The sequence below is a fragment of the Falco biarmicus genome, chromosome 1 (assembly GCF_023638135.1).
Source record: "Falco biarmicus isolate bFalBia1 chromosome 1, bFalBia1.pri, whole genome shotgun sequence".
Taxonomy (NCBI): domain Eukaryota; kingdom Metazoa; phylum Chordata; class Aves; order Falconiformes; family Falconidae; genus Falco; species Falco biarmicus.
In genome coordinates, this window is record NC_079288.1 from 14,031,835 (window position 1) to 14,102,882 (window position 71,048).

At 40.9% G+C, this 71,048-nt stretch overlaps 4 protein-coding genes across 14 annotated transcripts in view; 1 reads left to right on the forward strand and 3 right to left on the reverse strand.

Annotated features, from left to right (window-relative positions):
- Positions 1–11,232: 11,232 nt before the first annotated feature.
- KIAA0753 (KIAA0753 ortholog) lies at positions 11,233–30,999 on the reverse strand. Of its 10 annotated transcripts, none has more exons than XM_056338164.1 (17): positions 30,896–30,999; positions 29,999–30,142; positions 28,147–28,666; positions 26,665–26,771; positions 26,348–26,410; positions 25,293–25,508; positions 23,860–24,070; positions 22,259–22,458; positions 20,956–21,125; positions 20,076–20,165; positions 19,823–19,910; positions 19,326–19,409; positions 18,311–18,484; positions 17,155–17,236; positions 15,148–15,268; positions 14,752–14,976; positions 11,233–12,508 (listed from the first exon to the last, which is right to left on the reverse strand). In XM_056338164.1, the coding sequence occupies exons 2-17, from the start codon at positions 30,086–30,088 to the stop codon at positions 12,391–12,393; spliced, it is 2,559 nt and encodes an 852-aa protein (XP_056194139.1). In that variant the 5' UTR covers positions 30,089–30,142; positions 30,896–30,999; the 3' UTR covers positions 11,233–12,390. The 10 variants fall into 10 exon arrangements, with proteins under 10 accessions (XP_056194139.1, XP_056194132.1, XP_056194102.1 ...); XM_056338157.1 differs by having other exon boundaries at positions 18,311–18,481; positions 28,066–28,666; positions 30,896–30,998; XM_056338127.1 differs by having other exon boundaries at positions 28,066–28,666; positions 30,896–30,998.
- On the forward strand, positions 30,983–33,268 carry TXNDC17 (thioredoxin domain containing 17). Its single transcript, XM_056338310.1, has 4 exons — positions 30,983–31,161; positions 31,906–31,987; positions 32,292–32,367; positions 32,984–33,268. Exons 1-4 carry the CDS (start codon positions 31,020–31,022, stop codon positions 33,050–33,052), a joined length of 369 nt encoding a protein of 122 aa, XP_056194285.1. The 5' UTR covers positions 30,983–31,019; the 3' UTR covers positions 33,053–33,268.
- Positions 33,269–33,806: 538 nt separating this feature from the next.
- MED31 (mediator complex subunit 31) lies at positions 33,807–39,231 on the reverse strand. The gene is made up of 5 exons (XM_056354286.1): positions 39,066–39,231; positions 38,309–38,470; positions 36,179–36,256; positions 35,435–35,531; positions 33,807–34,686 (listed from the first exon to the last, which is right to left on the reverse strand). Exons 1-5 carry the CDS (start codon positions 39,229–39,231, stop codon positions 34,494–34,496), a joined length of 696 nt encoding a protein of 231 aa, XP_056210261.1. The 3' UTR covers positions 33,807–34,493.
- Positions 39,232–57,850: 18,619 nt separating this feature from the next.
- The window catches only part of SLC13A5 (solute carrier family 13 member 5), a 19,330-nt gene continuing 6,132 nt past the window's right edge, over positions 57,851–71,048 (reverse strand). For both annotated transcript variants that reach the window (XM_056338209.1, XM_056338218.1), the window contains 11 exons: positions 68,874–69,002; positions 67,858–67,994; positions 67,211–67,425; positions 65,085–65,256; positions 63,796–63,918; positions 63,041–63,253; positions 62,158–62,279; positions 61,750–61,868; positions 60,325–60,486; positions 58,977–59,114; positions 57,851–58,227 (listed from right to left, as the gene is read on the reverse strand). In XM_056338209.1, the coding sequence (XP_056194184.1) occupies positions 58,099–58,227; positions 58,977–59,114; positions 60,325–60,486; positions 61,750–61,868; positions 62,158–62,279; positions 63,041–63,253; positions 63,796–63,918; positions 65,085–65,256; positions 67,211–67,425; positions 67,858–67,994; positions 68,874–69,002 (1,659 nt within the window). In that variant the 3' untranslated portion in view covers positions 57,851–58,098. The remainder of the gene's footprint in view (positions 58,228–58,976; positions 59,115–60,324; positions 60,487–61,749; positions 61,869–62,157; positions 62,280–63,040; positions 63,254–63,795; positions 63,919–65,084; positions 65,257–67,210; positions 67,426–67,857; positions 67,995–68,873; positions 69,003–71,048) is intronic.

Genomic DNA, 71,048 nt, shown 5'->3' on the forward strand with positions numbered 1-71,048 from the left:
TGTTACTTCTGCATTGGCTCTGAACTGGAAGATGCTTTCTCCTGCCTCAAGCCTTGTCAACAGCCAGAGCCTATCCAATTAAAGGTCTACCAAGAGCAGGAGCATACTTGTACTAATCAATAATGTCAGGGCTGAGGCCTTCTTAAATGCAGGCAAGGAAAAATGGTACTTGCTGTTATGACTCCAGTAGTCTCCAGTATTGGTAGCTACATGAGGAAAAAAGCACAAGGGATAAAAACAGATGGAAAGGTGATAAGAGTTAAGATCACAAGATTTAAGCAAAATTTCACAAGTAATTTGTATCTAGTATTTGTTACCACACTGCAGAATCACTACTTTCACCAAGATTATCTACTTTCTCTGCACTGTTTACAATTCTTTAATAAAAAAGGGAGAGATTTGCCGAGCACAAGGCAAACAGCTTATAGTTCAGATGGGAGACAGAAACACCGCTCACAAAAACTCCTTGGGTACAAATGAAAGCACATGGAAGATGTGCTACAAGACCCTACAGGAAAGCTCCCACATTCAAATATGCCCATACAGTCATGACTTTTCATACCTGATAGTGCTGCAGAAAGAATTACTTAGAAGAAGCAATCCTCCCTGTCCACTCTAAATAGCATACCAAGGAAAGCCATCTTAGCAATTTTCAGAAGACCAGTTCCACAGATTAAAAAACCCCAAGTGTTCAGAAACTCATGAATCAAAACTTAAAGGAACAGTATGAAATTGCAGCAGCTGTAGGTTTTTATGCTGTTACTTTAGGGCAATTTGGGTAGCTTTTTTGTCAGGTTTTGACATGGGGAGAGGAGGAAGCTGGAGAAGGGGGGCAATGTCTTAATTTTCAAAATGTTAGAATACAAGTTGCATTTGTCAGCCTTTCCACTCTCAAAAATCAGGACAGGGCAGTGACAGAACACCACATCAAGCAGGAAAGGAGGAAGAAGCAAGCAAACCTAAAAATACAATTTTTATCTAGATTGCTACAGACACATATAAAAAGCCTAAGTTAATCAATACCTACTAATTAAAAACAAAAGCTAAAGCCTGCCAAGCCTACACACTGGTTTGCTCACACTATAATCTTTCTGGTTAGATATTTCATTCTTTCAATATGGCATAGCTCAGATTTTGTCCTCTCTTGCCTCCCCAGTCTAACCAATCATTAAAGAATAAGGCAGACTCTCCAATCCCCAACATTACTAATATTTGTTCTGCTTCATTAAGCTCTTTCTGATTTTTCCATTTAAAAACAAAACAAAACAAAAAAAGGAACAGTGATAAAATTGGAGTATCTCCCCATTTCAGTGGGTAAGCACGGGGCATCTGTTCTTTCCATGTGGAAAAGTCTATCAGTTTCCCAATGCTGTTTTCCATAAAGGCAGCCTGGTTTTTGTAAAACATTGTTATAGTGGCTTAATGCGTTGCTAGGAAGCCTTCTTCCCAGAGCCTGACTGCTGGTCCATAGCAGAGCAAAATGTTAGGAAAGATCAGCAGGAGGAAGCACTATGATAAATGCAAGATGTTGATGACTATCAGTTTGATCCTAAATCTGTATTTTTTTATAAATGAGGGACTGGGTATTTGAAATAAATCCTGGATACATTCAGGAGAACAAACATTAAATGCTAAAGGTGTAATCAGACAGCATAGCTCCCTGGGTGCTTTAGACAGTAGACTATTTTTAGTCATCTGTTTCCTAACTGAAATGCTGAGGGGAGAGACCGTGATGCCAGGATTTTTAGAAGCATCTGTGGAGCATTCCTATTCTGCAGTGCAGCAGCTGTTTGCACAGACATACCCAACCTCAATTTCCCCTGGCTTTCTCAGGCACAGACCAATCTCAGCTAAGGCAAGCCATCCATTCTGCTTCTGGGAGTGACACTGCAAAGTGGCTGAACTCTGCCACAGGTCCACAGCTCATGGCACCCAGCCAGGCTTATGGATAGCTACATGAGATAATTATGTGACTGTCACAGCTGAGAAACTCACAGCTAGACTGGCATTAAATTGTCACTGTCAGATACCAATAGCCATACAGCGGTGGTATCAAACAGTTCATCTGAAGCTCCAAAGCATCTGCAGGAAGCAAGAGAGTTACTTGTATAATTAACCCCTCTGAGTTCTCCACTACTATAGGCATATTGCAGTCAATAACCAAGTAAAACTGTCAGCTATAAAAAAAAATTCTAGCTTGACAATACCATACATGTTTCTTTATATGATGTTTAGAGAGTTAACAGTTTGGAAAACCCCATCGTAGATGAACTGGAAATGCACAATGCTCCTAAAAAAAAGCATTCCCCTCCTGATTTGCACCTTGGCTTCTGCTGGTACACAAGTTATTCAGAACCAGCTCTCACAAACATTTGCAGGTAAAGACACGCAGATTTTTTTTATTATTTGCTGTGTATTCAGAAAGTGCAAATATTCCTAGTTCACTCAGGGCTGGTTCCTCCCCCAAATTCAGCTAATAATTTGGTAAAAAGATGTCGGGGGGGGGGGGGAGGGGGGCAGGGGGAAGCCCCCCATCTGGTATTTTTCTATTCATCAACCCCCCAAAGGCCCAGACTGAGTCAAGAGACTGACTCCACAGCCTGCTGTGCATATGCTTGGTGCCTCCATTGCACATCACTTTGTATCCCTGAGCCCCATTTCCTTCTGTCTGTAAAGAGAGGCAGGTGATGCATCTCCTTACCTGTAATACAATTCTAGTTCTATTAAGGTATCTAGTAATGGTTTCTCTTGAAGCAAGCAAGACTAACCTACCTTAACTCCTGAACTCTAGCCTCTTCTGTCTTTAGAAGGTATCCGATCTTCACATTACATCGTGAGGAAACAGCCTGCTAAGGTAGTCACACCTTCCCACCAACAGACAATTATCACTGGCCTGCTGATACACATAGAGCGAGACCGCATACTAGGAACTGGCTATTTCAAGACCCACTTTATCTCTAGTAAAGAGGACTACAAAAAAAGAAGAAAAGTCTCTACCTGTAGGCAAAGTCACAGAATGCTGTGCAAAGGAGAAGGAAAAATCTCAACATTAATTAGATACTTCCCTAGAGGTTGCAGACTGGGGGGGGATTGGGCAAAGCTCCAGTGACAGAACTCTGGCTAAGGGTGCTCTAATTTGTAAAATAGATTGTCTCAAGGGTCTATTTAAACAAATTTATGCAATAATGCAGCTGAGATACACAATGACTCAACTTCCTCTGGAGATACTACTAGCAATAGCTCTACTAAGTAGCAGCAGTGATATGATTTAGCTTCTTCAACACTGTAAGGAGGTGTGGATTGAAGAAGTGATGTGCACCCTTCACTCCTGCTAAGATGGATCAGATCCAGTTAAGTTACTGTCTCAGCAAAAGCTACTATAGTGCTATTAAGAAGATTTAAAAAAACATTTTCCATTGTTAGAATGATTCCAAATAAAGCAAGAAGGCACGCACCTTGGGCATTCCAACCTATCCACTTTCCTAAATATCTGTCAAAATGGAAAAGTAAAAACATTTATTATCCAAATCAAAACACATGGACACAGTGCACTGGAAAGACAATGCTAGTTGGTGCTCTGGAGACCTGAAACTGATCAGTGGGCATCTGGCAGACTTCAGCAAGCTCTCCTCCGATGCACGTATGTGCAGCTCTGTTCAGCTCACACAATTTTTACTCAACAGATAAATCTTCCCCTGGCTCAGCTTTGCTAAGACACTGCCTAGAACCACAAATGCAGCTGATGCAGCTGGATTGCTCAGCTGCAAAATCAGGCCTCCATATAAGCCAAGGCAATGCCATCAGTGAAATGCAAAAGAGCAAATTAGTAATCCACGAGTGAAGACACTCCGAAGAGGCCAGTGCATTCAAGAGTGAAATTCTGGACACACACACACACTGCTATTAATAGCCTCTCATTAGGGAAGTCTTTGTGCTGATGTTAAATGCCACTCTACACACCCTCTGCCTCAAACTAATGATTTACTTACAGAACATCTTTTCTTGATAGCACCCACAGTCCCCTCTTATTTACCAGTACCATGTAAGAGAAGGCTGTGGAACCACCTGTGTAATGCATAGGGAGAAATGTCAAGCATGTAGAATCTATGCTTCCAAGGCTGATACTTTCAAACTCCTTCACGATACTTCAAGCTCAGCTACTGCAGGCTACAGTCAGCCTTTCCCTTGCTCTGACAAAGGGGATTTTGCTAAATTTTTGATATTGAGTCTTCATCCTGGAGCCACAATACCTGGTGAAATACACAAGGTGAAATAAATCACACCATTTTACATGGTGCTGACACTCACTGATCCAGAGCCCTGCCCTACCCTGGGACAGAGTGGCAGACTTCTCCTGGTCTTACACTGGTAATGATGCTGGACCACTTCTTCATAAGGCCCACAAGGCAGAACAGGCCACTTTCACCCCAGCCCCAGCAATTTCTGGCTGTACCTGCAGGTAAAATCCAAGCCTGCATATATTTCCAGGCTGTTCTTCAGTTTCTGGGAACGGACTGAAATCTGGATTAGGAGAGTAGTTTATTGGGTCTTAGATTCAGAGACAAAATTGCCATCAACCGCTTTGTCACAAAGCAGAAGGGCAAAGTTCCTGGACCTCAAGAGTATATAGCACCGCCCACCCCAAAATCCAAGGTTAATGAGGGCTGCTGTGGAAGCAAAGGGTGGTGTTTCAGAAAGGGAACAAATGTGTTAGTTGCTGACTTTTCTTTGATGGGCTGTATTATTCTCAGGCCAGCCTTCATCTTACAAAGTTGATTCTATTTTGGACAGATTTCAGGACACTAGAAAAGCCAGCTTAAGGAGCCACCTGTATGAAATAGCCCAGCTCGATCTGCCTTGAGCGTCTCAGTTTGGGTCCATCTGAACAATGCTATTTATGTTTCATTAATACTGTGGACTTTTTGTTCTGTGCCAGCTCAAAAAGGGACAGAAATTGCTACAGTGAGTTAAAGAAAGGAAGAGGAAGAAAAAATAAAAGAAGAGAGTCAGGATGTGCACTTTAAGAGGTTTATTAATAACTGACACCGATGGTGCCACCTCCTGCTGATATAATCATTGTTAAGCATGTGCTCCAAGGTGGTCAGAAATCCACACTGGAAGTCTGGACAACAGAAGAAACCACTCTTTCTTTCTTCCCCTTTTAAAGAAGTTTACTTGTTCTCTGTCTCCTTCCTGCTCACCCACTTCTGTTTGGCTGTTTTTTACTCAGCCTAAATATTCAGACTGCAGAAGCAGAAGAGAAGACAGAGGGATGGGGGCTAGGACTGGGAGGGAAGGCAGCAGCAGCAGCTTTACCTTTACTTTAATTGATGCTGCATATTTTCATATTCAGAGCAAGCTCCTTTTCCCAACTGAAAGACAACAGACAATTATAGAGCATAACCATTCGAGTATCAGCCACATTTACAAACCTCAGAGACTAATGAAAGCTCCAGTGAAAACACCTTGACAGTTTACTAGCTTTCATTCAGGTGCCTGCACTGGCATAGCCTGCAGAATTTACAATATGAAAAACAGGTTCTTTGCAGATTGCCCCAAACTGAAGGCCAAATCCTGACAATTGCTGAGCACTAAATTCCAACTGAAATTGCAGGAGCTTGTCCCTATCAAGAATTCACTAAAACAACAATTCAATGAACCATCTCCCCAGACATGAACCTTCATAACATTGCTATTCTCATGTTTGACTCTCACATGGAAAGGAATAGCCAAACATAAAAAACTAAATCAGTGCATTAAATAAATGAGACTCAGATTCCCAAGAGGTTAAAGCCTGCAGAAATTTGGGATTACTTAATTTCTGTCAGGCAGATGCAAGTAACATGTCTCAAGCTTTCGTTCTGCTCATTAGAAGGCTGAGCAAAACTTCCCTGAAGATAAAAAGGGGTGGCAGCAGAAAAAGAATTACAATTTAATTTCAAAAAAACCAGCATTTTCTGCCCATGACTTCATCAGCACTGATTGTTTTCTTGCTCTGCATTTGGTTTGATCAACATAATTTCACTGACTACCACTTGCTCAGAGACAAGTGCATTACAGAATAAGAATTAAGACTGCTATAACTAAGTGATAACTGATTAGCCCTGCTTTCATTTCACTGAGGGACTAAACTTCAAAGGCATCTTGAATAGCTTAAGGTAAATCTTTTCTACCAATATAAATCAAGATCTAATGAACAACAATATGAGAAAGAAATCAGTCTAACAGAGTTAGGACATGTTACCAGAAACAACTAGTTTTCCTTTCAGCCGTCAGCAGGCAGGACAGACTAATGAGACACTGGTTTTCCTTGTCAAGCTCACTACAATTTCCAACCCGCATCCTTTTTCATTGCCCTTCATCTATTTTAAAATAATTTGCCCACATAGAGAAGAAACATGACATGGTACATCTAGTATAGACAGCCAAGACAACATCTGCCCTGAGAGTGAACTGAGCAGAACACAAGACCGCAGTCCGTTCTAGGCACCCTTCACAGGGTTTACTGTACAAAGGGTAGCTGGTGCCAGACTGGCAGTGCCAAGTTGTTGATGGCCTCACAGCAGTTTTCATTTTGCTACGTTAGCCCACAGACCTGCTAAGTCCAGAGCTGTGGCTGCTGAGGCACAGAGGGCAGGGGACGCAGCAGGCAGCTTTACTCCCAGCCACCACACCTGGGAGCAAAACAGCAGTGCTCTGTTGCTGTGGCTTGATTTCCAGTTCAAACACAGCCTGCAGACAGACTCTGTAAAGTCACTAATCCACACAGGCCCCTGCTGAAGGACTTTTACAACTACAGGGATAATGATGGGCTGTTAGACTGGTAGAATCGGGAACCAAGAGCATATACTTTTAGAGCCAGCACCCCCCCACCCCAAAACCCAAAGCTAATGAGAACTGTTGGAGAAGAAAAGGGAACAAATGTGCTAGTTGCTGACTTTTCTGTGATGCGCTGTATTATACATGATGGGCTGTGTAACAAACAACCATTTCACTCATAAAATGATTTAAGTTATAATTTCCTTGCCTCCAAGCCTATTCAATCTTATTGTTTCCTAACCTTTGACACATGAACAAACAGGAAGCCAAAACCTCTAAAAAGAGGCAACAACAAAGGAATTCTAGGCAGTTAACACAGACCAGAGTAAGTCTTTCTACAGAGAATCTTCTTTATAGAACACCCACTCTTTCCCCCTCTTCCAGCTCATCTAAATCTTCCACAAGTAATAAGCCAAATTTACACTATACAGTGACCAGGCTGAGCTAAACCAAAGGGCTTAGCAGGCTAGAGCATCCCTCAGCTTTCAGTCCTGCAGGTTTACTACTTTACGACAGGGTGCTGTTAGACACCAATCCAGCCTTTTTGGATCAGGACTGCATCCACTCCCAACCATCTAGGTTGGCTCAAGGTCAGGTTTAAGTAATGAGGTTACAAGAAAAAACACTGCATTGACACAGGTCATTAAGGGAACTAGATCAAGACACCAGTGACATTCAGTCTCTACTGATTTTAGTGGGAGTCCAAAGGACTAGCAAGCAGCTTCAAAAATCACCACAGTGAGCCAGGTTCTGGCTCCACAGAGCTTTCAGGTACCAGAGGATGAAGGATGGGTGCTTAATGCATAAGGAAAGGTTACAATTCTCAGTATATACAAAGTACCATTAAAAATAAACCTGTATTATCTAAGTCCTGAGTCCTCCCTATATGAAACTGCTGAGCATGCCTGAGAGCTACTCAGAAATAATTCCTTCTTTGTTCCTCCCCCAGTCCTCACACTAATCTAACAGTCTGATGCACCATGTATTCCCCATAGCGAGCCTACCTACATTAACCTCCAGAGAGCTGGCCTGCTCCAGAAACCTGAGCTCAGAGCACAGACCAGTCTTGCCCCTCTAGCTGGGACTCAGGCAGCTGTCACAGCCCCAGAAGGAAACACAAAGTATTCCAGCAACGCCTTCTACAGAGCGAGGTGATAGCAGCAAGCACATAGTCCCACAGAGTCCAAATTACTTTCACCTGATTACCTTCTCATGCAGGCTAAGACCAGTAACACCAGAGCCATTTCGGCTGTGGCCAGTCTAACCCACCCGGCTCCTGTGCTCCTGCACAGAACCATGGGCTCTGGCCACCTTGTTGCCGCTACAAGATTTCCCTTGGCCCCTTGAGACAGTAGCCACAGCAACAGCACGCTCGCAGGTATCGCCAGTGGCATGTATCCCGGTTTGTCAGGGTGACCTCGTCTTTTCTGTGTGCGTGCCTTTGCCACAGCTAGACTGAAAATACAAATCTCAGCTGAGGCAAAATGGGGCGAAAGGAAAGCACTGACTACAACATTGATGCTGTGGGACCATATTCTGTGTTTTGTTAAAGCTAGATGTGGTACAGCAGGAATCTGATTGAAGGAAAAAATGTAGCTCGTGCATTAGCTCTGATTTCAGCAATTTTTAAACCCATGCCTATATAATTGCTTTAAAAGTTATGCACGTCCAAAGCATCTTGGCAAATTAGAAGACTGCTTAAAAGAACATTTAAAACCAAGAAGTACATATGATAAAAATCAGTCCCTGAAAATAGACATCTTCCTACAGCAAAAAGCATACAGAAAACAACCCGTAAGGAAAGATGCTGTCTCCACAAAACAAGTGGAAGGAGCGAACTCTGAACACTGGGTTACATTTCCTTCTGTGCAGGGTAATACTTGCAATTTAAAATGAAATCCTGTTTTGCCTTTATCTGCGTAGTTCTCAATGAGGAATTTCAGAAGGCAGGTTCTGCCAGCCAGATCTCTGTTCCACTTTGATATTGTCATAGCGGTTACGAGCTCCAGTGGTCTGGCACTTCCCACCATGTGCTGGGAGCTGCATGAACCAAGGCAGCCCTTTTACCGACACATTGCAGCCTCTGTTATACAAGGAACAACAGGCAGACACACACACACAGGTGAAGCACAAGAAAACAGGTATCTGACAAATGGCCAGTTGGGCCCACTGTCCTTTAAGCTTTCTTTTCCCTCAGACCAGACTACCATCCTAAAAGGAAAGTGCAACCTAGTACTTCAAGCACGCTGCAAGAGAGAATGTGGGGTCTTCTAAGGAAAAATACACCTGAAAACGATTATGTTCTTCCAGGACATACCTTGAGCAGATATACTGAAGCAGATCTTCTATTTGGCTGATAACTGACTGACATGTACATCATGATCAGAGTTCCTTTTCCTATTGCTGGTGAACCACTTGCCAAAAAAAACCCAAACAAAAAACACCCCACCTCTTTTTCCTGGAAGGAAAGTAGTCCACAGAGAAGAGCAGGATGTGAAGAAAGTCACCTCCAGGAGCAACTCAGAGAAAAAACAAGCCAAAGAGAAGAAAGGAGTTCATTTATGTTCTCACACTGACATTAATAGAAGTTGAATCAGGTCCAGCACTAGTAGAAAAAAAAAAAGTACCTCTCTAAGGCGCTGGTAAAGCAAACACTGTTTCCCTAACTACCTCACTCCCAGAAGCATGCAGATTTAATTTCTGCAGCTAAATATTTACCGATTAGATTGCATGTTTTCAGGAGTTGCAGGAGCTGCTTGTAGAATGCAAATGTGCAGTCCTGTCATCAAGGTCCCCACAGAGGATTTCCAGACTCACCCCTTGCTTCATTGCTCCCTACACACCTAGTTATCTACCAGGAAGGAGGAGCACAGCTGCCCCAGGAGGGAGGGCAAGCCAGGAGCTGAGGGTACCCATGGCACAGGCTGGGAAGTGACTGCACCCCCAGAACACGGTCCCACAGCACCTAAGCAAGGCAGGATGGTGACAGTCACAGGTCCCACTGACAGCCCGGGCATCACCAGACCACACAAGGCAATGAGTCGGAGCCAAGGTCAAGTGAGTCTGGATGAGCAGGGGGCGGGGGGCACACGGCTGTACCTGTGGCACAGCTTTGGCGAGGACCAGGGGCTGGCCTCACTACAAGGGGGGCTCCTGGCCATGGGCACAGGTCCCAGGCAGGCTAGTCAGGGCAATTAATGCTTGTTGGTGCACGCAGGATACTGCACTGCCCTTGCACCAAACCACTCTGATATGCTTCTACCAGCCATCACCTAAATCACACTGAACCACTGTGTAAACTTTAATTCTACTTCATCTATACATGCCTTCAGCAACTGGTATTTGTTGGAGTCATCCACATGCCTATAGAACCACTGAATTCTTTCATCCTGTTTTTGCTTCAGCCCTCTCAGAGCTCTGACATTGATGAAACTTGCAGATAAAGAATCAAGAAAAAAACAGGCCTGCAAAGGTCTTACAATGAAGTCTAGTCCAGATCCATGGAAGTGGATCCTCTACAACACCAAGCAGAATAGTACCGTTTGCATATCTAACATGTTCGCAAAGGCTTTCAGCCATGAGAAACAGTGCAGACTGCAAGAAAATACATTCTTTGCTATCTATAACATTAAAATGCTTTTTAAAACTGAAACTGCTTCTGGTACTCGCCGATGACTTAGCTTTAAAGACGTATGTTCTCAGATGCATGACAGTGCTTTAAATAAGCGCATGGCCAATTAACATGGCTCATTAGATGCATAGTTAGCAACTGCAGTGGTATTATGGTTGCACATCTCAGCCCCATATACAGCCTCTATCAACATCCTGTGACAAGAATTATGCACATGTATGTTTGTCCAGCTTGATGCCAATCTGTCCCTTAGGAACAATGACATGCAGAGTCACTTTAAGATAAAGGCCTACAATTATGAAATTTTTCAGGGTAAACCTTCAGCACTGTCTAGCTTGCACAAGTAAATAATGCATTACAAAATCTTTTCATTAAGTTCCTTAGGAAGGACTGAAGAGTGTGAAGTCAGGGATCCTACCTAAAGCCTTCACTCCCCACACATTTCTGCTCCAAGAAGGCATCCAAATGCCAGAAAATTATCATCCGGAATAGAAGTTCACTTTGGCATCATCAGTCATCAGAGGATACCACCCATGGCACCATGGGATTTAAGAGAGAAAGTATGTTTACCTTGACAGATGACCATGCTACTTCAAGGCACATGGTAGTCTGACTCTTGTAATGTTACCAGGTACTCCCTCCCTTGCATCTTGGGTGCTGACTATTCCAAATGGGTTCAGATGGAAGTTATCTTAAATTAAAACTATGTTCACTCCTAAGAAACAAGTGTTTTTAAAAAATAAAATGTCTTGAAAATACTTTCACAAGCATATATAAGCATACACAGACACTATGGATTTAATCTTTTGGACTTAAAACCAGGCTTATCTGTATAATCTTGGAAATTAAAAAGATAAGTGCTTTAAATAGTGTTTTAAATTACAGAAATCACACATCAGCAAAGTCACACATCAGCAATAACACTTACATCGTTACATTTGGTGTAAATTTCAAGACAAAACAGTAAACCATCCTTCAATAAAATAATTATTTTTAAAATGTATGTTCTAATAAGAGAAAATAAAAATAATCTTAGAAGGTTAAAAATTATTCTGTTATAGGACAAACACTATTGGGAAAAAGAAATAAGTTAAAGGAAACAGACTGTTACATGGGATTTTGGGTTACCTCAAGGGTTGGATTTGCATTTCCCTAGAATACTACCATAAATACTTCTTACTCATTGCTGGCTCCAGGCATAGCTGAAACTAGTACACTGATTACTTGAAACAAAGAAGTCAACATCGCAGAATTCCCAGTTGTTCATTTATTTTATTGTTCTTTATTTCAATGAGATTCTTAAGAGGAAGGAACGTGGGGTTGGACCACTAAATGCGGATAAAATCATAATATTTTAGAGTACTTTAAAAAGAAAGGAAATCTCCATGATGCGTTTATATTGAAAAGTCTCCTTTGTCCATGCATGATGTACTAGTGATATTCAGAATCGAACAGAAGAGGTGCTACATTCAGACTTGGGGATGTCGCTACCCAAAGGAAGGATTCTCATGGCACAGACATTGGCTGTACTCATAGGTCAACAGCCTGCTTGAACTGTTCGTGACAGTGCTCGAACCCAGTCCCCCTCCCAGTCTAGTAAGATGATCACACATAAAAATGGATGAAGTAATGCAGGTATACAAATGGATTGGTACTCCTATCAAAATACATAAACTTTACCTGTAACAGTTTATTTCATTCTATTGAAACACTGGCTAAAAAAAGTCTGGATGAATGCAGTATAATAAAGTCTGAAAAGGAAAACGTTATGATAATGGCTTTACAAAAATCTGAGATGAATCCTTGATGGACTTAATTCACTTGGTGGACAGAATCTCACAGACTTTAAAAAAAAAACGCATGGAAAATTATATAATCAGATAAGACTGTTAAGGCTGAGGCTGACATCGCATTTGCTAATGGGGCAGATTTGAAAGCATTTATTGCACAGGCTGCAAAAACTCGGACGTGAACACAGCTTCTGCATAATCCTCACAAACATCCTGCAGCTCTGCTGCCACATCACATAGGGCTTCTTCTGTTAGTTGCTCTGCAAGACTTGAGGGAGAGGGAGGGAAGGAAAAGGAAAAGGTTCTGAAAGTCAGATTTAAAATTCCAGTCATTTGTGCCATTGATATCAATGCTCTGATTTTAAAAGGTAAATGCTTGTGTTTTTTCATTCTTTCTACTGCTTAGCCCAAGGAAAGATCTAGTATGTGTTGTGTAAGATACCAGAAATTATTTCCTCAGTCCGATTCATAGCAAAGGACATACTTCAGGCTTAAAAGTGTTGAGAGATCTCCGTTGCTTTCTTTTTTCAAACTCTTAGATACTAATCCTGCTTTAGGAATAAGAGTTAACAAATTATGGTGCTCACCCAAAGGCCACTGAAGCAAATGGGAAGCTTTTTACTGATTTTAGCTATCACTTAATCAGGACTTAGTGAGAAAAACAAAGTTTAAGGAAAAGCGAGATGAGAAATTTCAATTTTCAGTGATCTCTGGACCACAGCAGATGTTACAGAATGGAAAACTATTTTAATGTAAGAACACAATTGTCTACTAGCCTTTTGAAAACTTCCCTTCAGTTCTGTGTATATTCTAAAAATATCATAACGTTAGTCTTCCCAAGACCTTTTGAGCATGGCATAGGAGTGGTTCTTTTGAACACTGTGGGATACTGTTCTACGGAAAAAGATCTGTAATGCCCTCCGGTGGTATGACCACGCCAGTGACGCATGCTGGGCATCGGACTGCGGCTGTAGCTTGATTTCAGGTAACATCAGGCAAATGGCAGCAGTGGAACCCAGCTGTCAGGAGACATTCACTGCCATGTCATCCACCTGCCAACCCCAAGAAGGTGCCAGTCCTCGCACTACCCAGCCTCACGCTAGTTATAAAAAGGTCAGAAGGCAGAATGCCAGCACTGAGAACTGACAAAGGCATATTTCAGTGGTTTAGTTCAGTAGATTCAAACACAGCGGTCTAACTATAGTTATTAAAACATTTGCCTGCTTATTCAGTTGGGCAAACCATCAATGCACGTAATTAACTTCACATGTGCAAGTCATCTCAAATATTGCAGAACCTGGTCCCGGAAAGGAAACACTGATGCAGATGTCAAATGTTGTTCAAATGAGCTATACCACTTATTTCAATGCCACTACATTAAAAATGTGTGCAGAAGTTTAAAAACTGTTGGCAATTAAGCCTGATGCCCAAACTGCCAGTACAGCAAATTATGGCAAATCATTTCATCTACAACCACTGACGTTAGATTTTTTAAAAATTCTTTCTTAATACTCCAGAATTTTCTGGTTTCATTTCTCTCCTCCCATTGTTAGAAGTCTTCTGATTTCCACTGTACAGTCGTGCCAGTATTTCTTCAGTTCTGAAAGAACAGGACTAGCAAGGTTCAAGTTCAGCCTATATTTCTGTGCATTTTTTGGGCTGGGACTTTACAAGACCAATAGGTGATTTCAGAAATGTATCATACATACTGAAAATGATTTGTAGGCAGTTGTAGGCTATCACTCATATGATATCGTAACCAGTGATATAATGTAGCTGCTCTACCTGTTACTGAGCACTTATTGAAGCTTCAGTGCAAGGGTGGGTATTTCAGCTTACATTGTACCCTGCCTGCTTTAGCAGACATTCAGTGTAACAAGTTTTCCTTGCCAGGATGTGAACAGCAGAGAGACTGTTAACTGCTTCTTCACCTCTTCTATTTGTACTAAGGGTTAGTAAGCCACCTATGTCACACTTCCCACAGTGAACTCCATGAAACATGAAGACTTGTGGAAGAGAAAGCAGTGAAATCTGTGCTAAATCCAGTTGACTCCTTTTAAAGAATATCTACTGTTGTTCCATGAAACATCAACTTCAAAATCCCTCAGCACAAAGATTAAAATTTGCTCAGTTATTTACAGCACTTTATTTCTTTTCCACTCAGAAAAAAAAGTTAATGTTGTTTTCCTTTCCTTCAATTTACCTGTTGATGACAGCCTTCTGAAAATAACGTTACCCTAAATTTCACAGTTGTTTTTGTGGTAACACCATAGAAAACTGTGAAAAATAATCACTCCTCCAGGACATTCTGCTCACATATCTTGTTTTATCCAACTACCTTAAAAATGAACACCAAGTACCAGTAGAGAAACAGTGCAATAGCCTACTGCTTCTGGCTTTCAATTTGGAATTTAAATGGTCCCCTCCCCAGTCCTTACCTGAATAGGGACAGAAAAACCTTTTCATCAGCCCATACATTCACTTCAAAAACACAAAAGATAGTTCACATACCTCTCAGCAATCTGCCATGGATTGAAACTGCCTACTGCCTCATGGGAAATAAGCTTTAAGTGATGCTTGTATCTGCTGTTATAATCCAAGACGCTCTGGAGCATATGCTTTGGCACAGAGAGAGATACATAGCACTCTTTCTGTAGAGAATTCCGAGTCAATTGCTGCAGAATGTAATTTCTAGTCTGCAGCTTCTCCTCTGCTTCTTTGTTTTCATCAATATCACTGGAAATACACAATAGCCATTAAGCCAGAACTGGATTTTCAAGTACCTTTTTGATGGATCAGAAAACCTCTTCAAATAGTGACCATAATTTTCTATTATGAAAACACTATAATTAAGACACACAGCTCACATGCATCATAGTTTAGTGTAGGGATGAACAGTTCACTTACTTGCCATCAAAACGTTTTTCAAATAAAAAGTCCATTTCCGGCTCTGCGTGTCCAATTAATTTGGTTATCTGAATTGGATGAGGAGATGTAGGTATTGTAGCTACTGATGCAATTTGTTGTTCTAGAAGGAAGAAAATAACATTTAAAATTGTTCTTTAGAAGAGAAAAATTACATTTACTGCAGGTAAATCTTCACAAAGATTTTTGCTTCTTTTAAGTGTAAGTCCTTCAGATAAGTAGAGTATTGATGGTGACAAGCCCCTAAAATCTAAATTCAATACAAGATTTCCAAGACCTCAGAGTGTGTTAAAAGCTGAGCATTTTAGAAATCCTACCTTTATGATAAATAGTTTGTTGTGTCAGCGGATACTTCTAGAGGAGAGATAGAAAACACTACTCTAAAACTAGTGTAGTCTATTAAGCTTGGTAGTAAATCCAAGATGGGAAAAAAATCCAACAAGATTTGGGATAAGTCTTCACAAGTCTTATTTTGAGATTTTCCAACTAGTGTAAAACAGTACATTGGAAAAAATCAATGCAGCTTCACTGTTGTACTCACTCAAATAGTAGGATAAAGAAGAGAGCAGGGGGATGGGAAAAACAAGACGCTTAAGTCACCCTTATTAGCATGCCACCATGGCAAGCAGCATTAAGGTATCTATGCTTATGTATGGGAAACATCAAACTATTGTTTGGAATGTTACCTTTCATTAATGAACAGTTTCATACAGGTATTATTTAGGTCCCTCAATTAAAAATTTAGTCTGATGTGAAAAGTTAGTTACATCTTTCATCTGAAGGACTTTACATGCTTTCTTTTATTTTCTATTCAATAAAAACAGGCAGGAAAAATGTGATTAAGATGAATGGAAGCAACCAAACTGTGTTTTTTTTTCAAGGATTGAATACTTTTTGCTGAGGCACACTGGACAATGAATTCTGTACACAAAAATCCAGATTTTCTGAGGCTATAAAAATTAAACTTGAGTGTATGCTGCAAGATCTAAAAACAATTATCACCACCACTTGAAAGGAACAAAGTAAATTACTCAGAAGATTTTTCTCTTTCCATCATCTCCTGTGTACTGCCAGAAAAACCCTAAACTGCAATGGATTCACTGCTACAGCAGTACTTATGTAACATTTACTCTTAAACTCTAAGCCATATAAACTGAAAGTTTATTAAAATAAAGGAAAGAAAATGGGAGAAGCAAACTAGAAGATACCTATCTGTTTGCTCCTGCCTAAAGTAAATCAACAGCAGGAACAAACAAGGCTGTCTCACTGTACCTTACCTCAGCCTGTGCACTTTTAAGAATAGTTTTGAATTCATCAGCATGAAAATTATTACTGCTAGGTGTTTCAAAGCAATCCAAGTCAAATGAGAACACACTACTGTTTTCAAGATTTAAGATTTACAGAATTTACCCAGTTCTTTTCTCAAAACTGAAGACAGGCAAGTCATGAAGAGCTTAACATGAAAACGAGTGACATGGCTTTTGGATACCTCAGAAAGTAAACTAGCTGTCTTCTGCAGTAAATCCAAGTAGCTTACATGTGAAGTGGAGTGTATGTACTTATGGAATATCATCTTCACTGCATAAAAATCATTACTCACATTTTGGCAGAAAATATTTAAGCTAAGGAATGACAAATGCCTAGAAAAGGGACAATATTCAAACTTAACATTTGATGATTGGAAGTATGTATTAATGATTCCTATCCTTCAGCTAAGTTGCACTAGCAGTGCTTTCCATCCAAATGCAGCACCCAACAAAGGCAAGTAAAAATGCCAGCCTGTTCTCAGAAGAAATCCTTCCACTTTAAAATACTGACTTTAAAACTCTATTTCAGAAACTGTCCTCTGGAAGAAGCACCTGTAGTATAAAGTGTGTCTGGTTAGTGCTATTTGATCACACCTATTCGAATGATTTTGATCTCAAACCATGTGGATTTAAAGATACAAATTACAGGAAAAAAACCAAGTTGCATTAAAAAGACACTTACCCAGTTTGTCTTCCTGGGTCCAGAACTCTGAATCACTGTATGCAATATGTGTGAATCTCCTGCGTACAGCCTCCTGGTATCTCTGGTTTTGAACACACAAAATTAATCAATCAACACATAGTTAGCAGTTCAGCTGTGATAGTTATCACCCAATAGGAAAGCAGGTGATGATCCTCCTTGGTCAAAGTAGGCTTATCTTGCCTAGTTAACGTAACACAGAAAAGGGTTTGAAATCACAGATAATCGTCTTGTTCAAAAATGCCATACTTGGTGACTCAACTAGTTGCCAGTACCATGGCAGCTCCTCCCATTTCACATCAACAGCAGTAAGCCAAACGACTGAAGGGTCCTCAAGCTGTTCCTCTCTTACCAATAGAGAATTCAAATGTATGCTTAAGTGCCTCATATAGATAAGGACACTCCACAATGTATAAACTTCATGCTTCCCACTTATGAATGGATCTCTAGAAGTAAATGGTACTGAAGTCAGTAATTCTAAGTTATGATAAATTTCACTGAACAGAAAGGTTGAAATGTGATGTGAACCAAAAAATGGAAAAGCTGACCAAAGCAAATTTTTTAAGAAAGCCATATATGAGAAAATTCAAGGCAAGTAAATGATAACTTCGTGAATATTTACATAGAAAGATGTATACATAAGGGCATAAACAACCATATACATCTGATTTCCCCATGTCACCCTGTAAAATATTGTGGATTGACAGAGTGTATTTCCTTGAGATGCTCATGCTACTAAAATACTAGGATCCTATTATCACAAAAATATGGGGGGTGGAGTGTAAAAAAAAAATCATAAATATTCAAATACTTGCCAATTTGTGAGACAATCAACATAATTGTCATACTGATTTTCCCATTCACATATGATGATCTAAGTCACAAAGTCTTGAGGTGGGAAGCAAACTCAGATCTACCAACTCTAAAGCTAGCGATAAAAACCATTAGAGCAAATATTAATCTATTCTTACACAATGTTTTGCTGGAAGCTCAAACTCCTTCCAAGTGTTTCATTTCATACACTGATCCAGTCAGACCTTCCTTCATTTAAGAATGTAGATACTGACAGATACTGCAACTTATGGACAGTAAACAAGAAACTGGCACCAATGAGACCAACCAAGAGAGAAAATCTTACTTCAATTTCTTCCATTCTTTGTAACATTGACTCCAGACTATGAGTGTCAGCCACAGGCAGAGCCTCAGTCTGGAGCCTGCCACGCTGCTCCATACCCCACAGCTCCTGAGCAGTATCTTCCAAAAGATCATCCAATAGCTTATCACTCAGAATATCTGCATTTTCTGCAACCTGCTATTTAAAAAAAAAAAAAAAAAAAAAGCAACACAAAAAAAATCACACAGCCAGTGCAAGAAATAAACAAAAAAACCCAAAACAACTGTAAGAAAGAATGCTTACAAATCAAACATTCCTTACAGCAGCTTATGGAAATAATACAGTTGCCATTTCAACTTTTCCCTTCAATGAAAATCCAAATAAATTCTTGCTTTCCTTCCACTCATACAGTAAGCCAAATATATAAAAACAGGTTAGCATGTTCCTACCAATAAAATCAACGGATATGGAACAAGGTTGCTACGCAACTATGTTCCCAAATGGGAAGACAATACTGTCACAGGTTCAGAGATCACCCAGGAATTCAAGAAAGTCAAGTGAAGGCCTTCATCTTCCAAAACACTACACACACATTTAGCTTACCATATAGGAACAGTCTCACAGCAGCTCCAGGTGGTAATGAGTAAATATATAGGATACAGGCCACAGCCATAGGTTTCAGTTTTAGCAATTAGCCAAGGTATGACATCGCTATTCGTTTACTTGTATTATTTTATATGAAAATATTTTTCCTCCCAAACAACTTTACGCATTCAAGGCTGCATCAAGCAAAACATGTACAAGAGATGATGTTAGAAAGAGCTTTCTCATTGTTTCATATTGGACATGGCTACAAACCAATACTTTATAAGGCACACATGCCCACACAATGACAGTTTTAAAGATGTGGCTTCCGTGAGTTGAAATTGCTAAGTTTGGGAAATCAGTACTATTTTTCCAGATGCATTCTGCTATACAGCAAAGTTAAAAATTCATCTCAAATGTCAAACGACTTTAATCTAAGACAGATAGAATATACCTTCTCAGTTGCATGAGTTGAAAGGTGGGTTAAAAATGAAGAATCCTTCACATGACAGTTTGTTTCCAAGGAAAGATTGACCTTCTAAATAAAACACAAATCCTCTCATGATAATCAAGCTTTTTGTATTATTAGTCATTAGTACTACTAGTACAAATTTAAGTCATTAAATACAATATTTTAAGAATTATTAAAATAATCTTATCAAGTCTAGTCATGTTCAGCGTGGAACTGTTATGACCGTTCAAAAACAACTTAAAAATGCATCTACTTGACAAGAAGCTAACCAAAAAAGATTTAATGCAGCTTTGCCGAACTTCATCACAATAATTCAAGACCCACATACTGAAATGGAGATATACTTGCCAAACGTCCAAAACTGTGTTACTACATAAATATGACTTGAACTAAGTTGAAAAGAAACTGTTTTGCCCCTCTGTAAATGTTTAGCAAGTATAAACATCCTTCAAACAGAGCCATGAGTTTGACTGTACTACCTGTGTCCTGTCTAACAGAGGTTCTGAACATTCCCATACTGCCTTCTCATCTTTGTCTGCGTACTGGGTTGGAGAAGTACTTTGTGACCTACACAAAAAAGAACAAATGACAATGCCATTCTGAAACTTGGTATGACAACAATAATTTAAACCCCCAAACACATAAATGTACTTTTTGGGGGACTGGTGGGAGTGGGGAGAAGACCATATCAGGTTTGACACCATTTAATAGCTCTTCAAAATAACTCATTACCTTAATTTTTGTATTTCTTTAATTTCTCCTCTGCTAAGGTCAGCTAAAACCTTCACTCTTTTTGAAGTTTCTGCTTCAAGCCATGGAAGTCTTCAAAAATAAAACAGTAACATAGAGGGTTAAAAAATGCACATCCTAACATCTGAATTTCCGAAATAATGTGATTCTGAGTATTACTTCAGAAAACTTGCAAAAAACTTTAGAGGGAAAACGAATACTGACTTCAAGATCATATAGAGCCAGGAAATTTTCTTGAGAACCAGGGATCTTCAATTATGTTTCTGCTACTGGCAAACAGGCAACACCATGGCTATCTACAAATACTACACAGCGAGACAAGCTTCTTATCTTACCATGCATGCTGCCTAGTACAGATCTAGCAGCTGGATCTCCTGCTTCAACTGCCATAAGCAGCAGTCCCAAAGTAAACTAAATTTGGGGAGCCCTGGTCTACAGGATGCTCAGCATAGTTTAAAATAAATAAACCCATGCTCCATTAGTGGCTAGGACAAAGACATACATATTGTTCTTCTGGAACAGGGAGTTAATACTTACATTCTTAATGCAGTGCCGAATGGCCATTCTGCATACTGTGTGTTTTGTCAAAGCCATGCCTAGCATTTTTTGGCCTGTGAGTCACAGACAATACTTGGACCTGATCCAGGAAAAAGCATAAAGCAATGGCTCTTCCCAGGCTGTATGGATGAGGCCACTTCGTGCCAAGTAAAAGAATACAACTATCTGGAAGTAAGCTGTGCTGTGCCACTTGCCTTCGCAATCTGACAGCCAGGCCAAATCCACCCTATTTACTAGCACAAGTACAGCAGCATTTCCACAGGAAAGCAGGGCTAAAAGAGGTTCCACTAGATTGTGAACATACCGCCTAGGTGAAACATGTGGAGAGGTAGTGTTTGGAGGCACGCAGGGTATTCTGCTCTCCTTAACAGGTTGTTTGTTCTCCTTTAGCTGGAAAGCTATAGTTGTCTCTTGAAATCGGGCATGCTTTCCTTGAGGCTGTACCCGTCTTGATTTTAAAGATTTTGGCATTCCCTTAAAATGAACACAATCACATTTATAACATACATTCCAGTTGCTGAGTTTTTAAAGTATTTTGCATGCTGCTTCAGAATTTGTCTTGAAGACATGCCTACTGGCTTTGTTGCACAGTTAATGTACGTGGAGGTTTTACAACTGATTCAAAGGGAAGTACAACTGTGCCTGAACAGAACGTATGCATAATCCTGCAACTATTTTTTTTGTAAACAGTCCCAATTTTTCCAGTGATGTTCTTCATGGGGAAAAGATTCCTTTGAAATTACCAGAATCAGACTCTACATTAACTCTTAACAAATCCAAATAGAAGGTTTCCACGGTAACATTTTATTCAGCCCTGAGACTATACTATTGCCATATTTGTATTTTCTACAAGGACACTTAGACTAGTCCCCTCAGTATGAATTTCTGAAATGCTTAACTTTCCTGCTCACAGCCCTCACTTTTAAGATAGATAGGGGAAGCAATGAAAGTTACATCTATGTTACTGTATCAGATCTGCCTTTTCAAGCTTAAAGTGATACTCTGAGGAAGGGGGGGAAAAAAAGTGTTTTATAAGAACCCCCAACTATTTGCAAAATGTAGCACTTTGAAATATTCTTTAAAGAACTCATTTGTTTGCATTACAGAAGCCTTTTGATGGTTGCAAGGAGGACTCACCAGGAACCAGAATTTGTATTGTGAAGTTTTTATCATTTCTGTAACCAACAAAGTCAATCTGCCTAACTTATATCCTCCTACCAGCATTAGCACAACATTACTGCTGAGCGCATTTTTCATAACAGGATGACCAATAAGAGAAAAATATTTCAGCTTTAATTTCAAGTTGAAAAATAACCATGCTAATTTCAAACATGAAATGAGTTTCAGCAAAAGTTTTCCTTGCTAATTCTGTTATTAGTTCTAGTTGCACAGTGTGTTTCCAAGGAACAGCAACACTACTTTCAAAAAACATTTAATAAAATTGTCATAACCACTAAAAATAATGTGGGTAGATAACATACTTTATGCCTCCTAGCTCAGAATAAAAAAATTGTGAGGAAGTGCAAAGTGTGACAGTGTCTTACAACATGGAACAAAACTCAGAGAACAACTAGAAGAAAGCATAAATTTTTTTATCACTTCCATACCTGTGATTTTGCAGGTAATAACATGCTTTTCTTCTTCAAAGGGCCACTTTCAAGGATGGGATCTTTTTTTACAGCTCTAGGTTGCACCAATGCATCTACCCTTTCTTGTAAAGTGGCATTTCTCTCTGGAGTAGGTGGGTCATTTTCTTCTCCGAATTTATTGTGCTGTGTATAAGTACAACTGTTTGCCTTCTGAACTGCTGAAACATTTGCAACATGTCAATGTTTATCTGTACCAAAAATAAAACTTTCAACTGTAAGTTGAAAGGGGCAAGAATCATCTTTATTTCTACACTTGATACTTCTGTTATGCTAGGTATACCTAATCATGAACTTTTAAGCTCTACCATAATTTTAAAAAAGTCAAATAAAAAACGAAAAAACCCAAACTCTTTTACTTCCATCAAGTATTAAATAAATTGTCTTTCTTACACTGTTTCAATGGACAGGAGATTTTGGGGTTTTGTGTGCATACACATATTTACACATATATAGGTATTTGAATACACATAAGTATGAAAACCATGGGAAAGCCATATGAAGTCTAGGCAATGGTAACAAAACATGCTTTTTTAAGCAGCAAGACACATGGAAATAATTAGATGCTTGTCAATATACTGTCTCTCTGGACTGCCAAAGATTAATACATCTCATGGAATTCTTCTCACCCTTACCTAGGCATAGAAAGGAATACTTACCTTATCTAGGGGTAAAAAGGAATACTTACCACTCTAGTAAAAAACAGTAGGAGATATGAGAAAGACACCCCCAAGAAGAAAAACAATTAATACAGATTATGTAATAATGTAATAAGCTATAATGGCTTTCATGAGGTGTCAAAATACTTCAGGTGGTAAACAGTAAATTACATCACATCAACCTGAGAAAGAATAAAGCCCATTTCTTCCATATATCAAGTAAAAGAATAATAAACTAAACCAACTCCCAACAGTTGCATGGCAAACCAGTAGTGAAAAAAACAAGCCTTCAAAAAAACCAGCTTAACTATCAGTTAATGTGTCTCTAAGTACTGCAACTCTGATTACTGTGCAGAAGACATTAACATTAACGAGCTGGCAAGAACAAAACATAGCCAGCCCCCTTAAAAGCTGAGAAATTGCATAAACCAAGGAAATTCTGAGCCAAGGCTTCAGTGTATCTTTTCACTGTAAACCGTTCATCAATAGCTTTGTTGGAAATTTGCAAAATGTCAGCAACTTTGCATTCCAAAATAGTACATTTATGCAGTATTATCTACATAGATACTTGGAAATATTCCGTATGCACCATTAATGTCAACTCATAAACTGCCATTTAGCTGTACACTGCAGAAAAACAATCCAAATATAGCCCACAGTACAAGAAATGGACAAAAATAGGAAGAACATGATCATAATAATATGAACAGGCATATAAACCTGCAGCAGGTCTATCATCTCAGGGAAACAGTTGAAAAAAATGCACGGCAAGGCTATGTGAATCTGACAACTACATATGGGCTGTTACACACTTCTGACCAACAATACGTAACATACTGCAAAACTGAACTGCAGATGATAAGTTAACTGTTAAAAATGTATTTAATAAATTAAAATACAAACCAGTCAGGAGACTCCTGGCAGCTGGAGGTTTTCTAGGTTCTTGCCCATGCTGTCCCTTTAAAATAAGAAGTTTGTTTTCTCCTTTTGGAGATATAATCTGTTTTCTGGCTGGAAACATCTTAGTGTTCCTTGGAGATTTGCTGTCAGATGCTGTAATACATTTCTTCACTTTTTGGGGTGTTCGTTTCTTTTCCAGCAGTGCATCCAGATCCTGCACCATATATTTACAATTTTAATTACTCTCTCAATAAACCTGATGTAGTAATAAGCAGCAAATTCAAGCTTCTAAGTAGCTGGAACTTTTTTGGTGTGGGTTTTTTTTTGTTTGTTTTGTTTTTTGTAGTAGTGATTATTCCTGATAGCTTATTCATGCAGAAGCTTCTTCATATTATCAACTTAAATCTTAAAGAGAAAAAACTTGCATTTTTGTATTTACAATTGAATCTAGCAAATTAATTGCTTACAGCATGTTCAAAAAGAAACAGACACAAAGGCCACAGACAAAAAAAAATAAAATGCTCACATGACTATGGTAAGACAGACAGGCACTTCTTCCAATGCTAAGCCCAAATTTAAACAACTCTACCTCTTTTCCAGTTCCCAGGCAATTAGCACTGTTACTGTTCTCATAAGTACTTCAGAAGAGTAAAAATAAAACCACAGCTCTTAAAACTAGAACAATATTTTAAGGAAAATAAAACACCTTACAGCTGTTTTATCAGTTGCTTTTATTCAAATTAATTAAATACTGTTTTTGTAATAGTTCAGGTTTACACAGGTTCTTACTTAAAAAAATAATCTTGTAGGTAGGAACTGCAGCAGGAAACGTGAATCAGAACTTTTCTATTATACCAACAACACATTTTAAGATAACAGATATCACTAACAAAAGCCATTTGAAGGACACAGAGCTTAAGTAACTCTTGTAGCTACAACTTTATCTTCTGCCTGGACAATTCTGAACCCACCACCATGTGTGAGGCTCAGATGCTCACCACTAATCCTGATGACTAAAGCATGCATCGCAAAAGAATAAACACATGACTTACACCAATGTATAAAATCCAATTCTTTCAGTGCTGAAAATGGCAAATTAATCAGAGCAACCAGTGCTTTGTTGTCACTGTCACTACCAGTCCTTATTCTACCAGGAGAGCCAATAAAGACAGGGAACAGCATCAACAAGAACCGCAGCAGGTGGCTCCCATGTTTAGGACACAACTCTATTTTACACCACCATTATTTAGGAACATAAGAAACACATTTATACATTAGAAATGTGGCCTTTAAAAAAAACAACAACAAACCCAAAACAAACAAAAAAAACCCAACAGGAAGATATTCTGGCATTTTGTGAACACACAATATAGTTTGCAGTCTCATATTTCACAACATCTTTTCTGCTTTGGCAAAAACAAAATTATTTTTCCTACCTCAACTTGCAATAAAACATCTATGATAATGTCAGAAATGGAAGAATCCACTTCTAGCTTGGCAGAACAGAGAGACAGTTGTCGAATGAGACTGCCCAGTTCCTTGTAGTGGGTAGGAATCTGCTGCTCTGTTTGATCTGTAAACTGATTGGCAAATGCCTGCAAGGCTCGTACAGCTCCTCTGTGTGCTGCTGCCAATCTGGATACAGCTCGAGACTGGAAGTATGGAAAATAAATGCTTTAATAGCTATAGTTTCTACAAATACTGATAGTATTCAAAGAATTGTTGTCAAGATTTCAGGGAGAAACACGCAGGCTTGGGATAATTCTGATGGGTATGAGGCCACTTGTGAGACACAACAAAACTGGCATTTAAGTAATCTACTAAAGGTGCTACGCAACAGTACTCATATCAAGTATCATGCTAGCCTCAGATAAAATAGCCTGGTTATAACATATTCTGATGTTTCTACTACCTATGCCAACAGAGTACTGTAGTCATGGGCTTGACCCTAACATACAAGAACTGCACAAACATAAAGCATTCTCCATCCTCCAGTTTTTGTTACAAAAGAAAATACTAGTGATGGAAAAGTACAAGAGAACACAAGGACAGTATCAGCCAAACAGTAGGCACAATCTCAGTACTGCCTTTCTGAAAGATGCTGGGCCAAGAAGAAAACCAGGAAGGGGGCTGGTAAGACTGAGTGGCATCAACAGGAAATCAAAAAAAGGAGTCAAATGTAGCACACAGTGTTAATCAGAAAAGGAAGTGGAATGAAGAAGGAATTAAAAGTCACATAAGAGCAGAAGACCAACAGCCTTCCTCTCCAATTTACTGCAGACAGGTAAGATCTGAGAAGAGGGAAGCAGCAAAGGCAGTATCAGACCAAGCAAGACATACTTCTTGTGAAAATGAGTTGAAAGGTCAAGATACAAAGAAAATCTCCCTTCTGGAGAGGGCTCAGGTGTACCCTATGCAGTCAAACTCAATTAGCTAGAAAACTTTATATCAATATAAGTTACTCACAGCCTGAAGGATAATTACATCTTACCTTTTTAGTATGTTTGATTTTATGAGGACTCAGTTTCTCTAAATCATCCTGAATTTCTTTTACCTGTTTATCAAGGAAGGAGGGGGAGGAGAGGTGAGTCAGTCAGAATTAGCTCCATGCCTATAAACAAATAATTAATGCCCGAGTGAAAGTCCAAATTTTCCAATGGTGACGCTCCCCTCTCCAATCACACCATTCAAATCTAAATCAAGTTCAGAGATAACCTGATTGAATTTCTCTCGTTTCAGTTCATTTCTGTCAAATTCATCACAGTCAACTAGCTACTATACACACCAATTTAAAACACTGGTTCCTACCTGTTGCTGGAGTGCATACAGCATCCGAGCTGACCGTGCAGCTTGCTTCTGTCTCCTAATACAAACTCGTTGCTCTTCATCAGGATCTAAAATTTTTCTCTCTTTCCCTAAAAAACATGAGGTTTAAAGTTTCATGTCTTAATTTAACCTGTGAAAATCCTGATTAAGCCACGATAAATAATTCAGCAGCAAGCCTCTTTTGTGCAGAACTAATACACAATGCATCACGTATTTTGCAGGGATCCCTTGAGCAGTAATGCAAGCTAGTAATTTCAATTCTACATCATGTCTCTATGTAGAATTTGACTAAAAATGCTTATCAATACAGCTTATTAGTTATAGTTTACAAAATCACGTGACCCCTTAGTTTTATTATAAAGTTATAGGTAAAGCACTCAAAGTGAGGAATGGTTAAACTCTGGCTAATTATTACAAAAGAACCAACATAGTGTATACTGGGGTTGGCTGGGATGGAGTTAGTTGTCTTCAGAGTCACCAATATGGTGCTGTTTTGGATTTATGACTGCAACAGTGCTCATGACGCACCAGTATTTTGGCTATTGCTGAGCAGTGCTTTGCACAGCACTAAGGATTCTCATTTTTCAACTATGCCTTGCCAACACATAGGCTGACCCCAACTGATCAAATGGATACTCCATGCCATGCACAGCAATAAAAACTGGAAGGTTCTTTGGGGAAGGTTGCCATGGCCCACAGATTGGCTGGGCATTGGATCTGCTTGTGGGAGGTAGTGAGCGATTACCTTTGCATCACTTGTTTTGGGTTTTTCTTTCTTCTTCATCTTTCCTTCCCTCACTAAACTATCCTTATCTCAACCCCTAAGTTTTCTTGCTTTTAATCTTCCTATTCTCTCCCCCATCCCACTGAGGGGGATATAAGCACAAGCATGTGGTACTTCACTGCAGACCGGGATTAGCCCACAACACTGTGACAGAAAGAACATTAATCATGCTACTTACTGTACATCCATAAATTAGGTGAGTCAGACTTGTGAAATTAAATCTTACCAGCTGTTGCCCCCTTTCTTGTCACCGATAAGAATGTGGTTAATTATGATACTGTTTTTTCCAGCCTGAATATCTAGCCAATAGGTCTACAGACACCAGTATTTTTTCACCCACATTATTAAATAGCCTACCACTAATTTACTATCATTGCAGGTTGGACTGGAACTCACCATACTCAAGAGATATTAAACCCTACTATTGCTTAAACTGGTTAGCCATTCTAGTTTTCATCCCCATTTGAAAAAAGTTAATGGTTCTCAAAAATCCAGAACTAAATATGGGTTTTAATCCAAGCCAAAAAAAAAAAAGAAAGAAAAACAATTCAACAAACTACTGTATATTTATATAACATAATTATTGTTCAGTCTTACACCTTTTTTAGTCAGTTCTTCAATTTTCTGGACATAGTTCCTCAATTCTTTTTGCAGCCGCCGGACTTCCTGCATAGTTTTACCTTCTTTTTTGTTCACATTTGGCTTGGGGTCTGGTCCTGTGTCATGGGTGGGTGGAGAGTCCAAAACAGCTGGTATTACCTTTCCCTCATTTGCTGTGTAAAGAAAAACTTTAGCGCCAGAGGCGGTAGTTTCCAGTTTAGAAGGCTGACTGAGTTTCTGCTGATATTTCGAAAGAGTTTGAGACTTCAGTGCATTTTTATTTTCTGGACTTGTGAATACTTTAGTCATGTGCTGGTGTGACTTCTGGACCAGCAATGGTTTATTGACAGCATCTCCAAACACTTGCTCTTCAAGATGTCTTCGTTTTATGTCCCTTTTGGCTAGTTGAATAGCCAATTTTAGTCTCTCCTCAGATACCACTGAAAACATGCCAGAGCTTCTTATGCTGGGGTCCTCACTTACAGCTAGATTTCTCTTATCATTGCATGCCTTCAGTTTTTCTATTACAATTGGACGGGGATTAGATAATCTGAGAGCCAAGTTCTCTGGAAGCGCAGGAACATTTCTATTAAACTGGAGCTGTACCAAAGTGTAAAAAAAAGCTGATGTTACACAGAACACTTTACACAGGTAATGTACCTCTAGCATATAATAGTAAGGAAGATAGATCTTCTTTCGTATTAGAATGCATTCTGTCATGATGGTGCTTCTTCAGTGTATGCAAGGCATTTTGTCCACTCAAACAAATGCCAGTAATCAGAATTATTTTGAATTAAACATTTAGATAATCTTGTAAATAACATTAGGCACTTATCTGCAACTTCGGATGGGCACCTTAGGAAGGGTACACACACTGAAAAATCTGCACCAAAGTGACTAGGCAATGGACAATAAATGCCCTTATAAAGATTTTTTTAATAGTTCTTCCAATGAAATTAATGAGTTATAACAACAATTAACATTAGTAATATAAATGGGTATGATTATATCATAATGATTTAGTAAGGCATTACTAAATTTACAAGAGAGAAAAAGATGGAGATGCATGACGAAGGAGAAATGGAAAGCTGAAACATGGTAACAGAATAAAGTTTCCAGGTTCTTTTTTCCATGTAGTAAAGTAAGAGGTTAAAATAGTATATTGGTTTAGACTAGAATAGTGTTAAATTTCTTCATAGTATTTTGTACAGTGCTGTTTTGGATTTGTGATGAAAAGAGCATTGACAGCACACCAATGTTTTAGTTACTGCCGAGCGGTGCTTACAGAGTGTCAAGGCTTTTTCTGCTTCTCACACCACCCCACCAGCAAGTAGACGAGGGGTGGGCAAGAAGTTGGCAGAGGAGACAGTCAGGACAGCTGACCCCAACTGACCCAAGGGATACTCCATACCATATGACGTCATGCTCAGCAATAAAAGCTGTGGGGAAGAAGGGGAGATCATTTACAGTTACAGTGCTTGTCTTCCCCAGTCACTATTACACGATGAAGCTGCAGAAATGGATGAACGCCTGCCTGCTGATGGGATGTAGTGAAAGAATTTCTTATTTTGCTTTGCTTACACGCACAGCTTTTGCTTTAACTATTAAATTGTCTTTATCTCAGCCCATGAGTTTTCATGCATTTACCCTTCCGATTCCCCTCCCCATCCAGCTGAGGGAGAGTGAGCAAACAGCTGTACGCTGAGCTGCCTACTGGGATTAAACCACAACAGACAGGTAAATATTTACAGATTTGGTTTCTGATCTATACCCGTACAAAAGAACCGTGTCAAGATTATGTATGACAGTATCATGAAAGCAAGTATGCACGTTTAACAACGACTAGCAGGCTATCTGAGGAAGTGGGTCGTAATCTTCTTGATGATCACAAATGAAAACCAACTAGGCATCGCTGCAGAAATCAACTAATACCTGTGTTTGTAAAGCCTCTGTCTCATTCCTGTGTAGCTGGGCAGTGAATGCAAACGTAGCATCAGACATAGCTGTCTGGCTTGGCCCCATCACATCGGCTCAATGCTGAAAACCCCGTTATTTTTCCTTTGTTTACAATTACAACTGTGAACACAAAAAGAATCATAAGTTATTTCTGCCTCTCAAAAGCAATCCCTGGTGTCAATATGATGTCAATAACGGATAGTGAACCAACCTGGGGAGGCATGTAGAAACAGAAAGCGTAACGCGTGTGCTCATACAGGTGGTACACAAAACAAAGAGTACAATCCTGCCATTTAAGGTAAAATGTACAGTTTATAGCCTTCTTTTACATACCCCCATGGAGAGCTGAGGAGCACCACAACGGGGGGCGGCACACGCCACGAACCCTACGACGGCTGCAGAACTTTCATAGCTATGGCTCCCCCGGCAGGGGAAAGGCACCAGGTCGCAGGCAGAGCCCGGGGCAGCCGGGCCTGTGCAAAATCCGCCAGTGTCCACGGAGCACAGGCCGAGGGCACGCTCGTACCTGAACTGCTTCACAGAGAAGGATTTAAAACAGAAGCGAAGTGCCTCCTTCCTCTAGGAATTAAATAGCGCTGCTAAAACTCGATCGCGACTGAAGTACGGGCGTTGTCCCTACTCCTTAGCTCAGCCACAGGGACTCCCGTCCGGCCTGACATTGCCGGGGCGGCCCTGCCCGCCCGCTTCTGCGGGTCGCGACGCGAGGGGCGCCCCCGCAGCCCAGCCCTGTCGGCGACAGCCCGCGGCGGCCGCTTCTCCCCCGCATCGCCCTCAGGGCACGGCGGGCGAGACCGAGACCGGCCCCAGGGTGAAGAAGGGAGAGGTACGCCCCGCGCCCGCGCCGGGACCTACCGTTCAAACCCGACCATGGCAACCGCCGCCGCAGAGGCCACCGGGAAGTGGCACGGAGCTACGGGGCGCGACGGGGGCGCAGGCGGGGCGGGGCGGCCCCGCCCTTCCCGTCCCCGCTGCCGCCATGGGCTGGGAGGAGAAGCAGGTCCGCGGGTACCCCGAGTTCGCGCAGACGGCGCAGCGCTATCACGGCCGGCCCATCTTCGCGCTCTTCTGCGGCGACAAGGATGCCGAGGGCAGGAGCTGGTGCCCGGACTGCGTGAGGGGTGAGGGGCGCGCCGGGGCGGCTCAGCGGGCACAGAGGCAGCGCGGCCGGCGGCGGGGAGCGCCTTGCGCCCTTGGCCCTCGCGGGGCCTCCCGGCAGCGGCTGCACCACCCGGGGTCCGCGCTGCCCACCTGCCGCTCGGGCCGGAGGCCGCGGGTGCCCTTCCCCTCCCACGGCTGGCGCAGGGCGGCCGCCCGCCGTGCCCCTCCCTACCCGGCCCCCATCGGCGGGGACCGCGGGCCGCGCGGCGCGGAACGGCGCGCATCGCACCGGCTTGTTAGCGGAGTCTGGCGCAAAGGCCCAGCCGACAGCCCGGCGCGGACCTTAGGATCGGTTAGTTCTCGCGCGGGTGGCGTGTCGAGAGGCAGAAGCGACCTAGCAGTCACTGCCTGGCCGGAAAAGGTGAAGGTAGCTCCTCAGAAAACACAGAACTTTCTGGATGATACCCGCCAGAGTGCATACGGCAGCCGCTTACTGCTGTTCCGATAGGCTTTCAGACAGGAGACTGGTTGTTTTTCTTGTTAAAGCAGAAATTGGCCTTTACTCAAAGACAAGTCCCTTCAGTGTTGAGCATGCAGTAAATTCTGCAAAGCTTGTGGCTGACCAGATGAAACAAAATACACATCTCTACCTGAAGCAGACAGAACGTTCATTAGCAGCCTTGCTGCTCAGAGTAGGTCTGTGGTGTGATTCTGTAGCGCTGTAAAAGTACTGACTACTAACAGATTTTAAAATTACTCTCTAGCTGAACCAGTTGTGAGGAAGGAACTTCATAACATGCCTGATGAGTCTGTATTCATCTACTGCCTAGTAGGAGACAGAGCCTAGTAAGTAACTGTTTTAATGCCAACAACTGATAGAACTTTGCTATTCCTGGACAGGACTTTAGTTACCATGTTGGAACAACTGACTGAACTGTCCTTTTCTGCAAGGAATGAAGCAGTTTGTTTATTTATTTGAGTTTTGAGGTATATACCATCCCCAATATGAACCATCTGCATGCTTGTTCCGACAAGTGGGTTGGGGAGGTGCTAGGCAAAGACCACTGAATCATCCTTTTGAAGGAATTTTAACAGGCTAACTTCAAGCTGCACCACTACAAGCTGTGCTTAACTGCTTCTTCCCAAACAGCTGGAAAGATCCCAACAATGAATTCAGGAAGAACTTGAAACTAACAGGAGTACCTACACTACTTAAATATGGAACAGTAAGTCATTTATTATATGTTCTAGATATACATTCAGGTGGGAAACAGGCAGGAGCTTATGGCTATGAATGAATGCAACCCATGTTTTCTGATACCCTCTCTTGTTTAAAAACAGCAGACAATTAGCAACAGCTCTTCTGCTCCTACCCATGTACTCTTCCTGCCATGAATGGCTCCTGAAGGGTGAACCACTCTGCTTCCTGTGTAATTTTATCTATAATATGTACACTCAGCATGGTGTGGTTGAGGAGTAGAGAAAATTCTTAGCAACATACTGTTAAGCTTCCTGAATTGCAGCTCCTCAAATGTAAAATAAAAATCCAAATGTTTAATTATGGGAGTGAAACAAGTTATATGCAGTGTATTCTTCAAACAGACTACAGCTCAAGCTTTAACTTGTGCATGTTATTTAAATTAGCAGTTACTTAGAAATGCTTCTTCCAAGGCCAGAAAATCCTCAGGCCTTTTTTAATGATTCTTACCCTTGCTTGCTCCGCACACTGCTCCTCCCCTTCCCAGAAAAAAAAATGCTGCAGTATGACTAATGTTAGTATGTTCAAACGGCTCTAGTCTAAAACACGTTTTTGAATTGCCCCTAAACCATCTTTTCTTTCAGCCTCAGAAGCTGGTTGAAGAAGAATGTTTTAAAGCAGAGCTTGTGCGTATGTTGTTTACTGAAGACTAAGTCCTCCAGTAGTTAATCATTTACGAAGATGTTAATCTCAAGTTATTTGCAGTATCCTTGCGAGGAATCTTTAACCTTTTTTAAAAACTTTCATGGTTAATTACTTCTGACTTGTCAAGATGAATGTAATTAAATTCTAGGTCCAAACCTTCCACTAAAATCTTGCAACAAAAAAATGTATCTTTCACATTCAAATAAACTTGAGTTTGCAAAGTCTCTTTTCAAAGTAACTGAGCTCATGTTATAACCTGAGAAAGCAGCCTGCAATTACTGGAGACTTAACTGCAAAGTTATACCTTTAATAGTGGGGGGTGGGGGGGGTGTGCATATAAGAGAAATGGGAAAAACCTCCTTAATCTTCCTAAATCTGACTTCACATAACTGCTGAAGCTGTTAAGATAAATCTTCGATGCCAAAGATGTTTAACGGCTTACCTGTTCAGTCTATGATAAGTTGAGGGCTGACAGTGTCAGCGATTACATGTTGAATGTGAACAGCTGTGGTACCTGCTCCTACAGGGATATGAAACACACCATGAATGCAGCATGAATACAATCTAAAATGTGAAAATTACATCCCTGACAGCTGCCAAGATCTGTGTTCTTAACATTAAAGCTATACAGGAATAAAGGGCAAATGCTTCTCCTATAATGCAAGCATTTACACCTTTTTTTTTGTAACACAAATTGTTTTCAGTACATGTACTGCAGAGAAGCTTAAGAGCAGCCGCTATTTCACTGGCAGAAAACCAAGATTAAAGTAAGCTGACTTTAATGGACTAGATACTGCTACAGCCTGTTTCCTTCTGTTGAGTATTTGCAAAGGTTATTATTATTTGTCTCCTGCAGTCCTTGTCTCATCACTTTGATTTCTTTCTGTAAAACACGCTGTAAGGAAAACTCTGTAAGACTCCCAGCAACGACTACCACGTAAACAGAAATGACAAGTAATAGCTCAGCTTGGTTTCAAGGCAAAAATCCACAATTTAGATTTTGTACGGTATCACCACTTCAACTTTGCTCATCCTGCAGCTGTAAAAAGGAGTACATGAGGGAGTTCTTGGCCGTACTTTGAAACACATCATTATTCTCCAGGGAAAATGCCTCCTGAGAACAGACTTCTGAGCTACACTTTCTGTTAAAGACTTAAATGTCACTAAGTAACATGTTTTCAAAATCAAGAGGCATCAATAACTGCTGTAAGTAATGCTCTTACAAAATTGTCCATGCCACAAAATAAATTGCAGATGTAGTTATCAGTCTTGTATCTCTAAAAAAGTTGATGAAAGAAAAAAACCCCACCAAACAGTCCCGTCACTTGATAAATCAAAAATTAAAGCATACACACACCCAGAGCCAAACCTACAAAAGGGTTTGTTCCTCTCTTGTAAATACTTCAGCTGACACAAAGTACACCTTATGATCACTCTTCCATGTGTTTTTCATTTTACAGAGGTGTTGTTTTGTTGCTGCTGCTCTGCCAGTGCTTGCTGGAGACGCATTCTTTTCCGTGAATAGTGCTGCCAGTGAAGAATCTGTTGCTCATCAATAAATTTAGCACACTGAGCATTTACCAGTTCTTTGCGGAAATGTTCATATTGGAGCAGCTCTAACATATGCAAACACTGAGGATACCTGGATTAAAAATAAACATTGCTTTAATAGAAGTTTTTATAAGGTACACTAAAACTTGAGCATCCAATAATTCTGCAGTTCGCTTTTTTGTTTTTATCATGTATGTGCTTTACTCAAGCATCAAACCGCTTAAGACTGTACATATTCCACCACGCTGTAACTTAGTAACTTCAGTATTAGGCTAGGAAACAAGGAGTCCAGTAACAGTTTATAAAGGCATAGGCATGCTTGCTTGGAGTAGCTTTTCTAATGGCTAGATTTTACTAACGCAAATACCTAACAACTACAATATCTGTTTCCAGAGCTCTTGTAAAGAACATAACAAAGAACTGTTTTCCCAAAATTTGAAGTAGTTTGTGCTCGCACAAAAATGCAAAGTCATCCTTTGTTTCGTGTAACCATCAACAATGCAAAATTACACTTAAAATCTACTTACTGGGCCTAACTGAAGTAGTTCTGTACCATAATCTTCAGTAGTTTTATTTTAAACAAAAAGTAGAGTGCAGATAAAGGCTGCAAAAGGAAGATTCCATGTACAACTCATGAAAGACCAGTTTTATAATTTTGTCTATTGCTACATCTGGACTGTTGGAAACAGGAAAATAAAGCTGCATATAAATACAGTGGGGAGGACAAAGGTAAGATTACAGGCAGAAATCAAACAGTGACATGCTGCTGTACAGTAAATAACAGAAAATAAAACATCAAATCATTAAAATGCAGAAGCCTAAGTGATTTTAACACTTACTTTAGGTATTTTGCATATTCAGGTTCTTTCCAATAAAGTAAATATTTAAGATAATTTACGAAAGCTTTGTCTTTGAAGTAGCCTCTTTGTGCAAGAACTGAAATAAAATGACAAACAAGGAATTGTCAGTTACAGATGTGTGAAAAAAATCTGCCAAAGGAAGAAAACTATACAAAATACATACATATCTATTTTTTATAAAACTATACAAAAAAGGGGCACTTTAGTCAAAACTTTACCATTACAATCAAGTTTAGATAATTCAAAATTAAAAAACCACAAGGAAAAAAATATATTTTTATGTCAACGTACTAGACATAATAAATTAGCCCCACCTCCCTTACAGTGTGTATGTATCCTTCATACAACAGCAAGGAAGAGAACAGCTTTTTGAAAGCGGAAACTTTGACTGTATAGTATTAAAATTGACAGGGAATTAAGTACACTACTTGAAACTATTATTAACATTAGTAAAATTCTGTTTTCAGATAAAGGAGTGGTGTTAACTTGACATTACAGACTTGAACTTCTCTGCTAGACATGCTTTTTTTTTTTTTCATTTGAAACAATAAAACACGAGCAATTAGAAATCTAGACAAATTATTTACAGACTACCTTCATTCTGTGAAAGACCCATTGCCTTTTCTTTGTTTGGCCCTCTCCCTGTAACATGACCAGTAATAATAAACACCATTAAACTGTATTAATTTCTCAGGATCCTGATATTTCCTTTCAAGTACTCACAGTTGAGGTAATTTGGATTTGCCAGGCATTGAACAAACTCTAACTCCAGCTGGAACCGAAGTCGATTTCCTGTATCATCTGATACACGAGAAAAACAGTAAGAATCAGACTGACACAATAGATTTGAAAGTAATTTTCTTAGTTTGAGCCATACATATAGAGGTAATGTGTTTAAAACAGAAGGAAAAGCAGTAACTACCCATAATACACATGGACTGATTTAGCAAAGCCTTCATTATGTGAATCACTGTTGGGCCTGCATTAATAAACATGCTGGGGTTTGGGTTTTTTTTTTTTGTTTGGTTGGTTTGTGTTTGGGTTTTTTACTGTCAAGCAAGTGCAAAGAATGGAGGAAAGCCCACTGACACTTTGTTTAGAGTAAAGGAAAAGGGAAGAGCAAGAAGCCTGCAATATTTGCACAGGGAAAATTAAGGTGGTAAGAATATGGGAATTGCGAACAGCCCACTGAAATAGTTGTGCCTATCTTTAAAAGTAGTACAAGGTAGCACAGTTATTTTCTTCAGAAACTTATTCTTCATATAGTACACCAGTAGGAATACTGCAGTGTTCCCACAGTACAATGTCCACTAATCACTAATGGTGTGCCACTGGGGCTGATACGGGATACAGTGCTGTTTGACATCTGTATGACCTAGATGATGTGACTGCCTGCACACACAGCAAGTCCATAGCTCACATGTAACTGTGAGGAGTGGCTAAAGCACAGGAAGGCTGTGCAGCCAATTCAGAGGGACCTCAAAAGGCCGGAGGAGCGGGCCAACAGGAATCTCATTCAGTTCAACAAATTGAAATGTCAAGTCCAACACCTGGGGTGGCGTAACCTTATCAATGTCTATAAATATGTGCTGTGAAGGAATGAAGACAGAATCAAACTCTTCTCAGTGGTGCCCAGAGAAAAGACAAAAGGCAATGGGCACAAACTGAAATCCAGGAAATTCCTTTTAGACATGTTTGGGGGTTTATCGGGCATGGGGGCAGTGGTTTGGTTTGGTTGGCTTTTTTTTTTTTTACTGTGAAGGTGATCATAGGAACATGTTGCCCTGAGAGGCTGTGGAATCCCCATCCTTGGAAGATAACGATGGCCTTACTAGACAAGGTCCTGAGTAATCCGATCCAGTCTGAGCAGGGCATTGGGCTAGATGACCTCCAAAGATTCCTTTGAGTATGAGCTATTCTGAAATTCTGCCCAACAGTCCCATCTTGAACACTGAAATGCAGAACAGCCTACTTCCTAGAACCTAATACCAAATCAGAGCTGGGTACTGACAGTTTTTGCCTGATTAGCAGTGGTCATGAGAAATTCATTTCTGCATTTATGCCTGTGATTATACAAGCTGGGGGCTACTGTACCAAAAGCAAGGAATAAAGAATCAACTGACTTTCTAATTTTTAGAATCATACCATCAAGGTATCTTCATTTTACTTTTTTTTTTTTTCATAACCATAATGAGCACATAGCAAACCCTTACTGACAGGAGCCAGGGTTGCAGGTCTCAGAGGCCTGTCGCTGCCACTGGGGACCACTAAGCCACAGGACTGCCCGGCCAACCTTCGGTTCCCAGCTGGGGCCCCAGCGCTAGGAGACACCTGCTTCAGAGAGGGCTCCATCTAAACACACCTTCCTTTTCCTACAAAGCAACTACGTGGAGAACCGAGAAAACCAATGCTTTCCACGGGAATAAAGATGAAGGACAGACCGGGACTGACTGGAAGCCCTTGCGCCCCCGAATTTGCAACTCCGAATCCTGAATCACAGCAAGTATTAAACATGAGATCGGGGCATCACCCGTGGCCAAAGCTCCCTAACAGTTCTGGGAAAGCAGGATTTAGCGGTAGAGCACCATGCGCCCTCCGATGCCCTCCCGCCACCTCCCACGGCCCGCGGGAGGCTGAGGGTCGTGGGCACCGGCAACGGAGCAAACGCGGTGCCAGAGCGGGCCCGAGCAGCCGAGGAGGAGGAGGCGGGCTCAGAGTTCGCCGAGCACCAGCCGGCCCCGGCTCCCGTGCGGCCTTTCCCCAGGCCGCAGGCGCTCGGCCTGCCCGCCCCTCGCCGCGCGGTCCCGCCGGACTCCGAGTGCCCGGGAGCCAGCGGCAACCGGCACCCCTCACCTGACTCCATAGCGACCCGCCGCGCTGCGCGACTCGCCCAAGCACAAGATGGCGCCGCGGACGGGCGCTGCCGGCGGGCGGAAGCCCGGCGGACCCCAGCACTGAAGCACTCTGGGAAGGCGGCGCCGGGTGCCTGGCAGCGGGCCGGGCCGCGCCTCCTCGCTCGGCGCCACCACCCGCGGGGCGGGGTGCGCGCGCGGGGCGGGGCGGGGCGGGGCGGGCGGCCCGCCCGGGGTTCTCCCGCGGCGGAGGGTTTCGGTGGGGGTTGCGTTCCGCCGCTGGCAGCAGTGCGCGGGCAGGGTGCCTAGTTCTGCGGCCGCTGTTCGGTGCTGGTGTGACATGCCCGGCGCTGGTCGTGCCACATGTTCAGTTTCCTAAACGGTGGTCCCACCGGGTCCAGGAGGGGAGCAGCCACCGCTGCCGGGGGGGCACGTTCCCCATTACGGCACCGCACAGAGACCTGCGGGGAAGATACATGGGGATCCACGTTGCTGCGTGTAACGGGCACCATCCATTTGCTGCTGGAGACGCGGGAACGGCTCCTGATGGTTTGAAAGTGGCAGGGCATGTAATAGCAGTAGTTGGAAAGAACATCCGGAGATTTCACTATCCAAATAAAAACTCCAACTGAACATTGTATGGGAAAAATTCCTCCCTTTTCAAGGCGCTCTGCTGTCCTGTGGGCTGCTGCAGCTCGCTTCAAACTTTATAAGCAGCAGGAACCAAATTCAAAGTGCTCAAAAACCAAAGTACAAACTCTGGTGTATTTTTAATCGACCAAAGTTCAGTGTTACATCCAGCACTTCACTATGAAAACTTCGCAAGCAAAACAAACGAACCTCTGGAAATGTTCCTTGGCACCTCTGCATAGCAGGCTCCAAAAGTGCCAGCTGCTGCCACCGGGGCAAGGCGGCCTGCGCCATGCGGTCCCGCCGGGCAGCTGCCCGTGGCCTGTGCCACGCGGTCCTGCCGAGCAGTCCGTCAGGCAGCCTGTGCCACGCGGTCCCACCAGGCCGGCGCGGCAGGCAGGGCACTGCACCACCCTCGCAGCTGCGTTTGAGAGGCCTGTTTCCTAACCAGGAAAAGAACACTCCTCCTGACGGTAACATGGCCAGAAAGGTTAGAGTTTGGTCAGTGTTATCCAGGTATTATTAACGAGCCATGTGATCAATCCTCTGGCAGATGAGTAAGGAGGACATTTTAAGGATGCATTTGTCAAGAGTTCTGTACTGCCCTGAAGCGTCAGCAATGGAATTTCTGGAGGAGACTGGTAGATTAACATGATGGACTTATAAAATGGGTGCAGAAGTCTCTTCCAAAGGTGGAATCGGTTTGGCCTGAGACACTGCAAACTCGCTTGGAGGAAAAGCCTTAAGAACTACTTATTTCAGTAAGCAATTTGGTGATTATGATATAAAACAAATCAAGCAGAAATGATTATTTGACATTTCTTTACTGCTTTTCCAACTCTACAAACCAGTTTAAGTTAGAATTCTATGTAAGTGGTTTTTAAAATCACTTTATTAGAGCTAGGATGCACCAACAGAACTGAGAATAAGCCACGTAAATCCATGAACAGCAGAACATACGAAAATGGTTTCCTGCAATTTCTTTCTGTGGAGGTTTTATAATGTCTAAAACTCTAGCTGAGGTGACGCTAAAGCCCCCTCTCAGCAGAACTGTAGGAGGGTTTGTCTCTAGACAGTCTTTACCTAGAAAGCAGTCTGCCTTAAACCCACAATGAATATCTCAGGACTGGGGTTTTCATTCTACTTACCCGGCACTGTTGCTCTTCTGGGAGGCAGCGATGTGGCCTGAAGCGCTCTTTTTTGCCATTGATCTTTGAATTTGCAATTTTATCATTGGTGCCATTAGTGAGTCATCAATTCTCCAGGTGTCTCAGGAAGACCTTCTGTTCCAGATCTGAATGGTTCATGTTCTAACGTCACAGATTTAATGACGTCCTATGTGAGTAAACAACCTGTTGAAGAAAATTAGTGTTGGACTAATAATTTGTTCTGTCATGTAAGGCAGCTTTTACCACATAGGCAATTCGGTTCCAATTCCATTACAAAGTAGCTTTGGGGTCAATGTTCTCATTATACTTTTTTCCCCCAGATAGACAGATAAATGCTTGAACTGGAAAGGATAAAAAGAGGATGATCATATGTTTTTATTTGCAGAACATTCATTTTAACTTTATGCTAAGACAAGCCACTGTTGATTACTTCCAGAGCAGAAGGAAATAGAAAGGAGAGACTCAACCCTGAAATACTAAACTAGGTTTTGATTTTTTTCTTTCTTTCTGCATATTGGACAGAGATCTGAGCCTGGGCTTTGTCTTGTTTTTCATAGCAACCTTACAATGAGCCAAGTAGATTTCAGTCAACCTCTGCACTTAATTATTCATTCATCAAAAAAATTGTATCAGAGTGAAACCAGTTAATAAACAAATGCTACAAGAGTGCAGAGCAGAACTGCGCTGTTGCATCAGCACAATGGAGAGGAGCCCAGCTACTGAGGCTGTAAATTTATTCCAGAGGTTGCAGTTCTGCCTGGTGTTACATACTCAGTTTTCAGAACTTGGCTGGAACAAAAGCCCGAATGGTTTAGCACTGTCAAGCTAGCTTAGGTACACTGCTAAAATTGCATTACTGGGCACTTGTTCAACAGTACGCTGTATATAGATTTACCTGAAACCTGACTGATTTTTTTCCTTTTTCTTTTTTTTTTTTAAATATTATTTTTTGAACTTGAAATTTTTTGAAATTGAAAAATTTATTTATTTTCAGTGTCTGAGTTAGCAATTTTCTATGTAATTATCTATCTTTTCCAATGCAGTATGGCTTTTTTTTCCCTGGGAATTTGGTTACAAAAAGCCATCTAAAAAGAATTCAGGCATAGTTTTTCTTAATAAAATAGGGTTGCTTTTTTTAGGCAAGGTTTTAGTGGTTGTGGAATACTACCATTACTATATCAAAACATAACAAGTCACTCCCCAGTAAACACAGACTTTGGGCTAAAAGCAGAGATCAAACAGATCCCACGTGTCTGCATTGCTATTCTGGAATGTGATTTCTCTCCCAAGACTGACTTCAGAGGAGAGAATCCCAAGAAAGGATTGGTCACAGGAATAAATTACTATGTAGGCTTGCCAGAGTTAAGTCGAACATTTCAGTTCTTGGCCATCAAAACTAGGAACAAAATTGAAAGTCAGGATCATAGTATAATAACTAAGAACGTTCTCTAGGAAAAATCGGAATCTTTTTTTCTGCTTTTAAGTACCAATTGAGTCAAACTTTCAGGGTATAAGTGTTAACATATATGACAATGAGCCAGGAACTCTCCATATTGTTGTGAAACCAGAACAACATTGCTGCCTCAGTTTCTCCTTTTATAGGGACTAGGTTACCATAGCTGCTGTTGTAGGTCTAGAAGCTGTTTCTGGGACTTTATTTTTTTCTGAGACATTTTGGCAGAGTATGCTAAAATTATAGTGGATTTATATATAAAACACAGATGTATTATCTAACAAACAGAAACAGATGAGATAATGTTTTCTACCTTAACTAAATTAAGCTGTTGCAAGTTGAAAACTGCATTCAAAAAATGACACTTGGCTGCAGTAGTAATTACAGATAGTAGCTAAGTATCAATAAAATCAGGTTTGTGACATTTCTTTGTAAATGCTGTATTTAGGAAAACCACAGACACCAGGATACTGAAAGGTCTTTCCAGGTCCAGAAAATAACATGTTTCTACTGTCATCAATTGTTTAATCTCAGTGACTGGATTTCAAGCTCTTTTTCCAACTGCCACACAGATCTTCAGCCTTTTTTAAAATATTAAATAATATATCCTCTATCTTGCCAAAAAGAGGTCTCTCCTTTAACGTTTGAGATGTTATAGAGACACTTAATTCTTTGGAGTTTCCATTTCAGATTGATAACAAAATACCTCATGTAGATGAAGATCTCACCTGTTCACATCTACATCTTAATTCAGAGTTGCTTCTGAGGGCTTAAGGGTAGAAACCATTATCTTGGAATTAAAGTTGTCTATCTCAGTCACCTGTAGCGTTTTCCACACTGGATACTTGTAACTGACAAACACCCCCCCCCCCCCAATTTTTAGCTGGATATGCTTTCCACTTATTTAAGCTTAAAATTTACAGTCATGGATTTCAAAGAATATTCAAAGCTATAGGCTAGGTTCCAGCATTTTTAGTCATGTTGATTAGTACCGCACTGGCAAGAATGCTTTTTAGAAAATGGAATGGTTTATGGCGACAAGTACAGTATAACATCATTAGAACTGGCATAGAGACACAGCCATTAAATGGAGCCACTTCTGGGACATGAAGGTACGAAGTCTCCACAAGACAGCAGAAAATAAAGTGGTCTGAAGTGCTATTAGATCTTGAAGGTGGAGACTGAGGAATTGAGATATTGCAAAGGGTTTATTTACGACACCACATTTACATAGTATATAGTATAGTGCATTTGCATCAGAAAGAAAAGGAGATCCAGCAATGCTTCATGATTGAAAACTGATGAAGTGGAACAGTAAGTATTTTATACCCAGTGCTTGGGGCCCAAGACATCCCCTTTTGTTCATAAATTTACCCATCTGCCTTAGAATAGAGTGCGAGCTTGTATCAACATGGATAATGACATCTTAAAGGATTTTACCCATAGAATGCAAGACAGAATTCTGCAGACTGGAGAGTATCCTGCTTCAAACGTGGTTAAATAACAGAGAACAGAGTATGCATTATGTTTATATTTATAACAAGCCAGTACAAAGTCTGCAATTTTTTTACTCCCATGTTATAATTGTAATTCAATAGAAACAAGATCATAGTTATCAGTGACAGAAACAATTGTCAGAACATATTTAATTAAAGGCTTAACTGTTCACTGAGTTCTATTTTTTGAGGCTAAGAAACTGGCAGGTAACGTACATTTCAAAAGCCAGCCTATGACAGTCATGGCAGAACAATCTTCATCTGAAGGCTGTTAAACACCATTCAACGGAGCTCTACATTTGGTGAAATGGTGTAAAAAGACTTAAAAGATTGTGGCTGATTGCAGGCACTGCAATGTATACTTATGTGACCATGTTACTCCTCTAGCTTCAGACAACCATTGGAAAGCAAAGATAACTTCAAGATTAAGTGTCAAATGTCAGAAAGCATTTTATGTTTTCCTTTAATACATTGGTTAAAAATCTGTCAGTCTTCTGTTCTTAGGGCATCTAAACAGCAGATGGATTTGAGGTCTCATTGAACCTGAGAACAATGGTCTACCTTCACAAGGTATTCCTTGCCATTTGAAGCCCTTTCTAAGGTGCTCCAAAGAAAGAATTTTGCAGTGAGCCGGGATATATGGGGCCTGATCTGAAGGAGCTCTTAGCCTGTTGGATGCCAAACAGGCCAGAGACACTCATTCCCAGTAATGAGTGAATGTAAAACTACGCAAGTTTGAGATCCACAGACAAGTTTGCAGAACAATAAACTGAATGTTATCTATTTTATAAAGGTCACATACATGTATAATTTCACTTTTTTTCCATTATATTTTGGATTATCATTACAGTTATTTAATTTTGCAAATATAATACTCCAATGATGGTGTAGTTTGATCTAGTTTCTATGCCGTTTTATTTTTAGGCTTTTCTACTGTGATACTGAACAGAAGGGTGTAGGGAAAAAACACCAGGAAGAGTTATGTATAAAACTAAGGAAATCATTGGTATGAATTTGGAATTCATGGAAAATGTATCCCCTTTATTTTATATATTTTGACTGTGTTCAGCAAGTAACAAAGAAATAGTTAATTTGGTGTTGAAAGTAATAGGTATGTTCACAAACTACAGGTGAGGGCGTTTTTCTTAATAATCACAAGAATAGAGCACAGTTCTGCCAACTGGTGTGGCACCATATTCCTTACATGAGAATGTATTTTTTTCTATTTAAAAAAAATAGAGAACTTTCCTGGCACTATAGCTGAGAACGGAGTCTTGAGATTGCAACCTTATCCTCCCATATAGCCTAAAATCTCAAGAGCTAGATGAGACACACACAGAGGTAGAGTGAGTAGATATACATTTTGGATATCTAGGTTTAGTTTGTTTGGATTTGTGTATAACAGACTAGCAGGTAGGGTTTTTTTTCTAGATTTTGTAACTGGCACCAATGTTAAGCCTGCCTTTTTTTTTTTTTTTTCCTTTTCTTTTCTATTTCCAGATGTGAACAACAGAAATGAGTAGTGGGCTATTGTACAGAGCTTCTCTGACAGCTCACAGGCTGAGTTCTTGTGTAGTGGATGAGGTCAAAACCTCAGGTCTTACCAGAAGATTTGAAAACAGGGGCTGGCATAATAATGGTCTGGAGAAAGAAAGCTGATGGCAGACAAGCAAGAGCATTCAGCTGGCTCACCCCTGAAATGCTGAATAGGCCAAACTGCTGAATCCTGAGCTGCAAGCTCGGATCTGGAGGAGTTTTAGGCTCACGTGAGGCCTTAGCAAATCAGAGCTCTCAAAACCGAGTAAAGCTCATTACGTGGAGAGCCAGACTTCAAAATGCTGGTCTTGTAGGGGCTGCTGTAACGCTAGTGATAACAGAGCATGAAAATACATACTGATGTACAATACTGATTCAGACTCAAGACTAACTTTCCCCAGGTATAAACTGGAACTGGATGAGCAGCTGAAGTTTATACAAACCTGCCAGTTCATGTCAGCTAAGGATCAAAGGTATGAAATCCCAGGAATTAAAATTCTGATAATAAACGAGTAATGTTAATTAAATCATTGGGGCTAAATAGAGAAAGCGAACAATTTATTTCTCATTTTTATATTGCCATCTCAACTGCCTGACTTAAGAGACTTAGGGGTGTGCATGTAAAAACCACATTCTCCTATTCTTGCACAGGAGCATCTAACTATACTAGAAACAGCACTGCAGTACTGCAGTTACTTCTATAGATAAAGAGAGCTGGAATTGCATCATCTCCAGTAATGAAAATATAATTAGTGAGATTCCTTCCTGCTGGCAAGCAAAACCCTAAATATTTTGTACACTCACCCAAAACCTCACCCACTCATGATGAAAATAACTTTTAATTCTTGGTCATTGCAAAGGTGGTACACAAATAGTTACAGTTTCACAGATGTCTACATCAATATCTGGCAAGAATATAAATCCTCTCTTTAGCTGCATGCTAGCCAACCTGTCAGTGCTTATAGTCAAGATTATACAGCATTCAGGCAAATAAAAGTGCTGAATTCCTTAGGGAGCAAATCTAAATATACCTCTTGTAGGCAAGGCCCATAACCTTTGAATGCCAAACCTACAGCAGAGTATGTTTGATTTATGTCTAACACATAAATTTCAGTAACACGAAGTAACCTAGGGTTTATGAATAATTACACAACAGTGTAAAGCACTGCTTGACATCTTACTTGCATTACATTCAGTTTTTTTTTTTTCCTGTATTGCAGAGTTAAAATTGTAATAAAAGTATTTTGAGATTCATTGCCATAAAAACAGTTTCTCTGGGGTGGTTTCTTCAAGCTCTCTTGGTTCCTTGCTCCTATCTTAGAATTAATAATATCTCTGTTCATTACCTGTTTTTCTTAGTTCAGTGAAAACAGCCAGTTGGTTTTTGTTCAATCTATTCCTTTTCCAAGTCCACTTTAAGTGTTAAAAGCAGCCACCACCCTCAAAAAAAACCAACCAATAAACAAAAACCCCAAGGTTTTTTTAATATACAGTTTTATATAGAACATTACAACTAAGAAAAATGTGCAACTCTAACTCTCATTATAATTATAATTTCTGAGGTTCCTGATCTTGCAGTCCTTCAGTTTAACCATCACAAAACAAAAAGGGGAAAAAGTCTCAGGATCTGATCCTAGGTTATTTTTGCTTTCTCATGAGCATATAAGAACAATATAACACTTTCCATTTCCCTAACTGGGCTTTGGGTCAGTTGTCACCCTGACTGTAAGATTTGCTTTAGAAATTCAAGAGGGAAAACCTGAAAAATTTAGTGCAAGATGAACATCCTGGGATGATCACCTAATACAATTTTCCTTCACCAAGATCTTTCCAAACAGAAAGATATGCGTATGCTAGCTGCAGAGTATCTCCACTGGCTTCAGTGCTGTTGCAGACATGAAGATCTGATGGTGTTGGAAAGAAAATCCAGCCCAATAATTCTCAACATACATAATTTTAATCAGTCAGCTTTATCATTTTTCACCAGCAGGCTGAGGTAATTTTAAAGAAGAAAAGGAAAAGGGGTACATGTTGAATAAATACCCAGCTAGGATCCAGAGTCATCCTTCCCAATCCATGTAATGGATTCATCGCTTGGCTGAATCCATTCAGTGCTCCTCTTTCTGACCTCTAAGCAGGAGAACAATTGCCACCATTATGACTGGGAGATGCTATGTTGATGCAGTGTGAGCATTAAAACCAGCAAGGCAAAAAAAAAGAGGCTGTTAGCATAAGCACTATTTGACCCTAAGCAGCAACGGCCTCCATAACAAACACCCTGTGATGGATATTAATAGACACCTCCTCCTGGACCACTGTTCATTTACTGGAGACGTAATCTTGACTTTACACTCAGCCAAATATCTTGGCAATCTTGAGGGCATTGCTTGCTTTTCTTTCTTGCCCTTATCCACACACAAGGCTAAACGCACTCCCCTCTAGGATACCTCAGTGTGCTCTATTACAGCTCCTGCTTTTCTAGGAATGTCTCCCTAGCCACTCAGTGTCTTCACAGCTTTTTGCTCCAGTGTTCTGCACCAGTATCATCCATGCATCTTCTCTGAAGACTAGTATTTTGAACAGTAAACAGCAATAACTTTATTTGAAGTGTCATTCTGGGAGCACTAGAAATAAAGCAGCAGGTTTCCTATAAGCAAAATTTCTAGTGATGATTTCTGCATAATAAAATGCTCTTGTGGAGTGTCTGTGCAACATTTCCTATTGTTCAGGCATGACCAGGTCTCTTCTCACCAGGTACATATGACCCCAAGACTCTCTCCCCATCCAGGAACCTGGCCTGGAATCAGCCAGTAGGTTCTGGAAATACTTGTACACATACACTGGCAGTGTAACTGCAAAAGCTGTGTTTCCACCGGTCTGTTGCAGGGATGTAACTGTGATTATGGAGTGGATGCTGCCTTGTTATTGCCGTCTCTGAATTCCTTTCTGTCAAGGGACCAAGCCTGGATTATACTTCCATGTCATCACAGCCTGTGCTGAGAAGTCCCAGTTAACCTCACCATGAGGCAAATTTCTTGATTTTGCACTGTTAGAGACCTAACAAACTAGCTGTGCAATACACTCATCTAGAGACCAAGTCAGAAGAGCAGATTTGACACAAAATTCCAGTTCAGTGACTCTTGATACATCAAATTACAAATATTTAGCTTCTGCTAATGTCAGAGCCAGGCTCTGAGACACCCTTGACTGTATTTCTGGTCCTTCAGCTCTAAAGCACAGGAGACTAGAAAAACCTTAAAAACACTCAAAGAATCAGTTGATTGGTCTCAGATGATCATGGCAACACAGACCTCTGTATGTGACTTTTGACACCTTGACTTAGTCATCTGATAGAGACCAGCACATAAAATTACTTTCCTTTTTTTCCCCCCTTTTACAGCTTTTTCAACATGAATAGCTAACTGCTTGAGCATTCAGGATCTGAGCTGCTCCTCAGCAGCGTTTACCAAATGCACTGGATTTTCTGGAGACCTAGCTTGAACCTCCCACTAGGATTCACCTCTGAAGCCCATGGTCATTCCTCAGATGCTAGGTTTCCTGAGTGGAAAAGTCACCTCTGCTTCCTTATGGGTAAACAGTACAAAATAAGGCCACATTGCTGGGAACAGTGTTCAAGGATACCATTTTCTTTTGCTGGAAATGCCAACACCATCTCTATTCCTTGCACAGAAAGGATCATTGTAGTATTTTGGAAAAGAGAGAGGAAGATGAAGAAATCATTGCCAAGCTTTGTCTTAAATTACAGCATACTCTGGCCATACTGTGACAGTGGTGGCCAGTGACAGGACAAGGAGCAACGGGCACAAACTGAAACACAGAAAGTTCCAGCTGAATACGAGGAAACACTGATTTATTTTGAGGGTGATGGAGTGCTGGGACAGACTGCCCAGAGGGCTGCAGAGCCTCCTTCTCTGGAGATATTTAAAACCCACCTGGATGCAATCCTGTGCAATCTGGTCCAGGTGAACCAGCTTTCACCAGGGTTGGACTAGATGATCTCCAGAGGTTACTTCCAACCCTGACCATTCTGTGATACTCGTGTCAGCTGCTCAGCTGCTCTGCAGTTTTCATGTATGACAACATAGCTGTTCAGCGACAAATTTTCCTGTTGTCTTTCACCTACAGTTATCTTAATGAGTGCCACCACACAGTCCAGCTGAATTTTTAATAGTTCCTGTGCAGAACAGTTTAGTAGAGGGAAGATGTTATTCAGATTATTCTTTCTCATCAGGGAACAGGCATCTCCTATATCAGCAGCATTTAGAAATGCCAGGAAAGGAGAAGAGCATGGGTCCAGCCCACACTTTGAACAGCAGTATTCCTGGAATCTATTCCCAGTTCTAGAAGAATAGTCAGTCTTTATTCCTAAAGTTGCTTGCCACCATCTTTCGAGTGTATGAAATGCAGTAGTATTAGCACAGCTGTCCAGATTAATCATATACATCTTTGGTTAATCTATTGGTTAAGAGGTTTCCAGATTCCATTATTACAGGCTCTTTCTTCTGGAACCTTACTGCAACAGCACTCTCACTGCTAGAGGTTTTTATAGTGGGCAGACTTCTATTTACAGAGTAATCCTGCTACACAGGCTTTATAAATGCTTCACTGAGTGTACAAACTTGGAGCTCTCACCTGCATAACATTAATAAATATATGCATTCATGCCTACAAGTATTTATTAGAGTAATTTTCTGAACTTTTGACTCCTGCTGTTATGAGGCATCAAACTACAGCAGAAAAAGACCCCAAGCACTTACCCATTGTAATTTCTATTCCTTAAATATTTCTCAGGAGGCAGAGAATCCTGACCTTCATTTATTGTGCAGACCCCAACCTACTGAGGAATCAATTCCAGTACAGTGGAGTAGAGCAGCACAGCATAACTCCACATGGATAGCTGCTGCAGTGAGACATATAAATTAACAAACATCTGAGAAAAGTTTTGTGAAGGACACCTGCACCTAATTAGCTCCCAGAACATTGGTCATTATCAAGTTAAGTCACCCCAAATAAAATAAAAAAACACAACCCAAAGAGCTAGGAGATCACCTGCCAAAAAAATCAATATTTATTTATTTGACCACCTTTCAAACAAGGGTGAAGTTGTTCCCCTGTGTGGCCCCATAGGGATGATTTTAACTTGTGTATTTTTTGTGTCCCGAGGTGACATATTCAGATTTGGTCTGCATTGATCTGACTTACATTTGTGGACAGATATGAATTAAAACGGTCAAAGGTGAGCTCTGAAATGAGGTATAATAAGACAATTGTGTGTGTAGGATGTTCCCAGGAAAGTTTAAGCTGTTTTTTTCCCCCAGCTTTTATTATTTAAAGAGGAGCTGAAGTGCCCTGGGTTCCACCTCCCCCCCTGCTTTTTTTCCGAGGAAATTTCTGTTTTCCCCAATTGAAGGATAACTGTTCTTAGTGACATGCACAAAAAAATCCTGGGTTTCTGATTTTTGACTGTATAGCCAAGACAAAATATTGAAGTAAAATAGATACGTGCTCCAGAAATAATCATTCTGTAATGCAAAGATTTTGTTAACTTCATTTCTGGTGGAAGATTTGATCTTCAACTGGCCTGCTAAAATATTTGCTAAGACCCAACCCATATTATTGTTAGCAAAGAGTAGTTCACAAGTAAAACTACAACAAACTGGTTTCAGTATCTGGAACATTCAGTCCTTTCAAGAATATCGATGGTCTATAAAAATAATGTTCTATGAACACTGTAATGAGGCTCATGTTCTGACCTGGAACAGCTTATGAAAAGTCACTGAAAAGCTGTGCGCTAAATAAGGCTAGTAAGTAACTTCACATGGGTAAATGAAGGACTGAAGTAAATACGGGAAGGATAACACCATTTTACTTAGAGAAGATACACAGTCTCTTTCTTATGATCAGAATTTACAATCCATATTTACACCATAATGAATGGGCAACTATTGACTTAGTGCTCCAGAACAACCTAAATGGGCAAAAAATAGTTTCGGTATAGTCTGCTCTATTTTAAGAGCTACCAAACATCTCATTAAGCAGTCCGTAATCACCTCAGAGCAGCTTGGTATGCCTCCCTTTTACTCTGTGTTTCTGAATGGTGAGGGCTGTACTTACCTCTGTTCCATACAGGACACACAAATTCCTCAGCATTTCCCTCTGGAAGAAGCAGGTTCTCCTTCACCTTGGCAAGCTACAGATATTAGCTAGACATGCAAAAGCACAGGACAAATAAGTATATTATTTTCAGCATATCAGGTTCACAGTTACTACACTGGAATGCTAAACCACAGATTAAATAACAAAGCATTTGAAAGAAATCTACTACAAAAAGGAACTCTCTGTTAATAAATATAGTTTACTTTTTAGGCTTGTTCTCATGTGCAAGTACAACAAATGGCATAGGGATTTAACAACAAGGGGAAAAGCAGGGGACAATAGACATAACAGACAAGAAATGTCACATTCTATCAGTATGGACTTGGTATTGCTTCATACTGCAAATTGCTGCACAGTATCACAAGCCAAGCCCTCAAAATTGCCAGTCTGCATTTCAAACTGAGTAATTCAAAACCAAAACAGTGAGTTCCTATTACTTACCTTATGGGTTTTGAGGCTTTAGAGTTGATATTCAAAGACTTTCCTCCCATGCTTTAGGCTTACTTATTGCTTCCAAGAAGAGCTGGGATTCCTACATGACTCAAAGAGGTAGAACTTCAAGAATTACAGCAAATTTCATACAATTTGATTGAACTCAGACTTCAGCAACATAGTTTATTCACTAGTTAGGCAAATCATTTAGTCTTTGTCTTCATGCATGAATTAGCAGGACATATTTCTAACTAGTCTTACAGGTTGACAAGCATGAAATACAACATTTCAGACTGAAACAGAAAAGTCAAACAACTTGCTTAAAATTTGAGTAGAGTCCAAAAACAGCCTTAATAAACCATTTTCTGGCTTCTTGCTTTATGCTCACATTGTCTCCCTTTAATACGTGTACTTTCACAAGTCTTTTCACACAGTTTCCCAGACTAATTTAGACACTCTTAAGCAAACTAGACTCTTGAAACACAACAACTTCCTCCCACTTTATATGTATGTCTATAGTGCATATATAATCCATACACAGACATATAAGTGTGTAAGCAAAGCCTAGCACACCCAGAACTTGCTGGCATTAGAAAAGCAGTTGGCCTTAGTAGCCCAAACACAATGATTGTCAGCTGGGTGGGTTCAGTGCAACCCTCCTGAAGAGCTCCTAGATGTGAGGATTTCTACAGACCTCAGTCTGAAAAATAAAGGGGATGGTTGACCATTAAAATGAAACAGTTATGGGCACAAACAAATGAAAGCAAACACTCACAAACTATCACCAGAGCTCAATAAAGGGTCATTTCATATTGTCATTCATTAGCTACAAGACAGTGGTGTAAAATGCTGAGTCCAGAAAATCTTTAATCCATCTTTAGGTAACCACTATCTAGATATAAGTCTTCAAAAAATGCTCATCAACCTTCTGGGAACTTTATTTTTCCTTCCTTGAGTGTTCTGTTGGTAGCAGAAGCTGGATTTTCATGGCTGTCCAGATGAATGTGCATGAAAAAGCCTCCTGCCAGTTTTGCAGGTGAAAATTCTTGGCAGGATACAAAGGCCAGAAGAGGTATAAAATCTATCCCTAATAACCTAACTGGACAGCAACAGAGTTGCACAGGAAATGTCAGAATCAAAATCTTAGTGAGAATGAATCTTGGTAACATATAAAACAGTAAAATTAGCCTCTCTCCTCTGCAATGCCAATTTTTGACAAATTTCTCCCCTCTCCTATCATGGTTATTTAAATTAAACTCTACTATGAGACTAGGTTTGTGAAGAATCTATTTTTGGCCTTAGGATAACAACAGTATTTATTATTAATTGTGCTGTTTTTTTCATTAATATTCACCTGTAGCAACTGGCACTATCAAGTCATGGTATTCTGCAAATACTTCTGTGGAGCTGACAACTGGTTAAGATCATCAGGCCTGGGGAGATTCAAGTGCTCTGCTCAAGGACAGAACGTCTTCAGTCATGTCTTGCAAAGCAGATGCAGTCTGTAATGCTTGGCAGAGTCCTCTTTATACCACAGGCTCTTCACAAAGGGGCCAGCAAAGATACATAGAAGTGAAGGTCTGACCTGATGCAGAAGAGCTGCCACTTGGATGGTTGCTCCAGACAGAGGAAAACCAGCATCCTGCCATTAAACCATGCAGACAAATGCCAAGCCTCGCCCATGTGCAGTAATGGGCTGCTGGGATTGTGCTGCAATGAACAAAAGTATTGGAGACTCACAGTGACACAACTAGACAAAAGTACTGCACTAAAGTTTATTCACCCATGCTGGGAAAACATCGTGAAAACTGTCCGCTAGCTGAACACTTGATCCAAGTGTTCAGGCTTCATTACTACCACTTCTTTCCATATTTAGCACAGGCATTTTGGAAAAAAAAAAGGCATGGAGTATGTAAAAATGTGTACAATATCTCATTACTAAAAAGGAATCGATGTTTTTGTGTAAAGAAAGCACTGCTGGATTTTGGCTAGGACTGATTCAGTGATCTGCTTGTTTTCTGGGATGATTTTCACCAACTGTCCAATTCCAACACGTTGTCAGAAAATGGTTTTTTTGGCTACAATCAAGTTACTGCTTTTTCAAGTAGTAACATACCTGAACCAGAAAACAGAATATGAATGAACCAAAGACTGGGTTTGGGCGAGATCAGAACTCAGCCAGAATGAATCATTCAGCAGATGATGCCTACTAAAGAGGTGACCTGTGTAACGTAGCCCTACTTCAGACTTAGGGCTCAGAGAGATCTCTGCAGCAGGCCAAAGAAGAACATACTCGTACCTAAGAGAAAAGGGGATGACTTTTTTGTCCACATTAAGCTTCGGCCTGTTTCTGTCTGGGTACTTTTTTCAGCTTGGTGACTTCTAGACCACATAGAGAATGCTGAAAGGTTTCTTCTCCATTCCACAGATCTTGATGTTCAGCACACAGGCAAGAAATACCATTGCCTTCCCTTTGTAGGTTTTCCTGTAGTTTGGTTGTTCAATGAACCCATTCACACATATGTAACCATTCCCAACAGCCAGTACTTTGTGGGAGTAAGTCTGCACACAGGTACATGGCTAGCAGGAGCAAACCCTGTGTAACAGCAGCCCATGTCATGATTCTGCAGGTTTGTGACATTGAACATCTGCAGAATGTGTATTAGCAACTTGGTACTTTGAGAGAAGAAAGAAAAAGTCAAGGACATTCTATATAGTGAACAGAAAATAGGAAAGCATTAATTTAGCTACTTATAGGCAGCACTGCCTGCTGTTATGCCAGCTGGACAGCTGACATACACATTAACTGCTGGGAATCACACTCTGTCCACGTAACGATAAAACAGGAACTGCTAGTTCAGTGTGGCTGAGTAACCCGTCCTGACAAAGCCCATGCTGAAGATCCTCCCATGTTCTCTGATGGCTCTGGTCGTGCATGGTTTGAAAGCAGGGGACAAAGGGATTTCTTTATGCCACTGCCTCAGGACCATCATAACTTTGGCAACTAAACCAAACACCCTTTGATGAGAAATAAAATACATGCCATGCAAGACGAGTATCTATCAAGATACTTATCCTGCAGTGCTAGAAGGGAATTTAACCTACCACCACTAACAAAGCCATTGTCCTTCCACTGTAAATAACACAGATATTTACCTAGGGCACTGGAACAAGACGACATGTGTGCTTGATGCTGAAGAAAAGCCTGTTTGTATCTGTTATATTGGAGAGTTTGTACAAGGTTAATTCTTAAAAACTAGTTGTGTTTCTTAAATTCTTACAATGTTTTACTCTGAAATGAATGAGACAGCTTATAAAGTATGGCACCTGATTTTGTCCCACCTGAGCATTTTCAAAGAAGGAAACTTGAGTATCACTTAGCTGAGGAAAGAGGAGGAACCACTGATACACAGGTCTGAACATACTTAAAGCGGTATCCAAATCTCTGCTTTGCACTGGTTCTCTGTGGCGTGTACCCTCCTGGATCTTACTGGTGCAATACCATACCACAGTGGAAGCTAATGCAGAAGCAAGTGGTCCCCTGTTACACAGGAAACAATCCATGCCAGAGAGGAGACAGTTCTAATTTTTTATTTGCCAGGCTCTAATTCTGCAACTCACCCATTTAAATTAAATACAAATCAATCACAGGATGTCATAGAAGTGTCTCAGAAAGAAACATTTGCTAACTAACAGGACAGAGAGGTGGCACATCAAATAGACCACAGTTATAATAAAACCTGCTTTCTTTATTATCCCAAATGTATGTTCCCACTGCCCTGGCACTCCTGTCAATAAATCACCCTGTGTGACCATTGATGAAAATAACATTTATTTTCTACTTGCACAGCAACAGAGGGAAGCCCTTCTCTCGTTGAGATGAGGGCACCTCCTCCCCTTCAAAAAACTTTCAGAACATTCCTTCCTGCAAATGGGACAGGGAAGAGTCTGTCCTGTGGCTTTTAGCTGAAATCAGTTTTAGGGGGTTTTTGATCTGCATGGATCCCTCGGCCGCCTAGCTAGAGGCTAGAGAAGTGAACTCGTGTGAACCTCATGAAGTTCAACAAGGCCAAGTGCAAGGTCCTGCACATGGTTTGGGCAATCCCAACCACAAATGCAGGCTGGATGGAGAATGGATTGAGAGCAGACCTGAGGTGAAGGACTTGAGGGTGCTGGTTGATGAGAAGCTCAACACAACCCAGCAATGGCGCTTGCAGCCCAGGAAGCCAGCCATACCCTGGGCTGCATCAAAAGCAGCGTGGCTTTTGTAGCAGGTCAAGGGAGGGGATTCTCCCCCTCTACTCTGCTCTGGTGAGACCCCACCTGCAGTACTGCATCCAGCTCTGGGGCCCCCAGCATATGAAGATCATGGACCTGTTGGAGCAGGTCCAGAGGAGGCCACGAAGATGATCAGAATGTGGAGCGCCTCTCCTATGAGGACAGGCTGAGAGAGTCGGGGTTGTTCAGCCTGGAGAAGAGAAGGCTCCAGGGAGACCTTAGAGCAGCCTGCCAGTACCTAAAAGGGCCGACAAGAAAGCTGGAGAGGGGCTTTTTAGCAGGGCTTGTAGCAATAGGACAAGGAGGAACGGCTTTAAACTGGAAGAGGGCACATTTAGATTAGATATTAGGAGGAAATTCTTTACCGTGAGGGTGGTGAGGCACTGGTATACGCTGCCCAGAGCAGCTGTGGGTGCCCCATCCCTGGAAGGGCTCAAGGCCAGGCTGGACGTGGCTCTGAGTAGCCTGGTCTGGTAGAAGGTGTCCCTGCCCATGGCAGGGGAGATGGAATGAGTTGATTTTTAAGGTCCTTTCCAACCCAAACTGTGCTGTGATTCTACGATTCTATGAACTGAGACAAGCAAGCTGAGTGTTATCCACCCATGCAAGCTCCACTCTATGTTATTTGCAATAGTGAAGAGCAAGCACCATGAAGTACCTGACAGCGGTAACATGTCATACTGTGGAGTCCATCAGAAGGCAAAAAAAGTCCCTTTCTCAAATGCATTTAGGTACCTACAGATGCAAATCAGCATTGTGGTGACTGCCAAAGCACAGAAAGTGCTTAACTGTTCCTGATTTCAGTTTCTTCAAACAAATACTGTGATAAGCTTCAGGTGGTGACAAATGTCTGTGACCAAGTGACTTCTTGTCACGAGAAGTGACCTCTTGCTTAGATAGACTCCACAAGGGGAACAGTGTTTATCCACATGCCCCACCATTCCGTGGAAGGGGTATAATAAGGCTGCGCCACATGGAGCCAGCTGGGTAGACAGGGTGCCACTGGAGGCACCTGCACACAAGTCAGTGGAGAGTTTATGGTGCCCAGCACCTTGAAAGAGCATAGAAGATAAAGGCATGAAAATCAAATCATTCTTAAAGTAGTTTTCTGCTCAGAAAAGCACCTGTTTTTTTTGTGGATAAATACTTTCATCGCTTTTAAAGACAAAAATGTGAATAATTTTCCAGTTCTATAAAGAATATTCATGTTAATAACAAAACTTTTAAATATCCTACACACACCGCTATGCTGGAGGCCAGATCTTCTCACCAGAATTCCCTGGCCAGAATTCTATGATTCTATAACTTCTACCTTGCACCACTTATGAGGTGGGAAATCACCACGGGTGAAGAATTTGACCCTTATGTCCTCACAACACCCTTGTGAGGTAGACAGGTACCATGACCTCTTCTTCAGGAGGGGAAACTGAGGCAAAATGAGGTGAACTGACTTGTGAGAGGCTGCACAGCAAGTCTGAGAGCAGAAGTCAGGTTATGCCCACAGATCTTTCTACTGTATCACACTGCCTTACCTCCTGCCTAACTTCATCTCCAGGGCTGAATAAAAAGCATCCACATATCAGTGACAAAATACATCTAGTCCAACAGCAGTCTTTCTGTAGACTAATTCTGCTTTGGAAATGACATAAACAGGTGCTACAAGACACTTTTCTTACAGGACCTGAATTCCAAAGTACAGAAGACAACTCCCATTGCTGTCAGCCAGCACAAGCCCTAATAGCTGGGCCCCTAAATTTTTACAAGGCCTTCAATTTGAGCTTTTCTCATACCTTATCTCCACTCCAAAATTCCCAGGTTAATTAATACAGCACATCAGGGGCTAATCCAGGAACTTTCACAATAGGTGTGAAGTCCTATAGGCCACTGGTCATTTCCAGGCTGGCACCAACAAAACACTGCTTGGCATGTGAAACCACATCCCGTGGCCAAGAGAGTGAAAGGCGCCTGGCCCTGCCAGTGCCACAGTGCAAGAAACACAAAGCCAGCCATAACTCATTATTGCCCAAGACATCAGCTGAATCATGATCAGCATGGAATTATGTTATCTCAACTCTCAATAAGGGTGTCTAAATGCAGTGAGATTTGGGAGTGAAAACAAGGCAATGAAAAATGTGTTGGATGTTGACTTGGAAGGATTCTACCACGTTTGAGGCCCAACTAAAACATAGCATAACTTCATGTAACATAACATACCCCTTCTTTCACTAGACAAGTGACAACAGGAATTACTCCATACAGCTGCTGACTTGTGAATATAAGTAACAGTTAATGAATTTTCAGTCCCTGCCTGAATGCAGTGTTCAATGCTAATGATTTACAAGTACATACCAGTGATACGATAGTTCAAACCATTTGATACAACAGCCTGCCTTCTCTTTATTTAAAGTTCCACAAATTCTAAATCTTGACCTTGACTGGAGGCACAACGGATCATTTGATCATGCTTATGATCCAGACATAGGATCCTTAGGGTGATGTGTGACTCCCAGAAGGCAGCAAACACCCGACACTGGATCTGAAGTGGTGATGAGACTCTATACAGGGCTTTGGGCAATAGAGAGTAGTATTATTCTCGTTTAACACATGAATTCTTCACTGTTCACTGGTTAGTTGTGCTGTTTGCCCAGGTTGGGAATGTGTCCAGCTCAAACATAGGTCTTCCCCATGTGTTGATGGCCAGTGTAACACAGAAGACTCCAATGATGTTCATCACTATTCCAGATCTAACCTGTGAGGACAAAAGTCCAAACCAACAACAATAACCAAACACCAAAACAGCAAATTGCAGCAAGGCCTACTTGTACATATGCAAGAAAGACACATGGTCAAATAAAACGCAGAAATAGCCATTGTACCCACCGCCCTATGTTCTTGCTTAGGTGGAAATACCAGGGAACACACTGTGCAAAGCCTTCGAACACTCTGCTATATAACTAGTCTTGGAGCTTTAAAGCATGTACAAGTTGCTCTTATTAGTTAAAGAACAACTTCTGCCCCCTTCAAGTCTCCAGTTACAAAACCCATAGTGTTTGGGTGTTCAGCACAGAACCTGGCACTGTGTGGTCTGGCAGGCAATCAGAGGACCAGAGCCTAGGGCAACTGATTGTTACCTTCTGCTTTCAGCTCCAGTGGAAACAAGGCTTCAGCTACACTCGCCAAAGCCCCAGAAGACTGGAAATCACTGACTGCATTTTAACCCTTCAGTGTTTAAGAGATTTATGACTCGTCAGTTTTTAATTTCAATTGGGCTGGGCTGTATGACTGCCAAAACCTTTGAGAAAGGTACTGTTACTTCAGAGATGCAAATCTTTATTGCAGTATTAACACTGCATAAGAAAGGGGCATAGGGTGGTAGTTACAGCCCGTAAAAGCTCCTGGTACTTCAGAAATACTTGGCTGAGAAAATTACTCTCACCACATTTCAGGATAAAGGCAATGGAGAGCTTCAGATAAAAGACCAAGCAATTATCATCTTACCATATCCAAAACACGGATGTGGCCATAGGAAAACACTATTGCATTTGGTGGCGTTGCCACAGGTAGCATGAAGGCAAAGGAAGCACTGAGAGTACCAGGCAACATAACATACAATGGATGGATCTTGACAGATGCAGCCTGCAATAAAATGGAGAGAATATCACACTGGAGCTGTTCCAAAAGAAAAGCATAAAGAGCATTTCCCAGACCATTGAGACACACAGGCTCATTTAGTTTCCTGGTATTATATCACCAGAGTAATTTGCAAGCATTTTATTCTGAAATCCACATGTGTTTAAACATAACTTTGCTCTTGTTTCCTGTCCCACAATACTTAAAAACAATGCTTGATTCTTTATTGTTGTTTGTTTTGCTCTATGGTATAATTTGGAGTTCTGGTCAAATTTATCCAATGATCTTTTCTTTGACCTCAGACCACACTTTTGCCAGGGTAACACAGGGATGTGGTTATAATTACTAGGCATGTGGAATAACACTCTTCAATGTTATATAAACTCTGTGGGACTCAGAATTTCAGTGCTAATTTAAGTCTCTAATAGCTTAGCAGCACCTTCACTGAGATTTTACTTTGATGAAATAGTCTAGAATAAAGTGGTTGTACTTTCCAAATTAAAGAACAAAGTAACTTATTTTTTCCTTTATGCTACAATTTCAATTCTGCTCAGAAAAGGCAGCAAAACTTACCAGGTTTTCCTCCATAACTTTGAAAATTTTTCTGGCTTCCTATGGAAAATGACACATTCCTAATTACCAGGCCTACCACCTTCTGTATTCTAGCATAAAACCATGAAGAAGAAAGAATCATTCAAAGGGATGAATAAAAGTTTTATTTTGGTTTGAGTTTTGCGTGTATATTTTTCCAGTTCTGAGTTGATGGTTCAAATACAAAATGACCAGAAATAACTGATGCTTGTTGATCTGTATTACGAAAGTGATTTGCGCTTCACTTCCTCCAGGGCCAAGGGATGTACAGAAGGTTTGAACTGGTTTCCTTCTCAGTGAGGGTTCCATGGGATAGGCATCCTGAACTAGCTTCTTCCCCCAGAAAGCTGGTTCTCAGGCTTCAGGCATACAGGTAGGGCAGACTGGAGAAAGTTTGTATTCTCACTTTCTGTCTACATATGATGCTACAAACACAGCAGTGAACACTGGCTAAAATCACTAACCATTATGGTATACTGTCAGATGGACTGTTTCATTACTGGCTTTCACATTAACATTGGAGCAACACTCAAGGCAATAAATACGATATTGCTTTGCCACTAGAGACTGTCAGTTAAACTCTGATCTCCCAGTTGATAGGATAACAGCATTGAAGTAATCTTACCATGGATGAAAAGACAGGTAGGAAAAGGGTGGCTGTGGCAACATTACTGGTGCATTCAGTGAAGACAGCTATAATAAGCGAAAGTACTGTAGCAATGGCCCATGGTGGGATTGATCCTAATGGAGTCATTTGATGACCCAGCCAAGCTGAGAGCCCAGAGTTCTGACAAGAAAAAGAAGTGGTTTTCAGTGAGGCTTAGAACCCATAGGTCATGAACAGGGAACTCATGTCATGTGTAACATTCCCACCAAATAATGCTAAATGACTCCTGAATTATATAAGCACCACCTGGGAAAGCACAATGATCTGTCACAAACACTAGAAGAAATTGGTTGCCAACTAGATGTAATACTGAGTCCCACTTTCCTGATTTTTCTGGAACCCAAATGCTTGCTCACACTTGGGTTACAAAAAAAAAATACGTTTTTTTGCTGAACAGAAACAAATATTGCTGAAGCAATTGCAAATACTTAATGTGTTGCTCAGAAGTTTCCTAGAATGTTTTTCTAAGGTTTCTGAAGATACTGATACTGTTATGAATGCTCTCTTGTAGAAACAGGCAGGCAATGATTGAGTCAAACAGCTTTACAAAACCTTTGACTTACTGGCTTCTAAAGCTCTGGAGCTTTAATAATGTAATGCATGGTGTGTGTAGATGAATGTTAGGTCCTAGAGCTTTATTTTGCCTCATGGTTTAAAACCACCTAGCCACAACTTAGACATGATTATGAGTTTTCCAAAAGCATGGCACTCTTGATAGCTAAGGCTTGCTTTGATTTAGATGCAGCTTAGCAGTGATGAAGGAAACAATATGGTTCACCTAAAGATTTCTTCCTGTTTTGGGAATTCAGCTGCCTGAATACAGATTCCTGAACGCAGGATCAAACCATAGGCTTATGGAATGCAGTGTATTGCCGGGCAACAGCCACTGACAAGAAGTTCAAGAAACCCCACTGTACACAATTTTGGAAGATATCTACCCACAATGATTTTCTTCCTCACCACTTCAGTAGTGGTTTGGTTTAAATCTGAAGATACCTATCCTTTAAAAAAACCTCAAATGGTTCTGAAAAGCTTACAAGCGTTATCTGTACTTCTGTTTTTCTAGATAGGGCTAGGATCAGGATGACAACAGAAATAAGGAAGGATGCTTTTCTGGTCTGTCCAGCCAGTAAAGATCCCAAACTACTCTGCAGTCTCCAAGAAGTAAGAGAAATTGAAGACACGTGGTCAGAGCACACAAATTCCTGAAAAAGAGCCACAGACATTCACCTCACCTCCCAGTTTTTGCTAATTTGGATCTGCCTCCAGATCTGAACATCTCTACTGGGTTTGGCTTTGGGTGCATGCCCAGTAATACAGGACTAGATAACAAACCAGGGAAGTTCGCCTTTGACTCAGAGAAAAACAGATGTCAGGACATACTGCGCTTGCATCAGCCAAAGCAAAACCTCCTCCCAGCAGCAGCACAATGCTCCAGGGCATCTTCCTCTGAACCACATTCCAGTCTAGCAGCGGGGCTGATAAAAATGGCTTTTTTATATCTGAAGTGAGAAATGAAAAGCAGAACATGTTTTAGGAGAGTGAAGACATTTTGTCTCCTGTTCTATAAGATACCAGGGAAAGACCCAACAGGCAGATGCATATTACTGAGAAACCTGCACAGGTTAAGTGTAATAACACACATGGGCAGCGACGATGCCCCAGCCCTGCCCAAGAAGCGAGGGAAGTGAGCTACCCATAAAAACTGCGTGCAAATCCAGAATATGTTTCTGCCATGTTAGGTGGAGCTGGCTGACAGTTTCCTGGTGTTAAAATTCCTCTTTTAAATACCTTCTTCAGTCTGTTCAGGGTCAGACATGCTTGGATTCCAGCCTATGAATTTGGGTTTATTAGCTGGAAGGATAAATAGTAGCAGGGCAATGAACACAGCAGGAGCAGAATCAGTAATATACCTAAAGAAGAGAAGAGAATACCGCTTAGAAAATAGACATCTTTCTCCGAGAAGCTGGCTGCCTTCCAACATTGCAGCCACTGCTCTGTCATCCTGTTTGGGGCTTGTACATTAGCAAAATGGGTCATTGGTTCATGACTGAGGTCTCGCAGACCTGCCACAACACAAACACAGTAATAAAAGAAACTAGCTACAAGACACAGTAATAACTAGTCACAGATGACAATGGCTTGTGGAAGCAGGGTTCCTCCTCTGTGGTGAAGCCAATGTTCAACACTTGTGTCTCAAAGAAAGATGTGAAAAGAAATGGCCTGAATGACAGTCCTATCGTGCTTTTTATGTTTTTTAATATGCCACAGGCATTATGCAAAGAAGCATTCAAAACACCAGATCGATTTCCCAGTGAGTTCTAAGCAATTGTTTAGAGGTGATATTACCAAATATTCAAATAACACCGCAAGTGATTTGGGCTCATACAAATAAAATACTAACATGTGTATCAGTGTGACTGAGACCAGCATACAGAATTTTCTCTTCCTTTAGGAGGTTCAGCCTGCTCCATGTCCCAGTCTCCAGCCTTCACTGCAGTACAAACTGTCAAACAATAGATTGATTGGTGATCTCATGCACAAATGACAGGATCAAGCCCAGTAAACATGTGAATTCAGATAAGGCTGGCATGAATGACACCACACTCAAGTGGAATGGGAATCTGATTCACAACCAAGAGGGCACAAGATGAAAAAACCATAAAAAACTTACTTTTCTCCTTCTGGGAAGAGCCTAGTGGCCCAGCCTTTTACAAAGCCTGGGTGTCTGGAAAACCACAACAGAACCAGCAAAAGAAACATCAGGAGGACATTGAATTCAGCGTAAGAGATAGGGCCTAATTTCTTCATTTCTGCCTTCAGTACGTTGTATGCAGCTTTTTCTTTAGCAGTCCTCTCTGTCCCACAGCCCCAACTTTTTTTAAAGCTTTTAGAAAAAGGGAGAAGAAAATACTGTAAGTATTAACATACTAGAGGGATTTAACATGCTTGCCATTCTGAAGCTGTCACTCCTGGGGACAGATGCAGACTACAGCAGAGGCCAGGAACAAAGAAATGACAACAGTGTCGAAGTATTTCATGGGGACATGCTAGTTCTCACAGAAGAATGGGGTCTATGAATGGATGTAAGCCTCTGTCCAATTTGCAACAACCTGGGATGAAAACCTCAGCTTTGAATCAAGGGTAGCAAAACAGATATGCTAACTCTCCTAGGGTTGAAATTCAGATGTGAAATTGAAAAATAAAAAGGCAATTCTGTCTGAACATTAAGAATGTATAAAGCTTTTGCCTTAGTGCAACTCCCATGAACACAAAAGGTTTCCAGACCTCAAAAGTTGTTGTGAAATAGAACTGCTCTCTGCTACTAAATTAGTAACTTGTCAGTGCATTTGTTTTATCCAGTTTTCTCAGCAAGCTGATCTACTTTAGCTGACGGGTTTACACAATATCATGCAATTAAATACTCACTTGAGTCCCATGAAGGAGCACTGTAGCCAAAGCCAAGCTAGTACCAACATCAGAATCATGTTTGGGAATGCAAACCCAAACCAGGAAGCAAAATTCACAACATCGTTATTGTTGGGGTATAACCTGAAAAGAAAAGAAAGATGTTTTCTGTATGAATGCAAAAACATCTAGTAATCTACTCACCCTTTAATATGCGCTAATGACAAATATACATGTAAATCTAGGACAATCATTACAAGTAATCATAGGCAACATCCATAGCCTAACTGAAGTCAATAGGATGGCAGCCTGGATTTCAGAGCAGAACTTAAATGAGCCTGTTTTCCCTGTATTTTACATCAACGCATATAGGAGCTCATGTTGATATTTAGGTCTCAGTAAGAAAAGCACTGCTGAAAGATCTCCCACACGCTCCAGGTACCTTTCATTTCCAACATGCCTGCTCATTTATCCCAAGACAGGATGTTCTTTCTTCCTCCCTGCTCATTCTAATAAGAGAGCAAGAATTATCTTTCCTGAAATTAATAGCTGCACTTCTGCTCACTTCAACAGAAGACAAAGTTGCTAGCTGGCTTAAGAGAATGAAGCCAGTGTTGTAAGAACAGCAATTTTTGTTCTTTCCTGTGTCCACCAATAATGTCTACAGGAAAAATATCAATAGAAAATTTCCAGCTGGGTGTTAAAACCAACAGGTAATGTGGCAGCTGAAGCTGAAGTACTCCCAACAGAAGGAAGCAATGTTGAGGGACTGTTGTGGAGTCTTCACAAATTGCACTGTAGATTAGGTTGTATTTAAATCAGTTCCAAAACTCAGTTTAGCAAAGAGTATTTTGTGAATAACTCCCTCCCTTTACAACAGAATCTGTACAGTTTCCACAGCCACAGCATGGACGAATAATAATATTACAGGAGAGGCTAAGCCATTTTTAGCTCTCTTTGGTGTGCTTACAAGAGTCAACCATACATTCTTCTGATGCTCTTCACTACAGTTCCTCTGCTGATGTGCTGCAGTTCCGTTGAAAAAGAGAAGGCGGAAAAAACAGTATCTCATGATCAGTCAGCTGTCTGCTGATTACCAGCAAGCATATCCAAGTTTCTCGGGAGACCTATAATACCAGCACATTGCTGCCTAAAAAAGGCTGAGTCAGAAAAATGAAGCCAATCCATTTCTCAGTTTATCAGCTGGTTATTGCTTATAGTTTGAAACTGGAACTGTCATCTAAGACTAGTCAGTTGGTCACAGAAACGGTAAGATCGTATAAGTAAAAGAAACAGCAAGAATGACTTACTGATTCATCTGGCCTTTCAATACCATGTTTGGTCCTGTTCCAGTGAGTGTTGCAGTTCCTCCAATGCTGGCAGCGTAGCATACACAAAGCGTCATTCCCTTACATATACGCTTCCTCATTTTCTTTTCCTCAGAAGATCTAGGGTCATCAGGGACTTGTCCATTGCTTATGACTAGGCACAAAGAACATGACTTGCTTCAGGTAAAGTTAGGGAGGCAGAGAGTTCTGGACAGGGTCTGTAGGCTCAGTGCTTCCAGTTTGTGCATGCCATTTATTTTAATTTTAAAAACCCCACAGATATGTCCCTAAATACTTAGAACTCATGTTCACGAGAACCTGAAGAGAGAGGCTGACAATCTGGGTCTACATGATCCAAGGATGCCGTTGTCCATATCAGTGCCACAGAGAGGCTTACCACAAGCCAGATATTGTACTCACTGGAACCATTTCAATACCACAGTAAGAACCCAACTAGCTTTAACGGCTGTGAATATAGGCAGAAAAAAACCCACCCAAAACCAAATTCTTGCCTGACATAACTGTTAAGATCAATATATTACGTTAGTTTAAATCAACCGTGAAATTTTGCTGCTGTGTCCATTGTTCTCTGATGTTAACAGTCTAATCCTGAAGTCTGACTGGACTAATGGAGCAGAATAATGAAATTTGGCAATTACAACCACTCAACAATACCAAAGGGTATTTTTCGCACACATTTATTACCTTCACTACATGTTAAAACGAATTAGCAAAGCCAAGCAGATCCTTCTAAGTGAAAGAAAATCAGCAAAATTATTATTACTAGCCTTAGAGCGCAAGTCTGGTTTTGGGAGTCAAGAATCACCATTAAAAAGAACATTTGCGAAAATGAAAACTCACCTTTAGTACAACTGTTCAGAAGCTAGAAATGAACAACCTCACAGAGCATTCTGTGACTAAATGGCATTCTTTTGGGCTTGCACATCTTACATGAAGATGGTGTCTGAGCTTTGCACAGTCATAATGCATTCTCCCTTCACAAGTGAGGTAAGAAATGAAACAACCAAAAAGCAGAGATCATGGTTGTATCTAAACTATGCCCCCAAGGTCCAAACAAATATGGCAGTTATGAGTGAATCTCATAACAGAGCAGTGTCTGGCACACATAAACACCCCTCTTCTACTCTGTGTCTTCCATGGGCATGTAAGCCAGAAAATGAGCATGGTGTGTCCCAGGCAGATGGCTTGAAGTGTATGCACTACCAACTAGTATGCACTACCAACATTTGCACCCATTCTTGCACACAGTCACACAGGGAATCATGGCAGATTAACATTCTAAATCAGTGAAATCACATCTCCATGAAAATCCCTAAGACAATCCTTCCCCCTCTGAAAGAGAAAGGCACCACAGATTTGATGGTATTTGATAACACAGCCCGCTGTAACAGCACAGCAGAGCAGTGGAATCAGAGGGACTGAGTTTGTGCACATGGTTCAAATTAAGCGAAACCTACTGCAGAACCACAGCACTGACAGAAAGACCTCGTAGAGTCAAGCATCAGGGTAAGATCACACTTGAAAGTGTTCCAAAGAGTAGTTTGTCTACTCTGAGTCAAATGACACCAGCTCCTCTGTTCCATGTAGCTTTTAAAGTATTCCTCTTTCTTCTCCCCACCTCCACATAAAATCTGGTCACTAAAAAGATATTTATTACTCCAGAACCAAAATAGGTTGCATTTGCAGAAAATTTTTCAAACATTCCTACATGGCTTAGAAGCTGAATCCCCACTGATAATCACAAGATTTAGAAAGTGGGATGCTGGGGGCATGGATAATATTTCCCACAGGATATGCTTTTCACTTCCCTGAGCAGGCAGTTAAGTCTAGGGAAACTATGGGAGGATGACCCCAGCTTGAAGGAAGGATCATAAGAATCAGCATAGGACCTAGCACTAAACATAACAAAATGGCAGCCACCAAAATTGGAAGCCATTTTGTAAAACCTAAATGTCGTGCATTTAAGAATTTTCAGTCAGGTTACCATCCTCTTTCCTTGGAAAAGGTACAGAGAACTCCTTGTAGGTCAGGGAGCTCTGAGTGCAGCAAGTTCAGTAGAACCAACTCACTGCTGAGTAGGCACTTACCATGTACTGAAGTGGGATCTGATGCATTCTTTTCCTCCAGCTCAATCACTGTATTTGTTTGCCCAGTTGCTTGTTCCATCATGGTCACATCATACTCTGTGTTGTCCATTTGATCCAGGACAGCCTGGACAATGGGAACCATCATAGCAGTGGTGGCTGTGTTACTTATCCACATGGACAGGAAAGCAGTAACTATCATAAATCCCAGCATGAGGCTGAAAAGAGAGAAACAGGCAGCAGAGAAAGGAGGAAAGAAAACAGATGCTGCTAGGCTTTGCAGTGACTGTAAGAGTAGAGCCCAGACAGGGATGTGTAGTGTCCAGCAATACAAAGCAGGGCCAGATTCCCTTCTAGGACAGCTCTGCCACCTTCACTGGAGGAATCCTAGAAAGCCATTTAGCTCCTCAGTCTGCATGATTAATTCTGTCATCATTTTTTCCCCGGAGGAAAGCATCTAGAATTTAGCCAGATGCTGGTTTTGGTTAAAGGACAAATAAACTGTTCCTGCTTCCAGACTTCACCTCTGGAAACTCTGTACAACTGCAGCTAAAGAGGTTCTTGAAGGTTCCCTTCTCTGCTCACAAACACCATCCCTAGACCTCTGCTAAATTGACAGAGGCAAGGAAGAAGTAATGTAATAGTCTTACAGTGCAGGTTTCACCCCAAGAATCAGCAGGACCCTCAGCGCAATCCTTTTGTGAAGGTTCCACTGTTCAACAGAAATTGCAACAATCAACCCTCCAACGAAGAGCATGTTTGTATCATTTAGGTACTGCAAGCACACCTGAAAGACAGAGGAGGTAGGTCAGGGGCCCAAATTCTTCTTGCTAGCTTCTCTTGTACATTTGCTTTCCATCTTCTCAAAGCCATTTACTGCACCAGGCCCCATCCCAACACTGGCAGAAGGGGCAGTTGTAGCCTCAGAGCTACCTCCAGTTTCCTGAAGCCTTGATTCCCTGTTTAAGTGCTGAACTGTCTAGTGTAGGGGCTTATTGTGCATCATGAACCTTCTTTTTGGATCGTCAGGAGTAAATAAAGTACAAAATGTCAGCAGTTTCCTAAAACTGCTAAATTATTAGGGGCTGAAAGTATTGTGTTGGTACTAGAAATGCTGAGCTCCAAAATTAATTTCTCAGCACCTTTAGCAACCATACCTGCCCTTACCAGGTTGTTGGCCAGTAGTGAACCTGGACTGCAGTACCTAAATACAGCCTCTCTCCCTTGGACTAAAGTACTAGCACAAACAGCCAGAATGAGCTTTGGAGTGGACACAGTGTACTTGCTGGCATCGTGCTGTCTAACCCTGTCAGAAGTTTGTCCCGTGCATTTTGAAATCTCCCAGAGGATTTGTCAGCACCGTATTCTCATTGGACGGGTTATGAACACTCAAGCTGCTGGCACTAGTAGGATGCTCTCCAGCAGGACCCACGCCCAGAACCAGACCTTCCCTTCTACCACCTCAAGCCCACACCCTTAACATTTTGGCCAAATGTATATTAGTTCAACATCTTTCCATACAGGAACCCTGAATATTGCTCAACCTGTTCAAAAACAGCACCACAGAACCGGAGAGCTTTCGTATCAGACTTGTTTGCTAAATACTGACAGGGGATGAGAGCAATGGACATCCCTGTATCAGATCTGGATTGAGCAAGGTCCTTACTGATTTAGAGCTCTGAACTCCAAGCAGTGGGAAAAATACCACAGGCATGAGGGAGGTAACAGCCAGTGGGATCACTTCGGTGCACCAGTACACAGCCATGATGATGATGATATATGCACACTTGGCCTCCTGCAATGTAATGGAAGACACATTTAAGCACAGAAAACTATTCTTAAAGATAAGAAACACATTTGAAGCTCTTATAAGGGGCCCAAACACTCCATTGTATGTAGGTTAACTGTTATGCTGAAATAGGTAGCAGAGACGTGAGGATTTTAAACTTGTACTTTTAAACCTTGCTCTGAAGTCACTTGCATAAAAAGATCTTTTTGACCACAGTGTTTGGTCTGATGCACCCACACAAAATTTAGGGTGTGAGAAAAGCAAACCTTCCACAACTACAATGTACACAGCTTGCAGTGTGCAATTACCCCTTGGCAGTTGAGGTAAGCAGATTTCACATCTAGGAGCCGAGAAGTTTTAATGGTGTTTGTAGATTTGGGCACTTCTATTTTGAGTTAATGATTTTTAAATGGATGGCCAAATTTCCCAGTGTGGATAATTAACTTGTCTAAAATTCACAGATCTTCAAGGTGTGTCTAGTAACACACCTGAGCTCAGAAACTGTATCACTGAATAATTTAAGTGTTCTTAGCTTTTTTAAGTAAGTCTGAAAGCAAAACTTTTACCTTTTTTTTTTCTAATGTGACTAAGCACATTAAGAGATATTTAATTACTTTCCCAAATCATACTGTGCTTACCTACTAAGGGGATTCCCTAGATTAAAGATGTTGTAAACTGTGTTTTTATGCTGTTGATCAGGTATTTCTGTAACCTAGCCTTTCATCGTTTGTACTTTCAAAGTTGTTAGGAGAAGCAAGCATTCATTAGCCAACAGTAAACAGTGTTTTAGAACTTAAGTCAGTGTTCTGTAGTTCAGAATTTGCTCATATTTAGAGTAGGTGTTCATAGGAGTTTATTCTAATACAACAAATGGGACTTTATTGCAAAAATAAATGGTGTTACAGTGACATTTAAAAATTGCTGTAAGGCAATATTTATAAATAGGGGTGTGTTTTCCTTCACTTTGTTGGGAAGTTTAAGAATCAGAAAACAACTTTGTAAGTAATTTGAATTTTTTTTCTTCAGTTTTTGAGGAGATTAACTACAGCACAAGGTTTGAAAAAATATTTCTTCAGAGACTAAAAGATATCAGAAAGATCCTATTTAAGTTTCTTCCTTTAATAAATATGAGGTGAGCTCATGATACAATTTATGCTGTACCACAGTAACTAAGTGCTAGAACTGACTGTGGTTAATCTGTTGCCAGTATGAAAGACACAAAAACAACCCTAAGTGAATAAAATTCACAATACGGAAGAAACACTGGTTTTGTACAGTGGAGAGTAAATAATTTATGTGAAGTTCAAAAATACAACCATGCTTATAAATTAACTCCAACAACCACAGCCAATTCAAACAAGCAAAGATCTGGAAATAAATATATATCTGTATCTCAATCTACATATATATCTATCTGTGATTTATGGGAGTAGTCACAGAATGTTTCTTTGGTGTCTTTGTACAGTTGACAGGAAACACAGTGATCTGCCTTCTCACTGAGAGCTGTAAAAGCAGTCACTTTTGTGACTCTCCGATTGTGAAATACTGTAATTTCCCTGATCAGATTGATGACACAATATTCCTACAAATTCCTGGAAAACTGAAGACATACTTGGGGGTTTTTTTAGGCAAATTATCTTTTCTAGTATTGATCAAAGTAGTGCCAGGAATTCTTCCTTCTGTAAAAGTACCGGCATTCAACTGAAAGTAACTCCTGTTACTTAGGTAAACAGAATGGGTAGCAATTTTCTTTATAAATATGCATGACATTTGCCTGTACTTTAAAATACACTGAGCAATACAGGTCACTCAGAAGAAAGACTGTTTTAGGCATTAGAATGGCCTCCAAAGCTCTAGCAGGCTAAAATACTGTAAACTGAGCTTTCACATTTTGCCAAGAAGACTACAAGATATCAAAGACCAAACTCTTCACCAGGTTCCAATTGTATGCTGGTATAACTCCACTGAAAGCAAAGGAGTTCTGCCATTGCCATTATTGGAGTAAGATGGGTGTGAACTGGAGGATACTGCATTTGAAACCCTGTTACGATC

Bases quoted from the DNA above. Each gene is read 5' to 3' on its own strand.
- KIAA0753 (XM_056338127.1), bottom strand. From the start codon at position 30,088: ATGGGGCCAAGCCAGACAGCTATGTCTGATGCTACGTTTGCATTCACT. The intron at 25,509-26,347 runs GTAAGATGTAAT...CCATACTTCCAG, and splicing joins AAATCAAACATACTAAAAAG to TCTCGAGCTGTATCCAGATT. The intron at 14,977-15,147 runs GTAAGTGAACTG...GTGTATTTCCAG, and splicing joins GAAAAACGTTTTGATGGCAA to TGATATTGATGAAAACAAAG.
- MED31 (XM_056354286.1), bottom strand. From the start codon at position 39,231: ATGGCGCAGGCCGCCTTGCCCCGGTGGCAGCAGCTGGCACTTTTGGAG. The intron at 36,257-38,308 runs GTGAGGGGTGCC...CTCGTGTATCAG, and splicing joins GCGGGTCGCTATGGAGTCAG to ATGATACAGGAAATCGACTT. The intron at 34,687-35,434 runs GTAAGTGTTAAA...TTTTTAATCCAG, and splicing joins GAATATGCAAAATACCTAAA to GTATCCTCAGTGTTTGCATA.
- TXNDC17 (XM_056338310.1), top strand. From the start codon at position 31,020: ATGGGCTGGGAGGAGAAGCAGGTCCGCGGGTACCCCGAGTTCGCGCAG. The intron at 31,162-31,905 runs GTGAGGGGCGCG...ATTACTCTCTAG, and splicing joins GTGCCCGGACTGCGTGAGGG to CTGAACCAGTTGTGAGGAAG. The intron at 31,988-32,291 runs GTAAGTAACTGT...CTTCCCAAACAG, and splicing joins CTAGTAGGAGACAGAGCCTA to CTGGAAAGATCCCAACAATG.